The sequence below is a fragment of the Perognathus longimembris genome, chromosome 7 (genome assembly GCF_023159225.1).
Source record: "Perognathus longimembris pacificus isolate PPM17 chromosome 7, ASM2315922v1, whole genome shotgun sequence".
Taxonomy (NCBI): Eukaryota; Metazoa; Chordata; class Mammalia; order Rodentia; family Heteromyidae; genus Perognathus; species Perognathus longimembris.
Genome location: NC_063167.1, coordinates 58,375,912 through 58,448,000, shown reverse-complemented (window position 1 = coordinate 58,448,000; position 72,089 = coordinate 58,375,912). Strand labels below are relative to the sequence as shown.

At 37.5% G+C, this 72,089-nt stretch overlaps 1 pseudogene; it reads right to left on the bottom strand.

The window, feature by feature from the left end:
- Positions 1-53,769: 53,769 nt before the first annotated feature.
- On the bottom strand, positions 53,770-55,848 carry LOC125355713 (annotated as a pseudogene).
- Between the last annotated feature and the right edge of the window lie 16,241 nt (positions 55,849-72,089).

The window sequence follows — 72,089 nt, the reverse complement described above, 5'->3', positions numbered from 1 at the left end:
TACACACACACACACACACACACACAATGTGTGTATGCATATATGTATATTACAATATATACACATGTAAAATACATATACATATATTATGTATATATAATACATACATTTACATAACTATATACAATTTTAATAAATGCTCAAGCAAAAATGTTTCTTCTCAGGGCTGAGGTACAGCTCATTATTAGAGTCCTTGACAGGAATGCACAAGGCTCTGGGCTTGTTATGTAGCAGTGCAAAAATGAGGGAGGGCATAACAGTGTTCGACAAGAAATTCACTCATTACATTACTTATGTAAATGTAACCCCTCTGTACAATACCTTTATAATAATATTAAATTAAAAAAAGAAAAATAACTGAGAAATAATAAAACTCCTTGTTTTCCTTAATAATATTTTCTATACAGATTCAATTCCTTTTTGAGTCAAGTAAATTTACTTGATTCTGTCAGTTAATACTTATCAAAATTATCTGATGATAATTAGCTCTATTATTTCATACAATATCAAGTTTTTTCGCTGATAATGTCATCATTCTTTTAGTTCTTACTCTTTAAATGTAATGAGGTAATGTTCTTTTATCAAATCTTAGAGGTGTGTTATTAGTGCAACTATGATCCATTTTATTTCTTTGTATTAATTTTCTTTTGGATAGTGAACATTTCATCTGCAAAATAGAATAGTTTTATCTCTCTCCCTATGTGGATCCTCTTCATGGTTTTCTCTTGCCTTATTGGTCTTGCTACAAATTTGAGTGCTATATTGAAGAGGAACTGAAAGAGTGGCCATCCTTGTCTACTTCCTGAATTTAGAGAGCATATATATATATATATATATGTGTGTGTGTGTGTGTGTGTGTGTGTGTATATGATTTAAATATATTTATGTTCCACTATATATACACACATATATTTACCATTATATGTATTTAGAGGAATATGTACACATATATATTCATTTGTTTATTTATAATTACCAATGTAATTCTAGCTGTAGTTTTGTCATACACAGCCTTTATTATATTGAGGAATATCACATGAATTTCTAGCTTCTCTAGAGCTTTTATCCTAAAGGGGTGTTGGATCTTGTCAAAAGTTTTTCTGTATCTATTGGGATGATCATCTAGTTTCTGCTCTTCCCTTTGCAATGTGTTATATTGCAATTACTGATTTACACATGTTGGACTAGCTTTGCATCCCTGAGATGAATCCTATTTAATTGGTATATTGGTTTGTTTTTGTTTGTTTGTTTTTGGTTATTTGTTGAATTCAGTTGGCCAGAATTTTATTGGGAACTTTGCCTCTCCATTCATCAAAGAGAAAAGTCTATAGTTTTTTGTTGTTGTTGTTGTTTTATTTTGGGGGGGATCCCTATCTTGCTTTGGGATGAGTAATGCTGACTTTATAGAGTGAGTTTGATAATGGTCTTCTCTTTCTATTTCATTGAAAAGTTTGTAGGATATTGATAATAAGTCAAAGCACCAGGAAGTGAGTACTACAAAAGGGTGGGATGGATTCGAGGAAAGAAGTAGAAAAACAAAGAGGAGAAGAGATTGCGGTAAAAAATAAAATATTTATCCTACAATTAAAAAGAGTGATAGGGGGGTGCATGGGAGAAGGATGGATTAGAATGTTGAAAATGATGACATTTATCAATCTATATTGTATTCATAAATTGCTATGTTAAATGGCAACTGCTTTATACAATTACTTTAAATTTATAAAAACATATGTAGGTCTATATACATATATAAATATAAAATGTATATTTATAATAAATGGATTGGTTATAGGGCTTTTTAAAAGTAAAAAACATAGAGAACACATGAATGCCCTTCAATATGACTCTAGTGTGAAAAATTTCAACTAATTTTCATATTTTTCATCTCTCTGCTGAATTCTGTGTGAAAATCCTCAACGTAACTTCCATTGTACTCACTTTCTCTTTATTTATATCTAATAAAATATTCACTCTATTGAAGTTTTAATATGCAATTACTTGTAACTCTTACTTTGGGGATTTTAATTTGTTCTTTTCCGTTCTGTTTTGGCTCACATCTTGTTTGCTGCTTAATTACTGTTCAAACTAGCTTTTTGGTGCAATTGTTACTTTGAGAATGTACATCATGTGCAGTATTTTAGTTTTCTGAAATTATGAAATATGTACCATATATGATTAAATACAACATATCTCAATCTAACAATTTTAGAAATGTTTCCACTTATATGTAATTCGTACTCCCAGTCAGGAGATTATTTATATCACTCCTTCAAGTTAATATACCTATATAATTATTGTACAAATTTATTATATTCAAGTATTATTCAACTATTGAAATTTTTACAAAAAATTTATATTATATATTTGTTTTGCCTGATGTTTATTTCATATAAAATGCATATCTTAAGTTACTTTTCATTAATATGTTTTTGATTCTCATTGAAATTATAGATTTATTTTCTCCTTTATTTACTACATGAATATACCATACCATAATTATTCTTATCTGTGGATATTGTTCCTTTACTAATTTTGAATGTACTAAGGAATAACAACCTATAAAATAGTTTTGTGGACATTTATTGTTTTCTTGAAGATGTGTCTGAATAAAATTGATAAATCACAGGATAAATATTTTTTATTTTCTGAGAAACTGTGAAGATATTTACCATGGTAGTATCATTTTACAGTCCCACCAGAAGATAGAAGTATTACAATGCTCTATCTCTGTATTTATGTAGTATTATTAGTTTTACCAAACTTAACCATTTGAGTGGGTATAATAGAATTATCTTACTGTAGTAACAATATGCATTTTCTTCCTTTGATATACAAATATTATAAACCATTCAATTTAGTAAACATATTAAAAAGTCAGTAGACTGACTATTGGAAGTTTTTTTTCTTCACAGATACTACATTCATTCAAACTTGTGGTTGTGAAAATGCTCTTATTTTATCTTTATATTCAAGTACTGTTTAACAGGATGATCATTTCTATTTAATATTCTTATTGTTTTTATTGATTACTTTACTCTTATTCACAGCCACCAAGTTTCCATCAGTCTTAATGAAAATTTCATAGCTACATTTGTTATTTCTTTGAAAATATGGTCTGCTTTAACTTTAGATAACTTTAAAATATTTCTTAAATGCCAAGTACTTAGGAGTTTGAGCATAACATATTCTTTTTTCATTTTTTTATTAAACTTTTTTCTTTATTGTCAAAGTGTGGCACAGAGTGGTTATAGATTCATATGTAAGACAATGAGTACATTTGTTGTTCAACTGTTTACCTTATTTGGTACTTCTGATCCTCTGAACTTAAATGAGGGAGGAGGTAAGAACTTGGATTAGAAATGTACTTGTCTTACATATGAAACTGTAAACCCTGTATACTTCATTTTGACAATAAAAATGAAGAAAAAACTTTTAAAAAGATACTGTATCTATTTTACTTTTTAAAAAGCAGTTTTTAAAATTTTCACTGTTCAGTAATACGCTTTCCCCCCCTTTGTCTTTTTTTCCATTTCTTTATTGTCAAAGTGATGTACAGAGGCTTTACGTAAGGCAGTGAGTAATACATTTTTGATCATCTGCCCACTTTTTATCATATTCATGTTGTGGTTCTTCCCATGTTTGTAAATTTAATGTGCTTTTACTTCACATTACCACAACTTTTATACGCTGTTCATTTTTAGATTTTTTTCTATCTTTAGTATTAGTAATATTGGACTTGTCTGCAAATTCACATAAGGCCAGAGTGAAAGGGCCCTTCAACCTCATTTTACTTCTTTTCTATTTTTCTGTGCATCTTGATACATACATATCTATATATATATATATATATAATAAAGATTAACTTAAAGATACTCATTTTCCACCAGCCAAGCAAACAATAATGTATAACTATTTTTGATGAATGATTACCATATGTAATTTCTGTGTGCCATCCCCTCTAGTGATTTCCTGTAATCATGAAATTACATATCAATACTTTAGCATTATGTTGAGTATCCTTTGTAATCTGGTACCAGTTTGGTTTTAAAATTTCTAGAACATCTCCTACTGTTTATTTGTTGAACACATACTGCAGTGCCTACTAAATACCAAATGCTGAAGAGAAGAGAAAGAATTATACATTAACTTTAACATTTGTATCCTTTCTTTCAAAATTCATTTTCAAATCCTAATCCTCAAGGTGATTCTACTAAGGGAAGAAGCTATTAAGAAGATGCTATTATAAGGTGTTTATATTGTGAAGGAAGAGCATTTATGAAAGTTATGTGTCCTTATAAAAGAAGGCTCAGCTAGGCTGCCCTTTCCCTTCCATCATTTCAGGATTCCATGAGAAATGTCTCTCTATGAGCAACAGGACTCTGTGAGGCACAAAATATACCATCTCCTTGATTTTAGACTTCTTAGACTCCAGGACTGTGAAAAATAAGTACTGTGAGTTTAAGCTACAAACTCACTGCCTTATGTATGAAACTGTAACACCTCTGTTCTTCATTTTGACAATAAAGAAATAAAAACAACAAACAAACGACAAGCTACAGAGTATTGGATATTAGCCAGGATAGGTTATAGTAGCATAAAGAGTTCCATGAAGAGTCTTCACAAAACTGGAGTAGATTTTGTGGTTTGACCTTCAATATAATGGTCACATGAAAGGAATCATAAAATTACAAGCATAACTTTTCCAACAGAGTTTTATGGTACAATGAAATCATATCACAGTAGATCCTGACCAGATTAGTAGGGTTGAGAATTTTTCATCTCACAGATAGTGATTCATGACAAGAAATTAAAATGAGCATAAGGTGAACTAAATGAAAAGGAAGAAAGAATTTGGTGCAATGAAATAAAAAGAACATTAAAAAAAATCTCTGTGGGAAAATGTAGGATGAATCATGAATCAAACTCAAACAGAAGAGTGTCACTTAAATGCAAAAAAAGAAAAGTTCCAATTCCATAACCAAGTTAGATTAGGTCAACAGAAGCCACAAATGATGACAACTAGGATTTCAGATTTTGCATCAAGGTTAATGGAACTTTATTAATGAGTTTTAAGTAGAGGTGACATGATTAGAGCTTTTGTAAAAGATAATATCCTTGCTGTAGGAAGTCGATTTCATATAATTGATCAAGAATGTATAAGCTTAGAGAAGTGCAGTTAGAAGTTATTGTAGCTCAGGCTAGACTTGAGGAGTTTGCATGAGATGAGTTTTTACAGTTACTTAGTTGCTATGGGTATAAAAATAAAATTAGACTTTAGAAGCATACAGATTAAATAAAACAGTGATAGTAGAGTTGATATGGTATGTTTTACACAAATATATGGAGAGATTTTGGCTTTTCAAATTCAATCAGGAAGTTAAAGTCATCCACTGTGGAATGGATTTTAGCAAAATTCCATCCCTGGGTTTATTTGATACATAAAATAAATCCACTTGGAATCCAAATGGAGTTTACAAGAAGGTAGCTGGAGGCTTAGGTCCACAGTTCAGAATAGAGGTCTCAATTGCAACATATATTTTACTATCATCTAAACCTAAGTAGTAAATATAGATAATTGTATAATGAGATCATTGAAAAAGAGGACAGTGAATGAGGATAGAATTGAACACTAAAATAATTTCTTCAATATCACATCATTGTGTAGAGGAAAAATAGCCCCAAATTGTATAGTGAAAAGATATAATGATAGATAATTCAATGCAGACCAAGAAAAACTAAAAATTATTCTTATTTTATAACATAAGGTAATAATACCAATTCTAAACTGTGAAAATTTTGAGAAATTTAGAAGTCAAGCATTTTCCCATTATATTGGATGGTGTTAAAGTTACTATTAGCCTATTTGAATTATCTTAGTGGAATAATGTTGGTATATGTCATGTGGGAGGAAGTTACATGACTTAGAAGGTTTTAAAAAGACAGAACATTTCTACCTCTTCAATTCTGTTCCATTGGTCTTCAGGCCTGTTCCAGTGCCAATACCAAGCTGATTTTATAATTATAACTTCATAATACAGCATGAAGTTTGGTATTGTAATTCCTCCAGAACTGTTCTTTCTGCTTAGGATTGTTTTGGCTATTCTGGGTCTTTTATTGTTCCATATGAATTTCTGGATTGCTTCCTCTATTTCATTAAAAAATTGTGTTGGGATATTAATAGGCATTGCATTGAATTTGTAGACAGCCTTTGGCAATATTGCCATTTTGACTATATTAATCTTCCCAATCCAGGAGCATGGGAGGTTTCTCCATTTCCTTAGTTCTGACTTAATTTCATTTCCCATGTTTTTAAAGTTCTCATCATAGATGTCTTTCACTTCTTTGGTTAAGGTTATTCCTAGGTATTTTATGTTTTTGAGGCTATTGCAAAAGGTGTTGCTTTCCTGATTTCAGCCTCGGTCTTCGGGCTCATTAGCATATAGAAAGGTCATTGGTTTTTGAGGGTTTATTTTATATCCTGCAACTTTGACAAAGTTGTGGATCAGCTCTAGTTGCTAGGGAGTAGAGTCTATGGGGTTCTTTAGGTATAGGTTCATGTCATCTGTGAAGAGAGAAAGTTTAACTTCATCTTTTCCTATTTGGATCCCCTTTATATTTTCTTCTTGCCTAATTGCTCTGGCTAGGAATTCTAGTACTATGGTGAAGAGGAGAGGAGAGAGTGGACATCCCTGTCTTGCTCTTGATTTTAAAGGGAATGGCTTTAGCTTTTCACCATTTAGTATTATGCTTGCTGTTGGTTTGTCATAGACTGCCTTTATTATATTCAGGAGTGTTCCCTGAAATTCCAGTTTTTCCAGGGATTTTATCATAAATGGGTGCTGGATTTTATCGAATGCCTTTTCCACATCCAGAGATATAACCATGTGGTTCTTTACTTTGCTCTGGTTGATGTGGTGGATTACATTAATTGACTTGCGTATATTGAACCAACTTTGCATCCCTGGGATGAATCCAGTTTGATCATGGTGTATGTTTTTTTTTTGATGACCTGTTGAAGTTGATTGGCCAGAATTTTGTTGAGAATTTTTGCATCTATGTTCATCAGGGAACTTGGTCTAGAGTTCTCTTTCCTTGCTTAGTCTCTGCCTGGTTTTGGGATGAGGGTTATACTGGCTTCATAGAATGTGTTTGGTAGTGAACTTCCTCTTTCGATTTCATTGAAGAGTTTGAGAAATATTGGTGTGAGCTCTGTATTGAAGGTCTTGTAGAATTCTGCTGTGAATCTGTTTGGACCTGGGTTTTTCTTGGATGGGAGATCACTTACTGCCATTTCTATTTCAATGCTGAATGTGGGTCTGTTTAGAAGGTTTAAATCTTCATGGTTGAGTTTGGGGATATCATTTTTTTTTCTAGGAAATCATCCATTTCTAAAATTTGTTGGCATAAAGTTTTTCAAAATAGTCCCTTATTGTGGTCTGAATTTTGGTTGTTTCTGTGGTGATGTTACCTGTTTTATCTCTGATCTTGTTTATTTGGGTGTGCTGCCTTCGTTTTTGGTCAGGTTTGCTAGGGGTCTGTCTAATTACTTTCAACATTCCATGTGTTACCGTAGTTTCTATTGTTGATGATTCTCTTGTATCCCCTTCCTGTGTTTGTACCTCCACTATCACTGTATCTTATCTGAGGACTTTGTAAACTGTGTATACTGGTATTAGAACTAGGAAAGTGAAAGGGAATACCAAAATTGAGAGACACAGGATAAAAAGAAAAACAACTACAAAAGCAATATTTGCAAAACTGTTTGGTGTAAACCAACTGAACAACTCGGGGGGGGGGGGGGGAGAGGGAAAATGAAAGGGGAAGGGGAATGAGGGAGGAGATAACAGTACAAGAAATGTATCCAACGCCTAATGCATGAAACTATAACGTCTCTGAAATAAATAAATTAAATTAAATTAAAAAAATATAGAATACAGAAACTGTAGAAGACAATCACTTGTGGTGCATGCTTGTAATCCTAGTTATTCTGTAGGTTGAGAGCTGAGGATCATCATTCTAAGTCAACTTTAAGAAGAAAAGTTTAAGAAACTTCATCTCCAATGAATCAGTAAAATGCTGGAACTAAAGGTCTGGCACAATTGGCACAGCAACAGTCATGAGTGGTAAAGCTGCATTAGAGCTGAGGGAGAGGTCCTCAGTTCAAGACCCAGTCTTACTGGATACTTAAAAAGATGAATAGCACAAATATAAACAAAAATAATAAATAAAGGCAAAAATAGATGAAATATGTTATTCATTAAAACATTGTAAAATAAAGAAACATAAGATCAACACACAATCTGAGGAATGTGGCTCAACTTTGATCTTCATAAGTATATACTTTAAAAAATCAACTGGATTGCTAAGGTTACAAAGTGATTTGAATAAACAAGCAAAGATCACTAATTTTTTGTCTAACATTGTTTGAACTGAGGTAAAATTCGCAAATTATAAGTAAATGATTTGTGTTATGTGTTTATTGATGTGGTCACTACCCTAAATCAAGATATAGACCATTACAAAATAAATTTTTCTCATGCTTTTACAATCAGTACTGTTGAGAACAATCACTGTTGTTTCTGTCTCATTTTACTACTTCATGTAGTGGAATTACATAGCATTGCTACTCCTTTGACAAACTTTACCACCTGATAATACTGAGGATATTTGATCATTTTGTGCCATTGCTAAAGTGGTATTCTATTGTATAAATGTGTCAAATTAGTTTATCTAGTTTTGTGTTAATGGACATCTAGAATTTGGATAACATGAATGAACGATTATTATGGTTTCCATCTTGGGGGTAAACACCAAGAAGTGAAATTGATGATTACCAGACTAGACGTATTTCAGAGTACATACAAGAAAAACTGTCTACTCTTTGGATGCTTCCCTTTCACACCCTTACAGTGTGAGGGGGCATAAAACAGTACCAGATGAATTATGCTTTTACATTACTTGACTTTTTTTGGTCTTTATTTTTTTTTTTAAAATTTCTAACACCTCCAATTCATTTTCTTTTCTATTTTGAATTCAATATTCCCATTGTCAATTGTTGGATATACATTATTTAATTAAAAGTAACATGTGTCCACTTAAATTTGATACTTGGACTGATTCCACATTTCTTTGGTAGTGAATAATACTATTATAGACATAGATATAAAAATATTTATTGCTTGTTCATTTTTATAGATTTGAGGTTTATACCCAGAAGTAGATTTGCTAGATTATATATCATATACATGTGTAATCACTATTGTATTTTGTAGATAAAAAACCCAACCATGTTATATTTATACCAGCAATATATAAGGATTACAACTTCTTTATATTCCTGTCAACACTTGTTATTTTCTAGTTTACCTTGTTGGCTTGTTGTTTTGTGCATTTTGATGGCAATCAAGTAATTTTTGAAATGGTACCTAATTGTTGTTTAGATTTGTAATTCCTTGTAATTTGTAATATCCTTACTGGCCATTTGTACAACTACCTTTGAGAAACATCTGTTTGAGTTTCTCATCCACTTTTACTTAGTGTGTTTCACTTTGTTGAATTCTATGCAGTTTGTGTATAATAAAGGTATTATTATCACGTATATAGGTTGCAAATACATTACATGTGACTTTTAAGGATCAAACTCATGTTGCCTTAATTTTCTACAAATAAAAGCTCAATGGTGTAGAAAGAAAGTACCCATGCAGTATAAATAAAGTACACATGACTCTCTGAGGAAGATGTAAGCCAAGGACATTTAATTTGTCAAGATGTCTTCATGTATATATGTGTAGAGAAAAGTAGTACTAAACATATAAAAGCTCAAACAATATTAACTTAAAAACATCCTAATCAACTAATGTGGCAAAATGTGCCAACTAAGAAACAGAAAATGCTTAACTGAAGAATAGAGATTGAAACAAATGTTTTGGTGTTAAAGGTAAAAACAGCTAGAGTTAAAAAGAGGCTCTAACATGACGTCATTCATATTTCACACCACCAGCCTGAAACCTAAACGTCACTTGTAAGATTTGAGTGTATTCGAAATCAATGGAGAGACAATAGCCAAACATTACTAAGCCAGCAATTACTTTCTACTCATGAACCAGGTATCATTCCATCTACAAAATGGAAAAGAGCTGTGAAGAGCCTAATTTTTCTTTAATATTGAGTTTTGTAGCCAGAAAACACTGAGGAAAGCATAATAAGGAACAACAAGCAGGTTGTCTGTCTCAAAGTTACTTTCCTTACAGAAATGTAAGAAAAATTAGAGTAAGGAGAATTTTGAAAGTGAATATTTGTTTTCCTGTGTTCCTATTGATGTGGGTAGATTATCAACTGGCCTAAGGGTGTAATTGGTGTAATTTCCCACTGCAAGTGACATACAGAAAAAGAACAATCTTCAGTTGTAAAACCAAATTCAAGAGACAACTATATGCTAACTTTGTCCTTTTAACCTATGGGAAGAAACAGTGTTGATAAAAGTCTCCAAAACTAGAGACAATTCCAGGAAATCCAAGATGTTAGGGCATATGGTAGGTGAGGGTAGGTTTAATCAAGGTTCAGAAGGTGCTGGAAGGTTAGTTAGATATACTGGTGGCATTGAGCCCAGATGCTTCCATTTTTGAAAATCCAACCAAAGATTTAACATAAAAGGATTTAAGTTGCCTATGTGCAAAGAAATCGATGCTCTCTTCCTCTTTTTCTGTGCTAAAACAGAATACATTAGAAAGAAAATATACCAGAACACATTAAGAAGTAATTTTATGCTGAGATTTAAATTATTAAATGAGTAATAGGCTATACATGAAACTGTAAGGATAAAAACAGTTGAAGAATATAGAAATGAATGGAAAATCAGTGTTTAACTTCATATCTAACTTCAAAGTTATATTTTCATAACTTTATGATGCAACATTAAGCAGGACTATGTAAACATATAATTTCCAGTATAAAAAAGAAAATGACTACATAGGATGAAAAAGAACAGATATATTAGTGATTTATGGTATTTCTACTAAATAAGAAAAGTATATACAAACATTAATTTATACTTTTAGAACATACTTTAAAATTTTATTATTAAGGTGATGTACCAAGGGGGTATATTTACATACATAATTCAATGAGTACATTTCTTATCAAACTTGTTACTTTCTCCCTTATTTTTCTCCCATCTTTTCCTCCTTCCAATTCCCTTCCCACCATCTTCGAATTGTACAGTTGGTTTACACTATATTGTCCTGTAATTATTGCTATTGTATTGGTTCACCTTTTACTATTTGTCTCACCATTTTGATGTTTCCATTCCCTTTCTAGATTTGGACAAACATATATACAATGCCCAGGGTACCAAAATCAGATATAATGACAACAGGGGTAAAATCATAGGGAAGAAAAACACAAAGAAAAAGGCATAATTCCACATAGTACATTGAGAATAACAGCAATGATAAACTACTTGTTTCCATCATCTTATGTGATCCTATGTATATAGCTATTGAACTATTGTGATCATCTGCTAAGACTCTCCTAGACATATACTAATTATTACCAATGGAAATCATAACGTCCATGTTTCTTTGGGCCTGGCTCACTTCACTTAATATTCCTTTCCCAAGTCGTTACATTTCCTTCAGAATGGGACAATGTCATTTTTTTCTGATAGAATTCCATTGTGTATATATACCATAATTTTTTGATCCATTCATGTACTGAAGGGCATATGGGTTGGTTCCACATTTTAGCGATGGTAAATTGTACTGCAATGAACATTGTTGTGCTTGTAGATTTAGTATGGTGTTGTTTGTGATCCTTTGGGTAAAGGCCCAAATGTGGGGTTGCTGAGTAATAGAGGAGCTCTATGTTTAGCCTTTGGAGGAACCTCCACACTGTTTTCCAGCATGATTGAAAAAATTTACACTCTCACCAACATTGCTGTATGGTTCTTTTTTGGCCATATCTCGGCCAGCACCTGTTCTTATTAGTTTTCTTGATAATGGCCATTCTAACTGAGGTGAGATGGAATCTAAATGCTTTTTGATTTGCATTTCTTTTATGACCAGGGATGTTGACCACTTCTTCATGTGCTTTTTAGCCATTTTCATTTCCTCTTCAGAGGAGTCTCTCTTTAAGTCTTTAGCCCATGTATTAATGAGGTAGTTGTTTCTTTAAGGATTTATTTTTGAGGAAACTTAAATTTTTGAGTTCTAAGAATATTTTAGAGATGAAACCCTTCTCTGTTTTATGGCCAGTGAAGATCCTCTCCCAATCTGACTGTATTCTATTAAAATTGCAAGTTATGTCCACTGATATGCAGAAGCTCTGCAATTTCCTGAAATCCCATTTGTTTAACCTTTCTTTGATATGTTGTGTTTCTGGGCCTTTATTAAGAAAGTTTTGACCTGTGCCAAGGAGCCCAGGTGTTTTTCCCATTCCTTCCTGCGATGTTTTCAAGGTATCTGATTTTACCATGAGGTCTTTGATCCATTTGGAACTGACTCTGGTGCAAGGGGAAATATAAGGATCTAGCTTTAGTTTGTTACAGGTGTTTAGTAAATTTTGTCCACACCATTTGTTGAAGAGGCTGTGTTTCTTCCATCCTAGTTTTTTTTAGCTCCTTTATCAAAGATTAAGTGGCCATAGGTCTGAGGGTTCATTTCTGGATCTTCAGATCTATTCCATTGGTCTCCGGGCCTGTTCTGTGCCAATATAAAGCTGTTTTTATTAGTTTGAAGTTTGGTATGGATTTTCCTCCAGCACTGTTGGCTATACATCTTGAGATGAAGTAGAAAAAGAAGAGTTAAAAAGAGAGAGAGTAAAGATGAATAAAGAAGAAAGGGGGTGGAATGAGGGAAACAAAAAATAAAAAAATTAAAATGATGAAAATGTTAGAAAAAATTAAAAGTTATAATTAATAAAAATAATTCCTCATCATTTGGGTGATCCTGTGTCTCCCTGTGCCCACTGTCCAGTCTTTATGGAGCCTCTGATTTCCTTACAACGGTCAGTTTTCCTGTGGCTTAGTTGGTTTCTTAAGTGAGTTTGTGTGAGTAGGGAGATCTTCCCCTGGGTAGAGCTGACTTTCACTGCTGAGATTCCTTTGCCCTTTTGAAAGATGTCCTGTCCTCATTGCTATTTTCTGGACCAATTTATTTCCTATCTGCTCTGGCCAGGTTCTAGCCAGAGCCAAAGATGGTGTTTTTCTCCAGTGGTGGGGGAAGGGTTACCATCCAAATGCTGTTCTGTGAGTGCCAGTGAGAATGCCTTTTTTTTCTTTATTGTCAAAGTGATGTACAGAGTGGTTACAGTTTCATACATAAGGTAGTGTGTACATTTCTTATCGAATTGGTTTTCTCCTCCCTCACACACACACACCCACCGCCTCCCCCCTCCACATTTTTCTCCCCCCCCGCATAAGTTGTGCAGTTGGTTACACCATATAGTTTTGTAAATATTGCTGTTGCATTGATTTGTCTTTCATCCTTTGTCTCTCCATATTGATATTCCTTTCCCTTCCCTAGTTCCAATACACAAATATACAATATCCAGGGTATCAAAATCAGTTACAGTCTCAGGAATAAAACCACAGGAAAGAAAGACAAAAGAAAAAGGGCATAATTTCACCTGGAATGTTGAAAATAACAGCAACAATGATAAACCACTTGTTTCCATAACTTTGAGTTCATTTCATTTAGTATCATTTTATGTGTTCGTATGGACATAGCTATTGAGCTATTGTGAGCTGCTAGGATTTTCCTAGATTTCTACTAAATATTCGCAATGAAGGAGACCATAGATTATATGTTTCTTTGGGTCTGGCTCACTTCACTTAGTATGATTTTTTTCCAAGTCCTTCCATTTCCTTATGAATGGGGCAATATCATTCTTTCTGGTAGAGGTATAGAACCCCATTTTCTTGTCAGGTATTCATGCTTTCTCTGGTTTATTGGACTGTCCATGGATCTGCATCTGTCTGTGGCCCACAGGCTGAAGGTTTCTGATCCTGGTCACCAATGGCAGTGGAGGTGTGTGGAGAGCTGAAGGCTCTGTCTCAGCGGCTCTTATCCTGTTTTTGTTTGCCTGCTGCTGCCACCACCACCACTGCCTAGTGCGTGTACTCATATATGTCTTCTCAAGCAGGCTGTGAAAATATTTCCTCTCCGGCCAAAATCTCTACAGTATTATGGCTCACTTGTTGTGACTCTCTAGTTGTGGGTTTTTCACTGGAACTCTAAAACTGGGTCCTTTGAGAGAGCCCAGTTAGCACCCTGTTGTTCCTCTGCCATTTTTACTGGTCTCCTGGAATTTGCTCTTAAGACAGACAAACTTAAGCGGCTCATTTATAAAAATAGGATAAAAATGATTTTGAGGAAACAGAAATAATTTTCAAAAGGATAAAAACATGAGTAGCTGTTCTCCATATATACTAAGATCAATAATGTAAAATAGGCTTGCAGTGTAGGCAGTTATGAGTAGATAAGAGTTATGAGTACTAATTGCATTTGTGTTTTACTTTAAATTTTTTTATGTTTAGAAAGAAATGAATGATAGGAATGAAAAACAGTTTAGGGGAGGAGAAGGAGGGAGACAAGGAGACAGTTGAACAGAAGGGGTGAAGAAAGGTCATATGGTAAAGTATTTTATGAACCTGAACTTGTGTGAAAAATGTAACAATGTGAAATTAGTTTAGGGAAGTTAGTTTGGGAGAAAGGGGAAGTGAGAAAGGGTAAACAGAATCAAGGAACATTTTTCCTTTATATAGACATGTTCAAAAGATTATATAAAATGTGGAATATAGAATAAAGATATTACATCAAAGTGAGCCTCCTAAATGTGCTGTAAACAATACCTAAAATTATATCACTTGTTGGGAGCCGAGCTAGCGGCTAAGCTCATCCTGACCTCTGGCTGTGCTGATGTCGCCAAGATGTCGGGAGCCAAACTTGCAGCTAGGTTCATTATCACCTCTGGCTGTGCTATTATCACCAGGACATGCTAAATGCAAAGATATTTGTCCACAGCCACTATCCGGAATTGCTTTGTTACCTTGTGTTTACTGTAATCAAATGTTGTCTCTTTGTGTTCTGGAATTTTAACAACCCTATGCTATTCCCTGGTTTCAAAACTGCATATAAGCTGGGAGTTGAGAATAAATTTGACTGCAGTCTTGAGTTACAATCTCGAGGCGCAGACCTCCTGAACCCCATCTTTTGTCTCTTGTCTTCTTTTTTCTCTCATCTATCTTTCCTTTTCTTTAGTCCTTGCCCCCTCAATCAGGACTCCCTCTTTGTTGCTGGCTGGTTCCGGCAATCACTGAATTCTATGTAATGCTTAATCACAAACATATCTTATATCAAGAATGTAAACCAGCTTATCTATATCAATTTTACAGAGATCTTAAATAGCAAATGACCTTTAATTGCTTCAGAAAAGCTGGGTTAACTGCAGAAGAATTTCCTGCTGGAGAGGAATGTGAAGAATCAAAATGAGGTCCTTTGGGACCAGTAATACTGAAGAGAAAACAGATAGACAATGTTCACCTAGAATGGTCAGTCATTCAGGCATTCCACTGTAGTGATTGTGTGCTAGGTTTGCCTAGAAACCTGGTTTAAACCAAGTCATTATGGAGTCCAGGGAAAAATCAGCAAGTGAGCCACTGAGGCATAAAAGTCATAAGAGACATCTAAATAGAAATCACTTCATTTTTTTCAACCCCACACTAGAAGAACTTGATGTCATGGGTTAATGCCTACTCTCTATAAACCTTCATGCACCCAAGAAGACTTCCAAGATGTTTTTAGGGGGTCAGATTCATTGAATACAGACAGCAATGTTATGAAGTAACAGGTATTTTTCTAACTATTTCATATATGCACTTATTTAATAATTACAAGGAAGATAATGATGAGGATGATGTTTTTTCTTTTTTTTTCTGTGCAGGTTACTTTGAAAAGCATGTGAGCAAGTCAGCATCACTCCATGGATTATAGTCGGAATTATTATTTTTTGTACCAATTCAATTGTATTGGAAAAATGCAGATTGCAATAACTATGGCTTAATCGGCTAGACTGTGTTTATTTGTCTGAGTCAATGATATATTTATGAAATTATGAATATTTATAAAAATGTACTTTCTCATTAGTTAATGAAGTAGAGTGGGGGTTCGCTACAATGAAACAGGGTTCCCCCCAAGGGAGGGGATTCCTGGTTCCCCCAAGAGTCCACCACACAGTCTCCAGCTACAAGGTGACAAAAAGACAGTTTTATTGGGGAAGTAAAAAGTGAACAAAAAGTGAACCGACAGGCCTTGGTCGCAGCCCGGACTCGGGAGCCGAAACTGCCAACCACGTGTGGAGCCCAGACTCGGGAGCTGGGCTTGTACACACCTGGGCGGCCCAGACTCGGGAGCTGGGACCGCCCCCGTGTGGCCTTCCAGCCTGGTTATAAGGCAAACATCACAGACAAACTTGTCACACGCAGGTGACCAATGAAGATACAACACTTACAGAGCATGCTAGGCCGCACGCAGGTGGCCAATAGAGTTACAGTCTGTCTCATAATATTCATTTGAACTAACCTATCATTCTAGTTAGAATTGACGCATGGATTTGGCGGGGCTCACATGATGCAGGCGGATTTGCCTATTCATAGCTGGTTTCCTTGAAGCTCCCAAGCCTCAGGTGGTTAATCTACATAACTTATCATAATAAAGAGGAGGACACAGGTTCCCTTGAAGCTCCCAGGCCTCAGGTAGTCAATCTACATAGTAAAGGGAGCTTCCCTGAATAGGGTGGGGGAGGGCTTAGTGGAGATGGAGTTGGCTTCTGCTCTAATCTGAGCTGGAGTCAACCTGAAGTCCCTCCACAGCTATTGATGGCACTGGGCAGATCTGGCCTCCCCACTACATTCCCCCGTTTTTTTCTTGTACATGAAAATCAAATCATTGATTTCTCTAAGAGCTTTTTGCCTAGACTGTAACATGGTTTCATCCACAGGTTTCTGGGGAGAGCAAGCATGATACAAGAGCCAGTGTGATGTCACTGCTGCTCTTAGGCTTGTACCCAGAAAGAACCTGGTCATCTATGAGGTCCACCCCCAGGACAGCTACAGGTGTTCTCACCTGTTTTAAGTCTCCATCCAGTTACCTAGGTAACTGGCATACCTCCTCTGAGGTCGCACCCTAGTTCATCTGGACACCCTAATACACTTGGATACACCTCCCACTCCAAGCATTTCCTGGGAGTGACTCTGTAGCCTGCCACGCATGTTTTTCTCAACTCCAGTTAACTTAGAGGAGTGGGAAGGTTACCACAGGAAGAATGTCTCCCCAGTATCTTAGATTTACTACCCACTATCACAGATGACTGGCAAGTTCCTGCCCAGTAGAAAGACATGGGCATTTAGAAAGGCATGCTTATAAACCATTCTTTTAGGACCTCCCGGCTCCAGTTAACTTTTGATAGGCCAAACACAGGTGACTCTGAGATCTGACACTGTCTCTGCCATCCAAGCAGTGGCTTGCTGCCTCTGGATGCTCCATTTGTCCCAGGAGTGACTTTTCCACTCAGAGGTAAATGCACCTTTGGCATTTCTCTTGGTCCGTCACTGGACTTGGACTCAGGGCTTGAGTGCTGTCCCTCAGCTCTCCAGCTCAAGACTAGCACTCTACCACTTTGAGCCTCAAAGCAACTCACAGCTCTGTTCCCAGCACTCTGCTGGCTGAGTAGAGACGAAGACTCTCACAGGGACCTTTCTCTGCCCGGGCTGGCTTTGAACCGCAGATTTCAGATCAGTGAGTCATATAAGAGGCCACTTTACTCCAATTAAAGCAACAAGGTGGTCCACACAGAAATAGTTTTTAAGTATGCTCTTACCTGGAACTTGCTAAGGAATCACCTGTCCTGTGTGGGTCTGTTGAAAACTGTTACAAAATGCCTATAGACAGACTGGAAATGCATTTTTGATTTTAAAGTCTTTTCCTCAGTTCCTCTTTTGACAATGTAATAAACCTCCAAAAATTTGGTAATGCTCAAACTCCAAGTTCCATCTTAAACTCGTCCATTCTTACTCTTTATCAAAGTCACAAGAACATTACTAGTTCAAATGTTTTACAAATGTCCATTTTAGTGGGTCATCACCAGATTGCACCACCTTCCACTTGTCCTCCTTGGTCAGGTTAGCTGCTTTGACGTGGGAAGCGTGGATCCAGGTCTTTAGGCCATCTACCTTGACAGCAGTCGGAGTGGTCAGGACTACAGTGTAGGGGCCTTTCCAGCGAGGCTCCAAGGACTCAGTCTTATGTCGCCTTACCCACACCACCTGTCCTGGCACAAAAGGGTGTAAGGCTGGGGCATCTTTAGGCAGCTTCTCATGAGCGGCCTTGATCTGGGAATAAAGTTCATTTTGGATTCTCTGCAGGGCCTGTAAGGACTGTAACAAATGTTGGTTAGACAATTCAGCTATGGCTTCAGAACCAAGCTTAGGGCATAAGGGAGGAGGCCTCCCTAACATTATCTCATAAGGTGTGATGCCCTTAAAGTATGGTGTACAGCGTACCCGCAGAAGGGCAAATGGTAGGAGGGCCGTCCAGTTTTCGCCAGTCTCAAGGGTCAATTTGGTTAAGGTCTCCTTTAGAGTTCTATTCATCCTCTCTACCTGACCTGAACTTTGGGGATGATAGGCACAATGTAATTTCCAATTAATCCCCAATGACTTACCCAAAAGCTGGGTTACCTGAGAGATGAAAGCAGGGCCATTGTCCGAGCCTATGGCCACTGGGAGTCCAAACCTGGGAATTATCTCCTCTAGCAGCTTCTTCGTTACAGTCTGCGCTGTTTCCCACTTGGTTGGGAAAGCTTCTGTCCATCCTGAAAAGGTGTCTACAAAAACTAGCAGGTACTTACATCCATACTTGCCTGTTTTTACCTCAGTAAAGTCTACCTCCCAATAGGCTCCTGGCACCGTTCCTCTTTCCCTCCTTCCTTTGACAGCTACTCCACCAGCAGCATTTGTCCTCTGGCATGGCACACACCGGCTGGTAATATCCTCTAGCATTTTGTCCATTTCAGGTATATAGTAGAACCGGCGGATTAATTCCGCTAGCTTGCTCTTTCCTAGATGGGTTCCCTGGTGTATTTGCTTAATGAGAGTCTGTCCTAATGCTCGTGGAAGAATAATTCTTCCACTGTGAGTCTGTTTCCAGTTTCCCTTTTCACTTACATTGTGAAGAGACTGGAGAAACTTTTGATCTTCAGAAGAATACTGGGGCTTCTCTGGGAGGGCTGGCGTTGGGAGAAGGGCTAATGCCATCGGGCCCCTATCTCTTGTAGCCACTTCCCGTGCAGCCTCATCCGCTCTCCGGTTCCCCTTTGCTTCCTCTGAGTTTCCCTTCTGATGTCTTGGCAGTGCATTACAGCAACTGCCTTTGGCAACCATATGGCCCGAAGTAGGCCTAATATCTGTTCTTTGTTTTTGATGGTTTTGCCTTCTGCTGTCAGCAGCCCGCGCTCCTTATAAATGGCCCCGTGTACATGTACAGTGGCAAATGCATACCTGCTGTCCGTATAGATGTTGACCTTCTTGTCCTTTCCCAGCGTCAGAGCTTGGGTTAGGGCAATGAGCTCAGCTTTTTGCGCTGAGGTGCTCACTGGTAACGGCTCAGCCCAGATGACCTGGTCCCCTTCCACGACCGCTGCTCCCGCTAGCCTTACTCCGTCCATCACGTAGCTGCTCCCATCGGTGAACATGGTCTTTTCCGCGTCTGGTAGCGGGACATCTGTGAGGTCTGGTCGAATGCTGTGGACATGGGCCACAACCTCCGCACAGTCGTGCAGCACTGTCTGATCAGTGTCTGGCAGCAGGGTAGTAGGGTTGAGGGCTGTGGAAGCTCGGAAAGTCACTTTAGGCTGATTGAGCAACAGGGCCTGGTACTGTGTTAGCCCGGCATTGGACATCCACCGGTCCGGGGGGCTTTGCAACAAGTTACTTTTGTCCTTTGGTTGGTCATCGGCCCTAAGGCCTGCTTTAAAACTGACATATCTGCTCCAGTGTCCACTAAGAATCTGACTGGTTTTCCCTCCACTTTTAGAGTTACCCTAGGCTCTGGGAGGGGAGAGCCCCGACTCTGTCAATCATCCAAGGCCAGTGTTTTGGTTTCCCTTCTCTCTGAGCATTCTCCTCTCCAATGCCCTTTCCTCTTGCAGTAGCTGCACTGATCCTTCTCTAACATCCACGCTCTTTCCCTACTTTTACTTCTACTTCTCCATAGTCTTCTCTCACGGGGCTCAGAGCCTGTTTTCCTCTTCTGTTCCTCTTGGGAGATAGCAAAAATCTTAGCCAGTTTCCTAACCTGTCTCTCTTCTGCAGAATCCCTGTTGTCAAAAACTCTGATGGCAATCTCCACTAACTCTGACAAATTTTTTCCTTCAAACCCTTCAATCTTCTGAATCTTTCTTCTAATGTCTGGAGCTGCTTGTCCCACAAATGCTACATTAATCGCCTTTTTATTTTCCTCAGCCTCTGGGTCTATAGGAGTATAAGTACGGTAAGCATCAAGAAGCCTTTCTAAATAGGCTGCTGGGGACTCATCCATTCCCTGTCTTACTTCCCCTACTTTAGACAAGTTCATAGGGCGCTTTCCAGCAGCCCGGAGACCACCCAGAATAGTCTGGCGATAAACCTTTAGCCGCTCCCTACCTGCTGATGAATTCGGGTTCCAGTCCGGATTCCGGGAGGGCAGGGCTTCCTCTATCTCAAGGGGGTCTTCCGATGGCCTGCCGTTGTTTCCTGGGACCAGCTTCTTGGCTTCCCGGAGAATCCTGTCTTTCTCCTCAGTGGTGAAGAGGATGTCCAGGAGTTGCTGGATATCGGCCCAGGTGGGTCGATGAGTCATAAAGAGAGTTTCTAACAAAGAGGTTAGTGCCTGAGGCTTCTTTGAGAAGGGAGGGTTCTGTTGTTTCCAATTTAATAGATCATTAGAAGCAAAGGGGACATGAACCTCATAAGGGTGAGCCTGGCCCTCTTCAGGGGGTCCCACCTGTCTAAGTGGGAGTGCAGCAGGGGGAGGAAGGGGATCCCTACTTTGGTGGGCTGAGGGGCGAGTCTCTCTCCTGTCCCTTCCTCCAGCCTCCCCATATGAAGAGCCAGAGCGAGTATGGGATGGACTCAAGAGGACTTGATCTGACTCCCTGAGGGAGAGGTCAATAGGCACCCTATGGCGGACGCGCGGGGGGATTGAGTGGGGTGTGAGCAAGATATCCTCCTCCTCCTCCTCCTCCTCCGGTGGGAGAGGCAGCATGCCCTTCAGCTGTTTAGGAAGCAGCGGCGGCCGTGATTTCAAAGCCAAAACAGTGGAGGTATTCTCGGGAGGCAAAAGGGGTTTCAGCCACTCTGGAGGTTCCTCTATTAAATAGCGCCATGCTACGATGTAGGGAACCTGGTCCAGATATTCTCGGTCGCTGACAATCATTGCCTGGGATTCATAAACAAGTGAGAGATTAAAGGTGCCTTCTGGGGGCCACCCAGTACCGAGGGTGGGCCATACCAGCTGGCAGAAAGTAGTCAGTTTTCCAGGGAAGACACAATCACCAGATAACTTTGCTCTCTTCTCAAAATCTTTAAAATGTTCTAAGATCAGGTTTAGGGGGAGTTTCTCAGCAGAAGCCACTTGTCGTCCCATATTTTCCTGTAAAACACATCTGATAGCAACAATTACCAAAAGCAAAACCAAGAACAGACACAGGTAGAGGAGCAGTTCCTCAGTGGATTTTGTTCGTTCCATGCTTCCCTGTAGAGGAAAGTCAATCATAGCACTAGCAAACAGGAGTAGGAGTGTGAACAAACACAGATAGACAAGACCACGTGCCGAACAGGGAACAAGGTCAGAATTGCTGATTTTTTTACAAAATTTATACATGTCCTCCCCAATGAGGACTTCCAGAAGGGAGTCAAGGCGTCCCTTGACCACCCCGGCCTTAGAGAGCTCTGCTGCGTCCAGCTTCTCTCTGTCTTAGGCCTACAGACGGTGCACCTTCAGATTCAGACGGGCCCACTCGGCAGCCCCACAGACGGCCTTCACGGCCAGTGCACTCATGCAGACGGCCTTTACAGCCAGTGCACTTACAGACGGGCCCACTCGGCAGCCCCACAGACGGCCTTCACGGCCAGTGCACTCATGCAGACGGCCCTTACAGCCAGTGCACTTACAGACGGGCCCACTCGGCAGCCCCACAGACGGCCTCTACGGCCAGTGCACTCATGCAGACGGCCTTTACAGCCAGTGCACTTACAGACGGGCCCACTCGGCAGCCCCACAGACGGCCTTCACGGCCAGTGCACTCATGCAGACGGCCCTTACAGCCAGTGCACTTACAGACGGGCCCACTCGGCAGCCCCACAGACGGCCTCCACGGCCAGTGCACTCATGCAGACGGCCCTTACAGCCAGTGCACTTACAGACGGGCCCACTCGGCAGCCCCACAGACGGCCTCCACGGCCAGTGCACTCATGCAGACGGCCCTTACAGCCAGTGCACTCTACGAATGGGCCCACTTCGGCGGCCCTAAAAACGGGCCTGCTCAGGCAGCCCTACACATACCTCATTCCTCCGGAGGTTCCTTTTCTTCACCTGGGCGTCTTCCCCAACAAAATATTGTGGTTAAGGACTCTTCCCGGCCCATGCACCAATATGAAGTAGAGTGGGGGTTCGCTACAATGAAACAGGGTTCCCCCCAAGGGAGGGGATTCCTGGTTCCCCCAAGAGTCCACCACACAGTCTCCAGCTACAAGGTGACAAAAAGACAGTTTTATTGGGGAAGTAAAAAGTGAACAAAAAGTGAACCGACAGGCCTTGGTCGCAGCCCGGACTCGGGAGCCGAAACTGCCAACCACGTGTGGAGCCCAGACTCGGGAGCTGGGCTTGTACACACCTGGGCGGCCCAGACTCGGGAGCTGGGACCGCCCCCGTGTGGCCTTCCAGCCTGGTTATAAGGCAAACATCACAGACAAACTTGTCACACGCAGGTGACCAATGAAGATACAACACTTACAGAGCATGCTAGGCCGCACGCAGGTGGCCAATAGAGTTACAGTCTGTCTCATAATATTCATTTGAACTAACCTATCATTCTAGTTAGAATTGACGCATGGATTTGGCGGGGCTCACATGATGCAGGCGGATTTGCCTATTCATAGCTGGTTTCCTTGAAGCTCCCAAGCCTCAGGTGGTTAATCTACATAACTTATCATAATAAAGAGGAGGACACAGGTTCCCTTGAAGCTCCCAGGCCTCAGGTAGTCAATCTACATAGTAAAGGGAGCTTCCCTGAATAGGGTGGGGGAGGGCTTAGTGGAGATGGAGTTGGCTTCTGCTCTAATCTGAGCTGGAGTCAACCTGAAGTCCCTCCACAGCTATTGATGGCACTGGGCAGATCTGGCCTCCCCACTACAGTTAATACATGTAGTTACTGATAAAAATGTCTATTTTCTTTTTCATGTTATGTTAATTGCAGATTTTTAAAAGCCTTGTTAAAATGCACTTATTATTTGCTAGGGTTAAAGGATTAGTCCTTCCCTTTTATGCATAAGAAAATGGAATAATCCTCTTTTGTTTCAAGTTTTGAAGGAACTGTGCTCTGGAGGAAAAAAGAAATTTCAATCATGTAAGTTTTGTCTTTCAGTAACACATGTCCTTTTATTTGGCCTCCAGTAAAATATGATTATGTTAGATCACATTTCTTTGGATATATACAAATTATGCATATTGCACAATGTCTAGGAATTGCTTTTCTAATGCTTCACAATAGCTAGAATTAATTGAAATCCTTTAGGGTATATGAAGCCGGAAGTGTGTCATCTTCATGGTATAGTAGGACATAATTAGATCTGTAGTAAAGAGACCCTTCCAATTAAAATTTTATGGGGAAATGATTCTGAAATTAGCTTTAAGGAAATTGAATAGAAGTACATCACAGGCAAATTCTGACAGTCTTCCATGATATTAACACATGTATTTTATATCTGGGCAGGGAATCTGTTATCACCCCTAGCATCTGAATATCATTCATGTGATATGTTAGCGAAAGTTCAGATCAGATAGGACAGATCAAACACTAATTTGCGAGGTTCAGAAAATTTCTCAGATCTCTCTGTTAGTGTACCTTTTAATTAACACATTATTTGCTAAGCTACATGTAAAACACTATATAATATCATATAAATTGGTCAACATAATTTAAAAAAATGTAATTGCCTTGAATTTACATACAACAGTCAAATGTAAAAGTATCTGTGTGCCTTATTGATTGTTTCATTGCATTATCTTGGAAATGCTAACAAAATAGCACTTTGTTTTTCTTTTTTACTTATCAGCATTTAAATAATGAAGGCTCAAAGTATAAAATGTAACCTTAATGGAATTGAAGCATAGAAAACTTTGGAGAAATTTCTCAATTTTATAAATAAGAAAAATAAAACTTCATGGATATTAACTACTCAATAAAACTTGCAAAACCTGGTTGTAACAAGTTTGGTACTAAAATTAAAAGTGTCACTTCTAATCCTAAACCTTTGGCCTATCCATGGAATATGCTGCTTCCTGTGGCTAGCTGCTTGCTCTACTCCTCCAGACATGGACAGATGTTCAGCCCACAGTGAACAGAAACACTTTTAAATGATAAATTTGATGACATTTATGCTCATGCTGAGGTTCAGCTTTAATTTTTTTTTGGTGGATCATTATTGATTTTCAATTATCTTGTGGAAATATTGTGGCCTCTAGGTTTTTTGTTCTAATATTCCAATTATTATTTACATAGCACTTCTGTGATTGGCAAGGAAAATACTGCTTTGTTCACATGCATAATTTCAGCTCTTATGAGTATGCTGTTATATATGAAAGGAAGTATTTTAAACAAATTGATTTTTTTTCTCTATAGAGATTGAGTTCAAGGGACTCCTTTGTGCAAAATCTAGATCAATAGTTCTGTGCAAAACTAAATTGAATCATGCTACTGCTTCAATTTTATAATAGTTTTAATGTAAGATAAATAATAAACTTTCTCTTCAATCTTATTAGTCATCCTCATTTCAATAACAATCAGTGCATCTTTCATTACATTACTTGCAGTTAACCAGAAGCAGAACTTACACCAGAGGAAACCTTACTTATGCATGTCAAGCACAGATACAGTGTCTGCATGCCTTATTATTTTAACTAAAACACAGATAAATCTCAATTCTACTATGAATTGTACTCAGAATTTACTTATATCATGTAATGAATGAGAATGAAGAAAGTAAGTCCTGCTATGCTGGAAAAATTGGGGAAAAGATTTGGGTAGCATTAGCCTAGTACATTAAATTATGAGTAATGCTATTCTAAGTATAGGAGATATGATTGTTTCAATGTAAAATCCAGTAGATGATTGAGATCATTATTCTGACAGTGGAAGCTTAAAATGTACATTTGTTCCAGTAAAGGAGATTTTTGGGAAGCAATCATCTAGTGAACACAATTATGTACATGGAAATAAAAGATCTGTAGCATTTGATGTATATTCGTTGTGTGTCTATCATTTGATGAGTACCCACTATGTGTCAGGATGTAAAAACTGTTTTCCTGCACATTAACAAAACTATTAATATGAATGTGTATTAAAATCCTATACTGCTGGGAGCTAAGTGGATACATTTGTACAAAAGTGATGTACTTAATGTTATTATGATTAACACTAGTAATAGTAGTCTTATAGGTCTCTAAATCATCTAATTCATGATAAAGACATCTACATGGTCCTCTCCCTGAGGGCTCCACGTAGATGCCCCCACCTCATTAAGTCTCCACCCAGTTACCTGGGTAACCTGTAGACCTGGAGGCAGTTACCTCCCCTTTCCCTGAGGTCACTTCCTAATCCACCTGGCCACACCCCTTGGCAGGGCTGGGTGGGGGTCGCTCTCTCTCTCTCTCTCCCTTCTCTCTGGCCATGGATCATCTTGGCCACAGGCCAGCAGTTCGGTAATAAACTTTCTCTCCTGCCTGAATACCTCGTGGCGTTCTCCTTTACCGGCTACCTACTTTAAAAAACCTAACAGACAATAAGAGAAGTTGGTTCACACTTATAATCTTAGCTACTCCGGAGGCTGAGATCTGAGGATAGATGTTCAAAGTCAATGTTCAAAGCCATCCCAGGCAAACAAATCTTAAAAGATTAGTCCTTCCCTTAACCAGCAAAAACCTAGAAGTGGAGGCATAGCTCAGGTGGCTAAACACCTGAGTAGAGCAAGAAAAGTGGAGCAGATGCTGGAGACTCTGAGATCAAGCTTCATACTTGCACAAAATCCAAAACAATAACAACAACAACAACAACAAAACAAAACAAAGAGAAAGAAGAAACAAGGAGCTCCAAGAAGTGAAATATCCTTTTCAAAGACATATCATAAGAAGAGGTAAGGGCATAATACAAGCCTAGGACTGATTTTTTTCAAAGCCTGAAAAATTTCATGCTATACTGTCATGAGCAAGTTCAAATGAAGAGTGAGTGCAATGCTCCCAAGCAAATGCCTATATCTATTTAGTTGGCAAACTTCTACTTCCCTGTTTTTCTTCTTTTTAAAAAAATTATTTATTGTCAAAGTGATGTACAGAGGGGTTACAGATTCATATGTAAGGCATTGAGTCCATTTCTTATCCAACTTATCTCCTCCTCCATTTTTCTCCCTCCTTCCCCCTCCCCATCCCCCCCATGAGTTGTACAGTTGGTTTACAGCATATTGTTTTGTAAGTATTGCTGTTGCATTTGTTTGTCTTTTATCCTTGGTCTCTCCATTTCCCTTCCCTTCTCTAGTTCCAATAAACATATATACAACATCCAGGCAGGGTACCAAGATCAGTAGCAGTGACATCGGGGGTAAAATAAGTAGTTTATCGTTGTTATTTTCAACATACCTTGGTTTACTTTGAGTTAAAAAATAAGCAGTTCATTTTTCAAATATTGGCAGGTGCTTATATCTGGGCTTGAGTACATTTCATTACAATTGCTGTCACATATAACGGCTTTTAAAAAATTGTAATTTGCACATATTTTGAAAATTAATTTAATAAAATATTCACTGAAAACAAAGATTAATTACTCCAGGTTTGTCAGCCAACATAACCAAGTGATGACTGTGGCTTTCTTTTCTGAAACAGTTGTTATTCAGACACAAATTATGATGCACTTTTGGAAGCAGATAAAATTCCTAAACTCATATTAACTGCTTCATAAATCATAGGCTCACTGAAAAATTAATGAAAGAAATCTAATAGGTAAAAGTATGCAAAATTTGGCATATCTAAGGCTAAATGCTAACACTATGAAACCTTTTATTACTTCAGAACAATCATTCATCTTGTTTGAAAGTAATTTTAAGAAATCTCTGAAATACCAAGAACTTTCAGTCATTGGTAGTTGTATTATTTGCTTTTTGTTTAAAAATCTAATTGAAATATTCAGAGGTAGAGAAATATTTCAAACATTTATTATTTAATTCTAAACAACTCCATTTTGAATGCAATTTTAGATCATATTAAAAAATCAGGGGCTGGGGATATGGCCTAGTGGCAAGTGTGCTTGCCTCGTATACATGAGGCCCTGGGTTCAATTCCCCAGCACCACATATATGGAAAATGGCCAGAAGCGGCACTGTGGCTCACGTGACAGAGTGCTAGCCTTGAGCGGGAAGAAGCCAGGGACAGTGCTCAGGCCCTGAGTCCAAGCCAGGACTGGCCAAAAAAAAAAAAAAAAAAAAATTAAACATGTATGTTTATGTTCAACTTAAGTTTAGGAAATGAACACTTAAGGCATATTTGAGAATTTCTAGCTGTAAGTGGCCCTGATCATTTAGCCACAGAGACTAATTTTCTGAATGCAAGACATCTAATTTCTTCAGCTTCTTGTATGGCCCTTCAAGGATGTCAGGTGTTTGGTATGCTCAATGGACTGAAACTCTCCACCTTCATGGTGCTTACATTAATTTCTCCAAGGTTTCTGAAAATCTACTGTCTTGATCCCTCCTTAAATGGTAATTCTCTCAGAAATCGCTTCATACCACTTCTCTCTATATGATCATAATTATCATCAACTTTCTTTGTAAGTTGCTTTAAAATCCATCACTCTTTGGTCTTCCTCTTGCCTTCCAGTTTCATGGGTCAAATTTCTTATAAGATATCACAGTCCCTTCACGCAAAATGTTCTCTGGATTAAATCCCTATTAACCTTCATTTCTTTAAAAAAAAAACAACAAAAAAACAACTTCATCTGTACTACCCCTGATCAAGATATTCGGTGTTCAGTGTCTAAAAGTATCAAGACAGATTTGTAGACTCAAGATAGCTGGTGTTTCTATTCAACTTTTCCACAATAAGCTTGCTATATCAGACTCCAATTTAGACTCTGGTGCCATAACTTGCTTATCTGCAATGTGCGTGTTTTTTTTTTTTGTTGTTGTTGTTGTTGCTAGGAGAATTAACAGAAATGATGTGATTTGAGGGGTTAGTACATATAATCTAAATAAAATTAGCGTGGGGGTATTAGTTTTGTGTTTATTTTCATATTTTTATCACTATCACTACTCAATCATTGCACAGTATGCCAGGTAAAGTTCTTGTAGGCTTACATTGACTTTAAACAAGCAGAGCAGCTGGTTGTCCTTTAGAGTAACTATCTGGAACATTTCTGATTTCATAAATTCCTAAAAATTCCGAATGTAATGGAAATGCATTCTGCTGCTGACCACAAATTTATCAACAAACTGTGTATTTCTAGGGATGGTCTTTGTTTTTCTATTCAAATCGATTTCTTCATGTACTACACTTCAAGCACCAAACTTTTATTTGGAACTTAAACTTTCCCTTGGTTCAATCTTTGAATGTCTGCATTTGGCTCACAAACCCTATCCTACAGGAAGAATTCTCTTGAGACAATTCTGTGAAAAGTAAATGTGCTGGGGAATGAAGGAAGGGTGACATTGCTGGATTTTCCTGATATTGTTCTAATAAGATCTAGTTAGAGCTGCACTATTAATTAAAAGGAGAGTCCTTTTGTCTTTAATGTAATGCACACATTTGTAAGACTACCAGTCTCCCACTAAAATGTCCAGGAAAAAAAATTCCCATGTGAAGAACTAGCCAAGGATAATAATTAACTTCCTGACATATCAGTTTCTAATGAATGTGCTATTTATTTTAAAATACCAGTGGTGTTTCTATTAAATTAAAACCTCTGCTTCCTTTCAAACATGAAAAAGTGTGACATACAAAGCCCAAACCTATGTTACCCAAACCAATGTTACATGTTGTTACTTAGTATGAATTCAGACAACAGTTAACTTAATAACTTAATAGGTATTGAGCAACTGGTGTACATATGTACCCATATACACACATATACATATGTTACAATTTTTAGTCAACATCACAGATATATAAAATTGAACTTTTATTCTTTGCGTCTCTAGTTTCAATTCACTCAAGTTTTTTTCAAGTGAACTTGATAACTTTGCATTTGTTAATTATTTCTGGCATTTAGTCAAAGGTATCTCTCTTTCTTGTATTCCCAGATTTCGCCAGAACCGAATGTCTCAGTATGTCATACAATTTTGATGAATGTGGATGTTAAAGAGAGAGGAGCCTTCTTTTCTGTACTGTAAAAATAGAATCATACTGTTAGGTCTTTGATCATAGTATCATTTCCTGGAGCATCAATTCCTTCCATTGCCCATTGGCTATGGTTCTAGTATATGTGATTGAAGTCACAGACACTGATGGTGTGCCCTCATCCTGATAGATTTTTGTTTTTTCTAGTAATCCTGTCTGTCAGCCAAATCTGTTCCCTGTGTCTGTCTGTAATATTTTTTTTCATTTTAGATAAAAATCATAAAAATATGTACACATATCACTTAGAACTAAGGCAGTATTTCAGGACTTCTCAGATATACACGCATGCAGAGCTTTCTTCTTCTTGTCAATGGGTTTCTAGTTGTCCTATCTGATCATTCCCTAAGTACAAGAGATTTAGCTTATTGTTTCTGGGTCCCTAAACATGATGGTTGGATGAAACACAGTTTTTATTGTGTAATTGATTTTTTAACTAGTTCTCTACTGATGGCAGGTAGGTAGCTTCGCCACAGTATCACAAAACACTAGCATGAATCAGTTGAGTTGAGTTAAAAAGGGGAGTACTGGAAGCTCTCTTCAAGAACAGATTGAATGACCAAACCAAAGGGAGGAGTACATGCATTTCTACATTCTAAATATGTTAAGGGCTCACAAGATTAGCAAGTCATTTCCTTCTTTAGTTTTGTTTTTTTGCATATCAGCTTGATTCTCATTTATTGTAAACCAGCTATCTCCACACAGTTGAAGTGATGGCGGTTGGAAGGCTCTGAGTTTCATGCCGTGCATTTTGATGAATCCTAGTGGAGCTCCCTCTTGAGAGTCAGTGTTCACTCACTTTTGGATTGCTTCACTTTAGGAAAATCAAACATAGGTTTACGCATGGACATATTAGATAAGAAGGTGTCATGTGCTCTGGGGAGAGGGTCCAGTCCAGATAAAAAAGTAGGTGCATTATCAGTTACACTTAGATTTGCAGGAAAAAGCAGCAGTGTGAGGAGAAACATCACTGTATCCTTACTTTCTAGGGAAGTAGATAATAGGCTAGGACTCCTAGAAGAACAATACTACCATTCATTTTTTCATGGCCTATGTTCTTACACCACTCAGCCCAACTGTGGAATCTTCTTGCAGAAAGTATCCTAGAACCTCTAATAAAATGTACTTGTCTAAATAAAACCAAATACTACCTGAGGTGTGTGGCAAGGTTCTTATGCTTATCTTGACCTTGGTGCCCTATGATGTTTGCTAAAAAGAGATCTACAAAAGCAGTTTACATGCTGAGTTAACCTAGATGAATTAGCATGACCATTTTACCTGTCAAAAAGTATTTCAGAGGAGCACCTATTTGCCACACAAAAGAAAAATAAAACTAGATAAATTCTAGTGTAGAAATGACATGCCTAGTCATTAGATAGATTTGGGAGAGAAATCGACTAGCATCTTAAGGCCAATATCCACCCTCATTGACTCTACAGGGTTCAATTCTTGCCCATAGTTAATGGCACAGGTGTATAAAGGACTTGCAGGTTCTGCACATGTCTTTTTATTCCATTTCTTCCTGGCTCTCTTTTCATGTGGCTCAGAAGAACCTCCTGTGGCCAATTGTGGGTTGCAGATAATTAGCCTTTAATTATCACCAGTTAGATTTTCACCTGTTCCACTTGCAAATCCCCAGAACTTCTAGTTTTCCAATTAGCGTGTTCATCCTCTAACAGGCGAGAGCAGGAACCAGCCTTTCCCTTTGGGAGCTAACCCCTTCCCCACTAACTTTTCAAGTTAGATTTTTTAACTCATGTGAGAACACCCTCGAGAGACTGAACTTATTTTTATTTGTGATGTATTTCTACAGGATCTCAGATCAAATGTGTACTCTCACTGCAGGAAAGGAATCCAATAGACACTGGGAATTCTTTCTCTGGAGACATTAGAATAATGACTTCTACTCCGAAGAACAGATGAATTAAAATTCATTCAAACAAGAAAAGCCTTATTTGCAACCCCGAAGAAGGATTTTTATGTCTGTTTTCCTTTTTGTTGTTCTTGTTGCATTTGTGTAAAAGTCAAAAGCAAAAAAAAAAAAAAAAATAGTGGGAAAAGGATTGTGATGTAATCTTAATTTTTTTCCTATGAGGGGAATAAATCATCTATTTCTTCCAAAAGAAAATACCTTGATCACACTAAGAAGGCAATGATCAATGTTCTAAACATAAAAGTAAAATGTAAATAAATAAGGAAGCAAAATAAACCTCATATAATTAAGAACTCATTATCAACAAACTGGAAAATTTAAAATAGAGCAATCATTAACCTCCCAGAAGCATAGTGTAAAAGAAAAGGTAATTTACTTCACAGACCTTTTAAGGTTTTATGTCTTTGTATCACATGTAATCACATACACCTAGTAATAAGAGTATAGAAAAGTTTTGGGAAAGGCTGTTTTGGGAATATGTTCTCATTAGCATGCAAATGATTTGTCAAGATGCTAATAATTTAATGATTATGTGGCCAGGGTTCCTAGAGTAAATAATTTCCATTTTCATTACTGGATATCATACAAATAACAGTATTTTCCCTGAAAAATATAATATTTATATTGTATTCTTTTATCTTCCTACAAATTATCTCATGAATCCTTACTTTTTTTTTTTTTTGCCAGTCCTGGGGCTTGGACTCGGGGCCTGAGCACTGTCCCTTGTTTCTTTTTGCTCAAGGCTAGAACTCTGCCACTTGAGTCACAGCGCCCCTTCTGGCCTTTTCTATATGTGTGGTGCTGAGGAATTGAACCTAGGGCTTCATGAATAAGAGGCTACCACTCTTGCCACTAGGCGATATTCCAAAGCCCATGAATCCTCATTTTAAAGAAGAGAAGTGAAAGTGATCAATGCTTTAACCCACAAATGAAGGATTGGAAAACAAAGGATCAATCTTTTGAACAGGATGAGTTTAAAACATATGGATGTACAGAGTGTGTGAGTACTGATATTTTGTTGTTCATTAGTTCTTCTTAGTGTAAACATTAGTAAAATCTTCATCCACCATCCAAATTATAAACTACTGGTCTCACATAAAATAATACACTTTAAGAATTTAATATCATTTGTAAACAAATAGAAATCTCATACTATAGACTATGTAAGTCACAGAGACAAGTACTTTGAGAAACTTTGATGGTTTACAGAATCATCTTTGTGAAATGGCTGGCTTTTCAAGCTGCACAAAAACAAGCACAACAAGATAGTTTAATTCTCTGATTCTCATTGTTCTAATTTCTAAATTATGAGAAAGAATAAGATAAAGAAAGAATGCATGGAGAGAAGTAAGATATACAAATGAAGAATTGAATGACAGAGTTTCGCCTAGTTGAATTACTTGTTAGGCTAATTTAATCTATTCATTTTAGGTGACACATTAATTTGTCTTAGAAATGTAGGATGTGAAGATAAACTGTAGCATATAATTACTATTACTTTGAAAATGATGTACAAGGATTTCATTTTTAAAGCCCAAGTGTGACTGTTTTCTACAGTGCGTTTTACAAAGCCTATATATTCTTTTTTCTGGGTAAGCATAAATTATAGCAACTTCCATACCTTTATCCATACTGGCTGTATATTTTACATTCCCAACAATGTGAAAGAATTCCTTTTCCTCCACATGCCTACAAACATTTGTTATTATTTAATTTTTTAACAGTCATTCTAACTGGAGTAAAGTGGTAGCTCACTGTAGCATTGTTTTTTTCTGATAGCTAATGATATTAATACATTTCTGTTTATTTTTTCTGTATTTTTCTTCCTTATAGTAGTGTCTGTTGAGACCATTTCCTTACTTGAACATTAGACAAACTGTTTTTATTTTAAGTTTTATGGATTCCTCATATATTCTCAATATAAATCCTTTAATGAATTGTTGTTAGATATTTCCCTCCCTTTATGATGTATCTAACCTATTTCTGAGCATACATACAAAGGAAGTGAAATCAGTATAGCAAAAATGTGCACTATTAATAACTAAGGGATGAGGTTAAAAGTAGGTATTCATCAAAGATGAACACATAAAACAAATGTATATAAACACAACAAAATATTATTCAGCCTCAAAGAAGAATGAGCTTGTATCATTTGGAGCCAAATAAATGGAACCAGAGAATATTGTGCAAACTTAACAAGAAAGACTCAGATAATTATGATGTGTTCTCTTTTAGAGGTAGAAACTTAAAAAGTTTCAACTTAAACAGAGGACACTAAAAATGGAAAGGGTAAAGGCGTGTAGGTGGATAGAAGGATACTGGATTTGATTAATGCCAGCACAGATATGGAACTATTACACTAAATACTTTAGTATGCATAATGAATGTACATTAATAAAAATAAAGTATTAGGAAACCTTTGCTGCTTAAAATCACCATATATTATTGAACCCTACTTTGAGATTCAAAGCTTAATCAGTTCTTTCTCAGAAATGTGCTGATTTTTAACCATTGCTATACATTCGTAGCTATGACCTGGTCATTTTGCTTCCAATAAGCCACTGGTTTTATTGCCTAGCACGATGTTTTTTGGCCAGTCCTGGGCCTTGGACTCAGGGCCTGAGCACTGTCCCTGGCTTCTTCCCGCTCAAGGCTAGCACTCCACCACTTGAGCCACAGCGCCACTGCTGGCCGTTTTCTGTATATGTGGTGCTGGGGAATCGAACCTAGGGCCTCGTGTATCCGAGGCAGGCACTCTTGCCACTAGGCCATATCCCCAGCCCATCTAGCACGATGTTTTAAGCCAGTCCTTAAAACACTAACCACCCCGCCCCCCTTTTCTTTTTTTCTAATGGTCTAACATACATACTATTACATCAGGAAATGCTTTTAATCTATTCAAGCAAGCAGAGACCAAAACAAGCAGAGATTTGCTTTTCTCTACATTTCATGCCTCCCAAGAAATGTGGTCTTTGATGCACAGAAAGTACCCAGTGATCTGGAACCCTTGCAGGTGAAATCAATCACTGCTTCCTGGACTTAGTAGACTTGAGGCAACTGGGTCATCAAGTCCAACTGACAACAACAAAATGCTTAGCTTTGGAAATAAAGGTTTAGATGCGAGTTTTTTGTTGTTGTTGTTGTTGTTGATTGTTTGGTTTTGTTTTTTTTTTGCCAGTCCTGGGGCTGGGACTCAGGGCCTGAGCACTGTCCCTGGCTTCTTTTTGCTCAAGGCTAGCACTCTACCTTTTGAGCCACAGCACCTCTTCTGACCTTTCCATATATGTAGTTTGAGGAATCGATCCCAGGGCTTCATGTATACAAGGCAAGCGCTCTTGCCACTAGGCCATATTCCCAGCCCTATGCTTTTAGTTCTTAAAACACTCCAGCCTGTGTCTTATTCTGTGGTGTGACTCACGTGTCCAGCCCCTAGAAGCCAGGTTTTTTTAATCCAGTTTTTGATGTTGGAAAATACTTACCTTGTGAGCAGCAAGTTGGCTGTCACCCTCAGATGGGGGCCAAGCCAAGGGGAATACTATTCCCAATAAATGGGGAGTGAATAGGCTTTCTAATGTTCTACACTAGAAGAGGCCATACTCAAATTCAGTTGTAATAGATGTAAACTGAGTAAAAGAGAATTAAAACACCAAAATAATGAAGCTAGTTTCAGAGGGGAATTAATGAGAAGAAAAGACAAGAAGATAAATGAATAACTACAGAATATTAAACCCAACCATAATTAAGCAAATCCTTTATTATGGGTTTATGGGGGCAAGTAATCTTCTCTGTATTTGCACATTTCTGTATCTCAGTTCCTTGATATGCACTGATAGGAGATACTAGTGAATATGCCATTAGGATGAATTTTTAAGCAGCAAGTTATCTTGGGAGATTCAATTCCTTATAATAAATATTTTTGTGCTTTGTCCTGGTTTTAGCATCTTGCTTTCACTTTTACATTGATATGAATCTTTACATGTGTATGTGTGTGGAGGAATACATTACTCCTTTGTTATTAATTTGACTCCATGTGTTTTTTATAGTAGGAAAGACGGAACTTTTTTGTGTCTATGGAAAGACACTCTCTTAAGTGTGTCCAAAAAATGACAGAAACTGTAATCTTACTAGTAGTTGTAATTTATTGCTCACAAATACTTTCCCTTGACCTGTCAAGTAGGTTTCTATGTATATCTTCTGGTCCAAAATGGTAGACACACACACATTTCTTGCCACAAGTGCATCTGGAGCATCTGGGAATAGGGAATTATTCCCATTTTTAGCATCCTGCAATGAAGAAAGGGGATTGGAGAGGGTGAGTAATTGTTTAGAACTAACATCTCCATTGTCATCTTCACAATTATTGTGCCTTTTTATTTAGTACAGGTTAGTCTTCTAAATGGCTTAGTCTGGATGTAGCTGAAATTTGCTTCTTAAATGTGTATTATCTACTTTGGAGAGGAAGCACATTTACTTTCTTTTTAAAAGTCACCCTCCTATGTTGGTCTCTTTCTGTGAGCTTATAGGATTTTCTTGGGATACTGACAAGGTCTGTGACACCGAAGAAAAGGCTATCACTAGTTAGGAACTCTGAAAATTTAACAGGACATTGGTTTTCCACAACACAGATGGTGAGAAATGCTGGTTCCAGAAGACAGATGTGACAAATCCCATATAACTAAAAAGTTAACTAGAAAATGTCATAAACAAGTGGACCGCATTGCTTTGAAGCTATCTATTGGCACACAAAGAATCTGTATTCATTCCTCAAATGCTTTGTTATTCTGCTGGCAGAAATGTGAGATTAATAAAATGAGTTTTCTCAATCATGTGTTCCAAAATACATCTTGACTTATCTTCTAAGAATAAATACACTTGAAGGCTTGAAACATTTTCTTAATAGATACCTCTAACCTGACTGCTCAAAGATGTGGTGTGTAAATAGTAAATGATTCTTTTCACATTCTTCTTCAAAGAATTTGATGCCTAGTATTTGTAATTAAAGAGGTAGAAGAGAAACAGTTGGAATCAGTTAAAAGCAAAAACAATTTTGTTAGCAACTTTTGAGCAATGTTTCATTCCAATTATAGTGACCTTTGACTCACATGGAGCGTAGGATGTAGAACTGCACTTTTTCAGTATTTCATTTGGCCACAGCACAGAAGCGAAGATCATTTGCCAAGAAATGTTTCACTCTCTCCCCATAGTAAATGGAAAATTCATTATCAATAAAAAGTTGTGTAGAAGATCTATTCACTTTGTTACTGCTAATATTTTTATTACATATCCTTCTTTCTTCAGTCATTAAATTCAGTCACTGGATAAACTATAAAAATCGTATAAACAAAGATGTATGTCTTCAATATCTGTAACTTGAAGTGAACTTTGAGGGTTTTTTTCCAGTAGAAATACAGGACCTATGATTTAGAATTATTTCTACCTTAAAGCAACACATTCAATAGAAAGGTATTAATATATTAATAATATTATATGCTATATTATAATACTAATATAATAGTATGTATCATGTATAATAGAATATAATATAATGTGCATGTGTTTCTAGGGAGAAATACATTATTGCTAACCATTTGGCTTGATTCATAAATTAGTTTTATTAAAAAATTCCCGGGCTGGGGATATGGCCTAGTGGCAAGAGTGCTTGCCCCGTATACATGAGGCCCTGGGTTCAATTCCCCAGCACCACATATATCGAAAATGGCCAGAAGTGGCGCTGTGACTCAAGTGGCAGAGTGCTAGCCTTGAGAAAAAAGAAGTCAGGGACAGTGCTCAGGCCCTGAGTCCAAGTCCCAGGACTGGCAAAAAAAAAAAAAATCCCCATGATTTTAGGCTTACCATACATGATTGATCAATTGTACTTAAAGAAATCCTGAAAGGATATGCTTCATTTACCAAATATACATTAATTAAAAACGATGATATTTCAAATGGAAAAAAATGACTATAGGTAAGCAGATTGGATCTGGAAAATTCAGATTTATTACTTTTAAATTTCTACTTGCTGACTTTTTTCTTTTCATAGCATCGTATTATCTGACAGCTCCTTCCACTGTACCAGTCACTGCTTTGTATGCAGAGAAGGCTTGTACAAGCAACTCTATAAGAAGAGCCTGCATGAACAAAGGCATTTCTGTTGTAAATGGCCCAGACTGACATGTCTTATGACCAAAATTATCCATGTGAATCACACCACAGAATAATACACAGGCTGGAGTGTTTTAAGAACTAAAAGCATGGGGCTGGGAATGTGACCTAGTAGCAAGAATGCTTACCTCATATACATGAAGCCCTGGGATTGATTCCTCAGCACCACATATATAGAAAAGTGGTAGAGTGCGAGCCTGGAGCAAAAGGAAGCCAGGGACAGTGCTCAGGCTGTGAGTCTAAGCACCAGGACTGGCAAAAAAAAAAAAAAAGAACTAAAAGCAACAATTGAAATATATTTTACATACTAAATTAATTTAAAGCTCATTACCTTTTACAGAAAGCATATTAGGTGTGATTTATTCTTTACCTCTTCACAACTTTGTAATTCATTCATTCATTTAAGATTATTATGTGCTTTCTTAGTACCAGTTCCAGAATAAGTCTTATTGAAGAAGCCGGACATAAACACTATCAATTATGGACTAGCATATAATAAAAGGATTGGATTCTGAGACAGAGTATAGCAAGGAAAGCATGGAAAAAAGTTGAGGAACAAGAAAACAAGACAGTAAACTAGAAGGATTTGTGGGGATGGTAAAAAAAATCGGAAATGAGGAAAACAGAAGTTTGCTTCACAAATTATCCAAATGAAGTACGTATATAAGGTGGTGGAGGATGGGGAGGAAGTACAAAAAAATGCAAATGTATGAGTAATGAATGCTGCTGAGACTAAGAAGTCTAGAGATGTAAGTTTTAAAACAATTCAAGTTAGAGATATTAAGACCCTATGAGATGGTGTTAATTACAAAAAATATGCTGATGGATTAGATATAACATCAAAGCCTGAGCTCCTATGAAAACTTGGTTTGTGGCTCAAGAAACTGAACAGGTCTAATCGGTGAGACAAGGTGAAAGAGTAGCAGATTGGAGAAATGGAGAGTAAGATAGTATGCTCAATTTGGAGTTTGTAGAATTTTAGAAATCTAGATGATACAGCAGAAATATATAGTAGAAAGACACAGCAGAAAATCTGACGAAATGTTTGGGCTGGATAGATATATATATATGGATATATATCCACATGTATCCATAGAATATAATATATAACATATATTCTTATATATGATATATACCTATTATATACATAGAAACCAGCTGGTAGATAAGATTTCCATGCATACACACAGGAACTTTCAAAGTGACTGTGTAGGTAAGTAAAAGAAAAGACCGTAGGCATAATCTAGATGAACATGAACATTTGAAAATCTGGTAAGAAAGGAAATCCTAGTAAGGAGACCAAGTTTTCAGTAGCTAAAGAGGATATTTCTTAAAATAGTGTCTGAAAAGACACAAATAACTGACACCCTTTTGTACATCAGGCAAGATAACATATATATTTGGCTTTGCTGAACATATCATTTCTGTCTCAATTACACAGTTCTGTCATCATGGCCTACAAGAATAGTTATAGTGAGTACAAATATAACTGTATTTCAATAAAACTATTTACAAAGGCAAGTGATTTACTAGCTTGACTCTATGTGGTATATTTTGTCGAAAAAGTATCGTCTCAAGGAGACCAAGATGAGGTTCTTTGAATAATGTGAAAATAATTATATTATCAGTAATATCAACCTAATGTGCTCATTTATGCTAATATAATTTTGTGTATATAATGACATGCACTATAGTCTAACATTGATTTATCTTTCTATTTACCTATCTGTTACCTATTCATCTATTTGTCTACATATTTTTATAGGAAAAAAACCTCCACTTCTTTCTGTAATAGATTCATACATTTTGAATTTAGGCACATTCATCATGCAATAGAAGCTCTGCTTAATACTGAGGTGGGAGATAACCCAAATAAATGATACCAGCCAGAGTTCCAGCTTGTGGAGGTATTGGAGGTGATAGAACCTTTATGAGGTAGGGACCAGTAGAAGGGAGGGAGTTAGGCCACTGGAGCCATGCTCTTACAGGTGATATTGGGGCCCTGATCTATCCTCTTTCATTTTTTCGTGGTGGCTATGTGATGAGGAGGTTTTCTTCATCACTTATTTCCACCATTACTTCCATGCCTTGCCATAGGTCCTAAAGCATCAGGGGTCAAGCAACCACAAACTGAAACCCCCCAAAATATGGGCCAAAATAAACATTTCCTTCTTAAAAGTTAATTTTCTCAGATATTTTGTTACAGCCTTAGAAAACTCACTAACCCAATCTTCATTGTTTTCTTTTCTTTTTACATCTGCCATGTGGACTATATAAAATTGATTCTAAGAATGAGCACTCATAATTTTCTTTGAAAGACACTAGCCACACACTAAAAACATTATGTAGACTATTTCAGGTTTGTTGCATGGAAGTTACTAGTACTACATATTATAAATCATTACATATATGATAAAATTATTCTGATTGGAATTACAGTATTGTTATCATGCTATCAGGCATCATAAAAAGACAAATGTAAAGCCACAATGTAGTTTATAGAAAAAAAAAAAAAACAGGAAAAGTTTGAAAGCAATTATACCTAAGGTAGGTGTCAGTGGTTCACTCCTGTAATTCTAGCTTCTCAGGAAACTGAGATCTTGAGGACTGTGTTTCAAGGCTTGACTGGATAGAAAAGGCTTCAAAATAAGTAACAAAATGTAGAGGGGGAAATATGGCTTAAATAGTAGAAGAGTGCCAGCACACACACACACACACACACACACACACACACACACACACACACACACACGGTGAGAGAGAGAGAGACAGAGTCAGAGACAGAGATACTGAGACAGAGACAGAGAGAGACAGAGAAAGATACAGAGACACAGAGACAGAGACAGAGAGGGGGAGGGGGGAGGAGGGAGGGAGAAAAAGAGAGAAGCCAGGCAGACAGAGACACAGAGAAAGAGAGGAAGAAGGAAAGGAGAGAGGAAGGACTGAAGGAAGGAAGGAAATTCTACTTGCTAGAACACTGCAAGATTATTTATATTTTAAGAGGTGACATACCAAATATGTGGCTATAAAACAAGATGTATTGTATTTGAAGAATCTTAGGGACTTCATGCAATACTAGATGAAGCTTAAAGTAATCAACAACTGGCATTTCTTTTTTTAAATTTATTTATTAATTGAACACAAATTTTTTGACAAGGTGTTGTGCAAAAAGGGTACAGTTACATAGTAGGGCAGTGTGTACATTTCTTGTGATATCTTACACCCTGTTTTTCTTTCCCTTCCCTAGGTCAGGTATACATATATACAATACACAATGTATCAAGAAAATATACAGTATCCACGTGGCCTACGCCCAAGAAAATTCGCCTAGGGCTTTAAATGTAATGTCGATATTAGACAATATGGCGACAGTAGTCTTATATGAACGTACATACATAGCTTTTGAGCTATTGTATTCCATTGAGAGGTCAATTTTTGACCTTTATATGTTGACTAGATGTTTGGTTTTAGTTACATAATGTTGGGTCGCTGCCCCAATCCTGTGGGAAGTACCATTTGACAAGCAGTTTTTGGTTTCACAGACCTGGTCTCTACTGTCTCTCTGTCACCCTTTCTTCACAGTCATATATCAGGGAGATCATGCCCCTTTGTTCTAGGCTTGTCTCGCTCAACATTATTTGTTCAAGTTCTGACCATTTCCCTGCGAATAACAATATTTCACCATTCCTAATCGCTATGTAGTATTCCATTGTGTATAGGTACCATATTTTTTGGTCCATTCATCTGTGGAGGGGCATCTGGGTTGTTTCCATATTTTGGCTATTGTGAATTGTGCAGCGATAAACATGGAAATACAAATGTCTTTTTGATATATTGGGACATGCTGTTCAGGATAGATGCCTAGGAGTGGTATGGCTGGGTCATAGGGTAGGTCTATATTGAGCTTTTTGAGAAACCTCCATATTGTTCTCCAAAGTGGTTGTACTAATTTGCACTCCCACCAACAATGGAGAAGGGTTCCTCTTTCCCCACACCCCCTCCAGCATTTGTTGTTGCCTGAGTTCAGAGTATAGGCCATTCTAACTGGGGTGAGGTGGTATCTCAGGGTTGTTTTTATTTGCATTTCCTTTACTACCAGGGATGTTGAACATTTCCTCTTATGTTTCTTTGCCATTTTTATTTCTTCTCTTGTGAAGTCTCTCTTTAGCTCTTTTGCCCATTTCCTAATTGGTTTATTGGGCTTGGAGGGGCTTAGTTTTTTGAGTTCTCTGTACATGACAGATATTAGGCCTTTGTCTGTTGCTGTGCTGGTAAAGATCCTTTCCCATATAGTTGGCTGTCTTTCTGTTTTGGTGGCTATGTCCTTAGCTGTGCAGAAACTTTTTAATTTGTAGTAGTCTCATTTGTCGAGTCTCTCCCCTATTTGTTGTGCCCCTGGGACTATATTCAGGAAGTTCCTTCCTGTGCCTATAAGTTCTAGCGTATTTCATACTTTGTCCTTCAGTAGTTTCAAGGATTCAGGTCTGATATTGAGGTCCTTGATCCATTTTGACTTGATCTTGGTGCATGGTGATAGGCTTGGGTCTACTTTGAGTTTTCTGCATATGGCTGCCCAGTTCTCCCAGCACTAGTAGTTGAAGAGGCTATGTTTATTCCATTGTATGTCTTTAGCTCCTTTATCGAATATCAGCTGACTGTAAGACTGTGGTTTTATTTCTGGATCTTCAATTCTAATCCATTGTTTCTTCTGGTCTGTTTTTATACCAATACTAGGCTGTTTTTGTTATGATGGCCCTGTAGTAGAGCTTGAAGTCTGGTATTGTGATACCTCCTGCACTGCTTTTTTTGCCTAGAATTGCTTTGGCTATTCTAGGTATTTTGCTGTTCCATATGAATTTATGGGTTGTTTTCTCTATTTCAGTGAAGAATGTAACTGGGATTTTGATAGGGATTGCATTGAATTTGTATAACAATTTGGGCAGTATGGCCATTTTCACTATATTGATTCTGCCTACCCATGAGCATGGGAGATCTTTCCATCTCCTTGTGTCTTCTTTGATTTCCCTTATTAGATTTTTATAGTTCTTATTAAATAGGTACACCCGTCCTTGGTTAAGTTGATCCCTAGGTACTTTATTCTTTTTTTGGCTACTGCAAATGGAATTGTTTCCATAATTTCATTTTCTGTTTGTACATTGCTGGTGGACAGAAAAGCTGCTGACTTTTGTGGATTGATTTTGTATCCTGCTACTTTGCCAAAATGGTTTATTAGGTGTAGGAGTTTGGGAACTGAGTTTTTTGGGTCCTTCAGATATAAGATCATGTCGTCTGCGAATAGGGATAACTTGATTTCTTCCTTGCCGATGTGGATCCCTTTGATGTCCTCCTCTTGCCTTATTGCTATGGCTAGGGATTCCAGCATTATGTTGAAAAGAAGTGAGGAGAGTGGGCATCCTTGTCTTGTTCCTGAGTTTAGGGGGAATGATTTAAGTTTCTCTCCATTTAATATGATGTTAGCAGTTGGTATGTTGTATATGGCTTTTATTGTTTTGAGGAATGTTCCATTTATTCCTGTTCTCTCCAGAGATTTTAATAAGTATGGATGTTGTATTTTGTCAAAGGCTTTTTGCGCATCGACTGAGATAACAATGTGATTCTTGATTTTAGTTCTATTTATGTGGTGAATTACATTGATCGATTTACGGATGTTGAACCATCCTCGTGACTGTGGGATGAAGCCTACTTGGTCATGATGTATAATTTTCTTGATCAGTTTCTGGATCCTGTTAGCTAATATTTTATTGAGGAGCTTTGCGTCTGTGTTCATTAGTGATATTGGTCTGTAGTTCTCTTTTTTTGTTGGGTCTTTGCCTGGTTTGGGAATGAGTATGATATTAGCTTCATAGAATGAGTTTGGGATTTCTCCCTCTGTTTCTATTTCGCGGAAGACTTTGAGGAGTATTGGTATTAGCTCCTCACTAAAGGTTTTGTAGAATTCGTTGGTGAATCCATCTGGGCCTGGGCTTTTCTTTGTTGGGAGGTTCTTGATTACCTCCTGTATCTCACTGTAAGTTATTGGTTTACTTAGTTGATTTATTTCTTCTTGGTTCAGTTTGGGCAGTTTATACTTCTCTAAGAATTGATCCATTTCTGTAAAATTATTGTTTTTTACTGAATAGAGGTTCTGGAAATAGCTCCTTATGATTGTTTGAATATCGTGTATACTTGTAATTTTTCCGGTGGAGTCCCTGATTTTACGTATATGAGTCTCTTCTTTTTTTTGTAAGTCTTGCGAGGGGTCTGTCAATTTTATTTATTTTCTCAAAGAACCAGCTTTTAGTCTTATTTATTTGATGAATGGTCTTTCTATTTTCAATCAGATTTATCTCTTCTTTAATCTTGTGATCTCTCTCCTCCTAGTCATTTTAGATTTGATCATTTTTTGTTTCTCCAGTTGTTTTAGTTTCATCGTGAGGTTATTCACATGCTCTGCTTCCATTCTTTTAATGTGAGTGCTGAGGGCAATGATCTTGCCCCTCAGTACTGCCTTAGCTGTGTCCCATAGATTTCTTTGTGATGTATTTTCATTGTCATTGTGGCTTATGAATTCGTTGATTTCATCTTTAATTTGGTCTGTGGCCCAAGTGTTGGATAACAGTGGGGTTTAGCCTCCAAGAATGTGTATAGCCTCTGTGGTAACCATTGTTATTGACGGTTACCTTTAATTCACTGTGGTCAGATATAATACATGGGATGATGTCAATACTTTTGTATTTGCTGAGGTTTTTTGGGCTATGACATGGTCTATTTTGGAGTATGATCCATGGGCTGCTGAGAAGAAGGTGTATTGGGTCTCTGTAGGGTGGAAGATTCTGTATAGATCTGTCAGATCCTTTTGGGATATGGTGTTACTTAGGTCCTTAGCTCCCTTGCTGATCCTCTGAGTGTTGGATCTGTCTCTTGGAAAGAATGGGGTATTAAAGTCTCCCACTATGATTGTGTTTGCGTCTATCTTGTTCTGTAGTTCTGTGAGAATTACTTGACACATGTCGGGCCTCTTTTGTTCGGTGAGTATACATTTATCACCGTGATGTCTTGATTCTGGATTTTTCCTTGTATTAAAATGTAGTGTCCTTCTTTGTCTTTTTGAGTTGATTTTAATGAAAAGTCCAGCTTGTCTGAGATCAGAATGGCTACACCTGCCATTTTCGTAGGTGCGTTTGCTTGGAAGATCTTGCTCCATCCTTTCATTTGGAGCCTGTTTTTGTCCCTTGCTGTAAGGTGGGTATCTTGTAGACAACAGATGCCAACTTTTTGTTTGCGGATCCATTCTGCCAGTCTGCTCCTCTTTATCAGAGAGTTTATACCGTTTATATTCAAAGAGATCAAGGATAAGAGTGTTTTTTTCTCCTTCCATTTTCTTGTCGGGCTGTTGTTTTTTTTTCTTCAAATTTTTATTATCAAACTGATGTACACAGAGGTTACAGTTTCATACGTTAGGCATTGGATACATTTCTTGTACTGTTTGTTACCTTGTCCCTCATACCCCCCTCCCCCTCCCTCTGTCCCTTTCCCCCCCTGAGGTGTTCAGTTCACTTACACCAAACAGTTTTGCAAGTATTGCTTTTGTAGTTGTTTGTTCTTTTTACCCCGTGTCTCTCAATTTTGGTATTCCCTTTCAATTTCCTAGTTCCAATTCCAGTATACACGGTTTCCAATATATTCAGATAAGATTACAGAGATAGTGTAGGTACAACCACAGGAAGGTTATACAATAACATCATCAATAATAGAAGCTACAGATACACATGGGATGTTGAAAGTAGTTACAATTGTGATATAACAATTGTCTCCATAACATGGAGTTCATTTCACTTAGCATCATCGTATGTGTTCATAAGGGTATAGCTATTGGGCCTTGTGATGCTCTGCTATGACTTGCCTAAACCTGTACTAATTATTCCCAATAAGGGAGACCATAGAGTCCATGTTTCTTAGGGTCTGGCTCACTTCACTTAGTATAAGTCTTTCCATTTCCTTACAAAGGGGACAATGTCATTCTTTCTGATTGAAGCATAAAATTCCATTGTGTATATGTACCACATTTTCCTTATCCATTCGTCTACTGAGGGGCATCTGGGTTGGTTCCAGATTCTCGCTATGACAAATTGTGCTGCGATGAACATTGTTGTGCTGGTGGCATTGCTGTGATTTTGTTTGTGGTCTTTCTTTTTTTTTTTTCTTGTCTTTAGTGAGCTGCTCTTTCTGTTGGGCTCTGGCTATTGTAGTTTCTTTCTGATTCTGTTTGTGTGTCCTGTACAATTTCTGTTGGGTGGGATTCCCCTCTTAGAATTCACTGTAGGGCTGGTTTTTTATTCACATACTCCTTTATATCCCCTTTGCTATGGAAAGATCTGGTTTTCCCTTCGAATGTGAACTCCAACTTCGCTGGATATTTAATCCTAGGTTGCATATTGTTGGCCTGTAGAACTTAGATGGTGTTCTTCCACTCACTTCGCGCTTGGTAAGTTTGTGTGGAGAGGTCTGCTGTTATTCAGATCCTCTTCCCATTGTAGTAAATTTCTTTCTTCGCTTTGGCTGCATTCAGAATTTGCTCTGTATTCTTGAGATCTGAAGTCTTGAATATTATGTGCCCTGTGGTGGCTTTTCTGGGGTCTGGCCTATAGGTGTCCTATAGGCTTCGGTTACCTGGATGGGGTCCCTTGTGAGATTGGGGGAGTTTTCTGCAATAACTTTATTGAAAATATGAAGAAGCCCTCTGCTCTGGTATTCAGCTCCTTCTTCTATTCCAATTATGCGCAGATTATATCTCTTGTCTTTGTCCACTAGTTCCTGGATTAGTCTGCCCTGAAGCTTCACCGTTTCTTGGAGTGTGGTAATTTTCTGGTCCTTGTTGGCTGCTTCATCGTCCAAGAGAGAGTTTCTGGATTCCATATGGTCAATTCTTTGTGCTGTGGATTCAATTGCGGAGTTTATGGATGTCAGAGAGCTATTTATGGTTGTCAGATCAGCTCTGATCGTGGAATTTTCTTCCTTTAAAGAGTTGTATTTTAAATCTATTTTTTCATGCATGTCACTTCTTAGGATGTTAAGGTCTTCTTTAACGGAGATTTGCATTGTATCCATTTTTGCTTCCATTTCTTTCTTGGCTTCCTGGATGTCCTTCAAGACTTCCACTCTAAACTCCTGAAATTGTTTTCTGATTTCATTTCTGACGCTTTCCATCATTCCTGTTAACATGGCCTCATTTGCTTTTTTATTCTCCATCTCTTCAGTCATGCTGCTTTTTGGAGCTGGCGAGTTGGCTTGCCCTTTGATGAACTGTGTTATATTTCTTTGTGATTTGTGCATCTGGAGATCTGTGGGTGGCTTCCCTGGTTTGGCTTTGTGCTGGTTCCCGCTGGTCCACCAGTGGGAGCTTTGTGTCCTGGTGTCCTGGTTCTGGGTTTGGGTTTGGCTGTTGAACCTTGCTTCCCAATGGGTGAGTGTGACCTTCTCAGTTGTTGCTGAGGTTTTCACTCTCCCTGCACTTGGGGGCAGGTAGGTTCTGTGTCTTTCTCTGCAGGACAGTGTCCTGCCGCTGTGTTGTGCTGACACTAGCGTGCCCCTGTTGGGGGTTTGCTGGTCGCTGATTCAGTGTGGCGTGGAGGCTTATCTCTTGTTTGGTTCTTTTTTCCACTCTGTATCTTGGTCAGTGGAGCTCACCTCTCAGGCAATTCGCCTTCCTGTGTGGAACCGGCCCACCCACTTGTGCGAAATGTGCCAAACTGAGTGGGCACGGGCCGATGGAGAGCTCTGCCCTCCTGTGTAGGGGCGCCTACCAGAGCGGGTGCTGTCGCTGGGGGCTCCTCCCACCTGTGCGCTGTGTGCCCACTACAATGGAGGCTGCTGCTGTGGCCCTGTCCACCTGAGTGGGGTACACCTACCAGAGCGAGCCCCGGGTTGTTGGGTTGTGCTTGCACCCTCCCGCGAGTCCGCTGTGGGGGGCGGTATGTGTGGGGCCCAGTGTGATCAACTGTTCAGGTGCAGTTTAGAGCCCTCAGACTGCGCCTCTGCTGTGAGGTGGGGGGTGTGATCAGGCCCAGGTGTCCCTGCTGTGCTGGTATTGCCCACCAGTGACTGTGATTTTAGTTGTAAAAGTCTGTGAGGTCCAGGAGCCTCGGGTGGGGCTTGTACTGCCTGCTGTCCCAGGCCCCTGTTGGGAAGGGGGCAGGGCTCTGTGCGGCCAGTTCAGGCTCCTGGGCGGCCTTGGCACTGCTCCGCCCTTCCCCTGCTAAAGTCCTGTGACTTCCCAGATCCTGATGGGGCCTTCCCGCCTGATTTGGGGGTTCTTTGTTCCTTCGGGGTGGGGAGGGGGAGGGAGGGAGATCTAGCTTCTTTGTAGGGTTTGGGTCTCTGATAGCTGGTCTCCTGTTTGGGGAGGGGGTAATGGGGGACTCACTGTTCCTGGATTGTGTGTGTGTGTCCCGAGCCACCGTTGGTCCTTCAGGGGTGGGGTGCTGGGGTGTGGCGAAGGTCGTGGTGGCATCCCGGCTCTCCTGCACCACTCGGTTCCCCTGCTGCTCCCGTTCGTTCCCAGCTGTGTGGACCCAAACTTCCTGTTGCTGCCATGTGTCTTGGTCTGTGCTCTCCCTGGGGTCCGTGGAATCCTGCTGTCTGGACTCTGCACTCCCGGTGTGAGTTTTTGGCAGTTTGTCTGCTAATCGCCGGGTCCCCTTTCCCAGCCTGGCCCTGTTCAGGCCAGGGTTGGCTGGTGGGGGGGAGGGTGCCCCGGAGATTCTCCGGCTCCGTGTTGGTTTTCGGCTCATCTTTTTTGCTCCTTTTTGTTTTCCTGCATTTCTCCACTGCTTCTGGCTGCTGGTTTTGCTGGATTCTTGATGGGGTGTTGGGTGCTGGAGTTCCCAGCATGGTATTCAGTTGGAGCAAGTTGAGGTGCCTCCCTACTGTGGTGGCACCATCTTCCTCCTCTTGTGTTTCCTTCTGGACTTTGCACTGCTTCATCTTGTAGTTCTTTGATTCCCACACACTGAAAGCACATCAGCCGAGGGTGAAAAATGTCACTTCAAAGTGTCTGGAAGTCATTAGCACTTGTGGCAGTTCAGATTAGAAAAAAATATTTTACAGTAAATTAACTCTCTTCTCAAATCACAGCAGCAGGGAATTTGTGTGTGTGTGTGTGTGTGTGTGTGTGTTTGTATGTGTGTGTGTATGTGTGTATAGCTTATTTTCTCCACTAATATCTATATATTTTCCTCTGGACACAAAAGTATTATGTTATTATTGAATCCTCAGTTCACCTCAGCTCATTTGTTTTTCTTTTCTTCTTTCCACACTACTCTGTCAATGAAAAAAAAGAAACTGTGGGGCGATTTAATTGTAAGTCACAATGGAGTAAATTAATGGAAATTATTTGAGAACTGGTAACCAAATACTCTTAAAAATTGTTAATGTGAACCAAGAATATTCAAATATTAACCATGAAATTCTAAGAAAAATATCATTTCCACTAAATCTGGTACCTTTGAAATAGTGGGTGTCAGAAAAAGTTTTAGTAGTTTTGGTCATTCCAATGTGGATGATTAATATTGCGCCTTAGTTTAGGACATGAGAGAGACAATTTACTGGCTGACAAAATATCAAGTAATATATTTACATTTCCTCAATATGAAAAGCAGTCAAAACACATAGGGTTTTAGTTTCTAGTTTATTAGCCTGCTGCCCTTAACATGAAAATGTTTTCAATTATGAATTGTTTGTGATAACACACCATATTCTCATATGAACAAAGTTTTTAATACAACTTCATCACCTAGCTGTTATTTAACACACAGGCTTATGCGTTTCACATAGGATATGGTTTGGCCTTTTTTTAATTATTAAAGTGACACTTACAACTTTATGTTAACTGTTTACTTCTTTCCCACAACCACTAAAAGTGTACTTAATTTGAATGACTACATGAGAAAAACACATTAATGTTAAAAGTTATAATTAAGTTGCCTTTATACTATCTACAGACTCAGCCTCATTATAAATAAAGACAAACCAGTGCAATGTAAAGAACATTTATCTCCTTTTAATGGACTTTTAAGTTAGTTCCTCAAGTTGTTGATGAATGTAATAAAATAAAATTAAATTAAAAGAAATGTCAAGAAAAATAAAACAAATTTAAAAATTAACAAAGCCCACAATAAATTTGCAGTTACATGTCCATTAAAGGTTTTAAAGAGGGTTAATCTTGGTGAAAAGAAAAAAAAAGAAATCCTCACTATTGCAATGTTAGCAGGAACAATTATTATCATTGCAAATGACTTAAACTATTAAGCCAAGAATAATTCAGAAATATCATTAGCAGTCAAATTACTGAAAAAAAACTTGTTTTCTCTCTTTGTTTAATTTAAACTTAATGTCTGCTTATTCTCACACAAGAAGAAAATGCTGATAAATAATTCCAGAGCCTGCCTAAACATCTCCCTTCACAGCTAGCTTCTAATTTGATCTCTGGAGACCCTTCTCCGTAGCTGAATAAAATATTTTCATTTATTCTATGAGAGCCTCTACGACCATACGTTTCTAATCTCGAGCTGCCTGGTAATGCCTCTAGATGAGCTCCTCAGCAAATCATTAAACTTGTTCAATAACAACATTACAAAACACAGGAGACTTGCCTTTAGTGAAACAAAGAAGTTTTTCAAACGAAGGAAAAAACTTTAATAAGCCAACTTGAGTTTCTAGGGAAAGTTTGAGAGATTATTTAACATTTTAAACTTTCTTTCAGCTACAATACAAGGTGACAACCAATTGGAGAGTCAGAATGGTTTGGAATGACTGTCCTTTCAAGTCACTTTTTGAGAATATCCAACAAACATTGCCTTGCTGTCTGTCACTGAAACATACCTAAGGTCTCCCCGACTTCAGGTAGGACCCCAGTTCTGGAAGCACGAACTGTTAGACTACCAAACCTGTTTATTTATAATAAAAAATGAATGTTCTGATTATTAGATGATGAAATTTACTTTACCCAAGCTGTCTCAGCACATCAAGATGCAATTTGAAGAAACAAAATAATTTGTTAGAAGTTAATATTTTATTCTAGGAATTCATGAGAAGAACTGATAATTTATGCCAGATGAGACATATTATTATTTAGAAAGGACAAGTTAATGCAGTGACATGACTTTTTAATATGTTCAAATATCAGATTCTTCACTAGAAAGGAACCGGAATTTGACTGGTGAGAGTAGACACTGGGGACATGGACTGGACATGGGTCTCTCAATCCAGGAGGGGTGCCTGGTGTCCATTGGCAGCTCATGAGTTTTACGGGACTATTTCCAACTGTTTTGATACTGAAACAACTCTTACTTTGTAAGCAGTTCAAACCCATTGTTTAGTGTCAGAAGTTTTCATACAGAGCAGGAATGATGAAGAAATTAGAATATTTCCACAAAACTGTTTCGTAGTCATTTGTAACTTTTCCATCCAAAGTTCCAAGATTATGACTGTTCTTCTAAAATAGTTCTGGCTTTTGCAAAACCAAACAAAAACTTAATCTTATTGTTGTTTGTTTTTTCATGCTCACAGATGTGTGTGTGTGTGTGTGTGTGTGTGCGCGCGCACATGCATGCATGCTTTAGGCTACTAAATTGAGAGTCTGCCCTCAACTCTTTTGTCTTCTTAACCATCAACTTCTTTTCTCTGTCATTTTACTTAACAACTCATTTATTTTTCTTCTTCTTATGGGATAAAATTCAAGTGTCTAGCAATACATATAGAAAAAGTGAAAAATGTAGAGAGGAGAACATACATCCCACGGAGCAGACAGTTCCTTCACCATTGCAGAACTTAATATGGGAAGCCATCAGGAGCCAACTATTTTCATACATATGCTCAGGAATAACATGGCAAATTCAGCAATTCTGAACTATTGAGACTAAAGTTAAAAGTTGAATTAAGCCAATGTTGAGAAAAAAATGTATTAAAACAAGAAAACTGAGACATGCATGATTAGAAATGGAGAATTTGTATTTTATTTCTATTTAACAAATTTAATTAAAGTGTTTTGTCACTTTTTAAAATAATTTTACCAGCATTTGGTTTGATTACTGTGTGGCTATAGAAATAAGAAAGCTGCTACAGAATAACTTCATTTGAAAAACATACATAGCTAATTAATATAAAATGCTGGCTTGCCTCACACATCTAAAAATACAATAGGGCAATAATTCTATATTCATTAAATATTCAAAATTATAGTATTGTGCCAGTTAATACCTACATTACAAAATATTAACTCATTCATAACCATTTTCTAAAGTTCAATATTAAAACAAAATGTGTGCAGTTTTATTTACAGTATCTGTAATTTTTTTTCTTTTCTTTTCCTTCTTTTTTCCCATCTTTCCTGCCTTCTTTGGTACTTCTCTCTCCCTATTTCCCTCCTTTTCCTTCCTTGCTGTGATCTTTCTATGTAATTTGAATGAAAAGATCATGGAAAACCTTTCACAGGAAAAGGAAATTAAGAGAAAGTCTGAGTGTGCTGGAATGGCAGGAGTGAGAGATTACTTCCACAATTTTGGTGCATAGAGGAAAAGAGCTTGAATGACTTAAGGGTTAGATCATTGTTGAGGTATCAGAGATGTGCATCTTAGAGACAGTCATCCTGTATTTAAATGTAAATATACAATACATAAATAAATGTAAATCTTCATAATAACAATTGAGTGATAATAGGTAAGTTATTTAAACTCTCATTTTATTTATTTATTTTGGATATCATAAGAAGTTTATTTCACATATAACAAGAAGCATATTGAGAAAGTTAAATATTCATCATCCAGATTGTGGGAAAACAATATAAGGTTATTTAAAAATCATACCACTAGGAAAATATATATCACAGCACTGACACAGCAAACAGGCTATACTTTCAAGTAGTAAATTGGTTAAAAAAAAAAAGACATGGTCCCTACACAAAAGATAAGGTGCCATGCTATACTAGGGCAATATCACATGTAGTAAAGACTCCTGGCACACTGGTATTTGGTAATGAGTTCCGTGTCTATGTTCTTTGCTCCAAGGGAGTTACAGCTCTTCTCAGCTGATGTTGCTTAATTTTTGACCTTCTTTCCTGTGCCTAGGGGATGATCTTAATTAGGATCTATGAATTCAGGGGCTAGGTAAATAATCCTGGGTTTAAACTTTTATTCCATTCTCTTCTACAAAATCCAAGGATTTTGGTTTCTAGTAATTTACAATTCTCTTAACTAGACAATGGTTCCTATTTTAGTGTTTATTACTGAATACTGTATTTATGTATCCCTTTTCCCTGCAATGGGAAGTATCACTACCAAGACCATCCTATCATTCTGCTACAAAAAGCCTCAGGGCTTATTAGCTAGTGGAGGAAGCTCTTTGCTTTACAACCTCAAGTGTGACACTGACCTTTATGATTCAGCAATGATCTTCAGGCTGAAAAATGCAAGAAATGTCAGAAATTCAAATTTACATCTTGATGGCAAAAGGAACCATTCAAGTTCTCATCCAAACAACTGTTTCTTCCAAGTCTATATCCTAAGTCTAACTCATGCAAAACCAAGCAAAACTAAAGATCCAGAAGCATTTTCTTCCCATTCTAAGTTCATGATCTACCGGAATTTGCTTTATAACTCCTAGAAATTTGTGTCATGACACTTACAGTAAACAGGAATTGGCAATAGACACACCTCTCCTCAAACTTCACCAGATTAGAGGCGGGTTACAAGAATGTGCCAACCTGTTGCAACCTGAGTAGTAAGAATATGGTAGTTGGAGGATCTCTGGCTTGGTACATGGGAGATCTCTACTACCAAGAAAAGCACTTGCCACATTAAATTTAGGCTCTAGAACACACTCTCATGCTATTGTGATCCAAATTTAGCACCAGTGTTTTCCATTTCATTTTCTATAATTAAAACATAAAAGAATCATGTCCAGAGGCAAGTGAAATATGCCTTAAACTTGTTGCCATCCTTAGTTTCTTCACTTAAAAACTTTGCTTAAGAGACCAAAATTCCCATTTCTTATTAAATAGATTCCTTCCCTGAGACCCATGCTCACTAGCAAAGACTTTTATTTTCCAATGGATGAGAGAGACTCCTTCATCTTCTTTGTCATAGTTGGGATGAGGTGCATGTTGTCAACCACACACTTGGTCACACAACTGTCCAGCTGCCGTTTCACTTGAAGCTCCTTATTCCCTGCATCTGTTGAATCTTTGGCTTTGTCATTACAATGTATGGTGCATCGGGCCAGGTGGTCCTGGAACTTTTCCCAGTTCACTGGTCACCAAGGCCTGTGCTTGAGCCAGAGGTACATGGCAGCGCTCGATGCACTGGTACACCGGTTACATGGACGCCTGGCTATCTTCACAGCAGGTGGCGCTGCACCGGAAGATGAGGCCCTGCATCTTCCGGATGTTCTCTCTCTCCACACTTCACCATGGCGTCCACCGCCTCCTGAACCAGGAGCTGCTGCACCTCCGCCAGGGCGACCCCGCGCTGCGCCGCCCAGCGCCCACCTAAACTCTCATTTTCTTAATTTATTCCTCCTGAAATTGATGAGATGTATCTTGTCCAGATTGGTATATAAGTTGAAAACATATTCACAATTACACTTCCATAGTATCTCAAACACAAAAACAAATAACAATGTATTACTATTAAGTATCAGTGTAAACACAGCAGGGAGATTAAAGAAGAAATAGAAAGAGCTCATTTGTCTATGACCCAACAACCCCACTTTTGGGTATCTATCCAAAAAACCACAAACAAAATCACAGTAAAGCCACCAGCACAACAATGTTCATCGCAGCACAATTTGTCATAGCTAGAATCTGGAACCAACCCAAATGCCCCTCAGTAGACCAATGGATCAGGAAAATATGGTACAAATACACAATGGAATTTTATGCCTCATTTTATTGCCCCATTTGTAAGGAAATGGAAGGACTTGGAAAAAATTATACTAAGTGAAGTGAGCCAGACCCAAAGAAACATGGACTCTATGGTCTCCCTTATTGGGAATAATTAGCACAGGTTTAGGCAAATCACAGCAGAGGATCTCAAGAGTCCAATAGCTATACCCTTATGATAACATAAGATGATGCTAAGTGAAATGAACTCCATGTTATGGAAACGATTGTTATATCACAGTTGTAACTACTTTCAACGTCCCATTTGTATCTGTAGCTTCTACTATTGATGATGTTTTTGTATCATCTTCCTGTGGTTGTATCTACACTATCTCTGTAATCTTATCTAAGTATATTGGAAACCATCTATACTGGTATTAGAACTAGGAAATTGAAAGGGAATACCAAAATCGAGAGACACAAGGTAAAAAAAGACAAACAACTACAAAAGCTATACTTGCAAAACTGTTTGGTGTAAGTGAACTGAACACTTCATGGGGGGAAGGGGAAAGGGGGAGGGGGGATGGGGGAATGAAGGATGAGGTAACAAACAGTACAAGAAATGTATCCAATGCCTAATGTATGAAACTGTAACCTCTCTGTACATCAGTTTGATAATAAAAATTTGAAAAATAAAGTTAATATGCAGAAAAAAGAAAGAGCCCATTTGTGATTTTTAAAATTCTGTGTTAGATAGCAAATGTTACACTAATAATTTGTCATTTGTCTACCAAAATTTTCAAGTCACATAACATCTGAGCTGTTTCCATAGTTATTTTGTATTAGATTTTATCATATATATTTTTAAAGGTGAGGAATGATGAAAGCTTAGTTCTTCACATCATCTGCCTTGTGATGTGATGAATGTGAATTTGTTTCTATTCTTTCTAGAAAACATGGTACAGAGGGGCATTCAGGTGGATTCCATATCTTGGCCACAGTAAACAATGCTTCAGTGAAGATCATTGTGCTAACAGCTTTAGTGTGGACTTGTTTGAGGTCTCATGACTGACGTTGCTATGTCTAGGGAAACTCTATATTTAGTCTTTGGAAGAACCTCCACACTTCTTTCCAGAGTGGTTGATCAAGTTTATATTCTCATCAGAAGTGTAGTGGCATTCCCTTTTGACCATATCCTTACACATCTGCTATTGTTAATTTTCTCAATAATAGTATTCTAACTGGAGTGAGGTGGAATCTCATCTTAATATTGTTTAGATTTGCATTTTTATGGCCAGACATGTTGAACATTTCCTTATACACAATGGAATTCTATGCTTTCATCAGAAAGAATGATATTGTATCATTTGTAAGCAAATGGAAAGATGTAGAAAAAATATATAAAGTGAAGTAATGAAGACCCAACGAAACATAGGTTGCATGGTTTCCCTCATTTGTTGTAACCAGAAAGTTCCCAAAACACATTGGATGGTAAAAGACAAAAAATGTACACTTGGATATATAAATTATACAGGACAGTAGACATTCATATTGTGAGACCAAAGGAGAATATTCTTAGGTGAGGATCACAAAGGACTATAGGTGCGCGCGCACACACACACACACACACACACACACACACACATACACATACACAGAGGCATCATATAAAATTATGTTTCTGTAAATGAACTTCAATAAATAGTTTTTATGTTATTTTACTGCTTTTTTTCCCCTCCTTTTCTCTTGTATGTAAGTTTATCTGTTTGAGGAAGGGCAAAGGGGGCCAGAAATTTTGAGGAAAGGGTGAACAAATGCAGCAGTGATACTCATTATACACTATATTGAAAATGAACTACATAACTTGTGGAATAGCTGGGTTGGGAGGACAAACTGGGAGACAATGAGAGAAGAGGTGGCACTGTTCAAAAACAAATGCACTCATTACCTGACTTATCTAACTACAATCCCTATGTGCATTTCCTTTACAAAAGCAATAAAGTTAAAAAATGGATTAGTACTACTAATTGACCACCTGATGGAAGGTCTTTACAAAGGGGAAAGTACTTCCTCTTTCCTTATAATCATGATGCAAAACTAAACTTAATATATAGAACCTGTTAAATGTCCCAGTATAACAAGAAGGCTCTCAGCTAGTTTGTATTTGCATAAAGTTTAGAATAATTTTAATATAGTTTATTGAAAAAATCAGTTTCCTTCTTGTAAGAAGAAATCCTCCCTCATACACTTGTTAGGAAATTCATTATGCATAATATAGTGATGATTCCCTGGAAAAATTCTAAAACTATTTAAAATTTTCCTAGACATGATTTTTTAAAACTACTTTCCAAGATAAATCCTCTGATGTTCCTATTAAAACATTCATGTGCTGAGGTCTATTCATTTTAGAAAATGTCTCCTCTCTTGCCTGTGGCATATCCACCCTTTTAGACTTAGCTTTACTTACATCTCCTTCAGGTATACAGGAGTACTAGCTTAGCTCTTCTTCTTTTTTTTTTTTTTTTTTTTTTTTTTTTTTTTTGGCCAGTCCTGGGCCTTCGACTCAGGGCCTGAGCACTGTCCCTGGCTTCTTCCCGCTCAAGGCTAGCACTCTGCCACTTGAGCCACAGCGCCGCTTCTGGCCGTTTTCTGTGTATGTGATGCTGGGGAATCGAACCCAGGGCCTCATGTATCCGAGGCAGGCACTCTTGCCACTAGGCTATATCCCCAGCCCAGCTTAGCTCTTCTTGATCCACAACCTTACTTAATAGACTGGAGTTTATCAGACTACTACTTAGGAACAGAAGTTCAGTGGAAATAATATAAGCTACATCATCAATAAGACATTTAAGAAGTGGGAAAGATAACTAATCTCTTTAAAGCCAAGTTTCTTCAGAGAAAAGTATCTGTAGTGTGTATTATTAAAAGTGATCATCAATTGGGCCTTGTGAACCTCTGCTATGGCTTGCCTAAACCTGTACTAATTATTCCCAATAAGGGAGGCCATAGAGTCCATGTTTCTTTGGGTCTGGCTCACTTCACTTAGTATAACTTTTTCCAAGTCCTTCCATTTCCTTACAAATGGAACAATGTCATTCTTTCTGATAGAGGCATAAAATTCCATTGTGTATATGTACCACATTTTCCTGATCCATTCATCTATGGAGGGGCATCTGGGTTGGTTCCAGATTCTCGCTATGACAAATTGTGCTGCGATGAACATTGTTGTGCTGGTGGCATTACTGTGATTTTGTTTGTGGGCTTTTGGATAGATACCCAACAGTGGGGCTGCTGGGTCATAGGGGAGTTCTATATTGAGCCTTCTGAGGAATCTCCATACTGCTTGCCAGAGTGGCTGAACCAGTTTGCATTCCCACCAACAATGAAGTAGGGTTCCCTTTTGGCCACATCCCCTCCAACAATTGTTATTATTAGCTATACCCTTAGGAACACATAAGATGATGCTAAGTGAAATGAACTCCATGTTATGGAAACAATTGATATATCACAGTTGTAACTACTTTCAACGTCCTAGGTGTATGTGTAGTTTCTATTATTGATGATGCTCTTGTATCACCTTCCTATGGTTGTACCTACACTATCTCTGTAATCTTATCTGAGTATATTGGAAACCGTGTTTACTGGTATTGGAAGTAGGAAATTGAAAGGGAATACCAAATTTGAGAGACACAGGGTAAAAAAAGAGAAATAACGACAAAAGCAATACTTGCAAAACTGTCTGGTGTAAGTGAACTGAACACTGGGGGGGGGGGGGAAAGGGGGGAGGGAGGGGGGCATGAGGGACAAGGTAACAAACAGTACAAGAAATGTATCCAATGCCCAACGTATGATACTGTAACCTCTCTGTACATCAGTTTGACAATAAAAATTTGAGAAAAAAAAAAAAAAAAAAAAAAGTGATCATCAAGTAGGCATGTCTTGTCTTAAGGGTGGTTGTAGACTAGCTTGAAATAAGATGACTAAAACTGTAATGTCCAAAATAATTCTAAGTCAGTAGGTAGGACTAATTAAGTATAATATCCAGGTGTGAAAACATGACACTAGTTTTATTCTTTTTTTTTTTTTTTTTTTTTTTTTTTTGGCCAGTCCTGGGTCTTGGACTCAGGGCCTGAGCACTGTCCCTGGCTTCTTCCCGCTCAAGGCTAGCACTCTGCCACCTAAGCCACAGCGCCCCTTCTGGCCATTTTCCATATATGTGGTGCTGGGGAATCGAACTGAGAGCTTCATGTGTAGGAGGCAAGCACTCTTGCCACTAGGCCATATTCCCAGCCCAGTTTTATTCTTTTGAATTATGAATTACTTTTGTATATTTTAGAAGTACTGCTGCTTGAAGTCAGTATCATGTGCTTGCTCAACAGGTATTCTACTATTTTTCTCTTTAAGTGTTTTTCAGGGAGGGTCTTGGGTTTTTCTTCCTGTCTAGCCTAGACCTGGATTCTCCTGCCAATGTCACCCTCATATTTGGGATCACAGGCTCATGTCACCAAGCTCAGCTTTGTTGTTGTTGTTGTTGTTGTTGTTGTTGTTGAGATAGGGTGAGTCTTACTTCTAGCCAGTATTCAGATGATGGTTCTCAATGTCTCTGTCTTTCTTCTGACTAAAATTATATAATAACATACAAGGCCTAAAAATTGCTTTTAAGTCATACTTAACATTTTTATCCAGATGGAAAATTCACTTAGGAAGAACAAGAAGTACTCTAAGATTGCTCACTTGATTTTCATTCATTCCTACTTTTAACTCATCTTGCCACTGTAAAATAAGTGAAAGGATTATCCTAGACATGTACTAATTATTCCCCATGAGAAAACCACAGAGCCTATGTTTCTTTGGGTCTGGCTCACTTCTCTTGGTATGATCTTTTCCCAAGTCCTTCCATTTCCTTATGAATGGGGCAATGTCATTCTTTCTGATAGAAGCATAGATTTCCATTGTGTATAGGTACCACATTTTCTTGATCCACTCATTTACTGAGGAGCATCTGGGTTGGCTCCATATTTTAGCCACGACATGATAAATTGTGCTGCAAAGAGCATAGTTGTACTGGTGGCTTTAGTGTTGTTTTGCTTCTAATCTTTTGAATAGATGCCCCAAAGTGGGACTGTTGGGTCATAGGGGAGCTCTATATTTAGCCATTTGAGGAACTTCCATACTGCTTTCCAGAATGGTTGAACAAGTTTACACTTCCACCAACAGTGTAGTAGGGATCCCTTTTGGCCACATCCCCTCTAGTATCTGTTATTATTAGTTTTCTTAATAATGGAGTGAGGTGTCATCTCAATATTGTTTTGATTTTCATTTCTTTTATGGCCAGAGATTTTGAGCACTTCTTCATGTGTCTCTTAGACATTCTCATTCCCTCTTCAGAGAAATCTCTTTTTAGGTCTTTAGCCCATTTGTTGATGGGGAAGTTGGTTTTTTGAAGATTTGTCTTGGGGAATTTAATTTTTTGACTTCTCTATATATTTTAGATATAAAGCCTTTGTCTGTTGCATGGTTGGTGAAGATCCTCTCCTAATTTGTGAGCTTCCTATTTATCTTGAAAGACGTGTCCTTTGCCATGCAGAAGCTCTGCAGTTTGATGAAATCCCATTTGTCCAACCTTTCTTTGATTTGTTGTGTTTCTGGGCCTCAATAGCTATGTACATATGAACACACAAGGTGAAAATAAGCAAAATGAACTCCAAGTTATGGAAACAAGTGGTTTATCATTGTTATTTTCAACATATCATGTGAAATTAGGCCTTTTTCTTTTGTCTTTCTTCCCCATGCTTTTACTCCTAATTTCACTGTAATTGATTTTGGTACCGTAGATATTGAATATGTGTGTATTGGAACTCGGGAAAGGAAGGGGAATATCAAAATGGAGAGACAATGGATAAAAGACAAAGCAATGCAACAGTGATAGTTACAAAACTATATGCTGAAAACCAATTGGTTAACACATTGGGGAGTAGGGAAGGCAGGGGAAAAATGAAGGAGGAAGTAACAAGTTGGATAAGAAATGTACACATTGCCTTATGAATGAAACTGTAACCCCTCTGTACATCACTTTTACAATAAGGAAATAAATAAATTTTTAAATAATATAGGTAAAAGGCAGACAGAAATGGGAACAAATGCTAGGAATTAAATCTATCCTAGCATAATCAATATTTTTTTGTTTTAAGTTTCTATATTCTTGTTTCATATGTATCTCTACTTCTACCAAAAAATACCAGTAAGTTCATTGATTTGTTGCACTGTAGAAATTGTTCTGGACATCATAATAAGGGACTATTTGTTATTATCCTTCTATCTGATCTGAACACAGTAAAAAGTTTGACCTTGTAAAAAGTTTGACCAGCAAAAAGTTTACCTTGAGTAATTTTAGTGCATTTAGAATGTTATTAAATATTATTTTATTTTGTAAAACATATCAGTACATTATCATAATGCTTTTTGTTACTCTCCCTGCCCTTTGGAAACTGATTCCCCAATGTTTACCTATTTTCTTCTTCTTTTTTTTTTTTAACGCCAGAAGCATCACTTAAGATTTGTAGTTGTTCTGCTTCCTATTTCCCTGGAGATCTGGGGGAACATTCTGTAAATTATAATCACAGGTTCATGTAGAGCATATATATAATAAACTGAGGTCAAAATTATGTCATTGTATGATAGAGTAATGAAGGACAAAGCAATTTTATTGAGAAATTTTTCATTACGTATAGAGAATTTTGAACTGAGATGGAGGAGAGAGAGAGGAGAGTAAGAGATTCTCTTGCTTTGTAAAAACTTATTACATGAATTAGACACTTTCTCATTTACTTTCATTTGAAGAAAAAAGTATTTTGATTCTCTTGGAGATGTCAATGTTATTACTATTGGCATCTCTGTGTGAAAGGGATCTTGGCTCAGAGTATTTTATAATTTTCCTATGGAAACGATAGTCAGATACATGAACAGCATATTAGATAACAGGTTTACAAACACTGATAACCAATACACTTTTGGTATCAATATTAAGTTAGTATTTGCTGACAGGCATTTTAGTTTGTATTTTAATTGTTTTCTAGGTGTTTTTTTTTTCCCCACAAGCTAACTCTTAGTTGAGTGTTGTGTTTCTTACCTATAATCTGAGTATTGAAGAAGTTTCAGTGGGAGAATGGGTAATTCAAGGTCTACTTTGACTACATAGTGGGACCCTGTCTCAAAAACAAAAGAGTAAGGACAGTAAAAAAGGAAGGACAGAAGAAGAAAGGAAAGAAGGAAAAAAGAAATAAAAAAGAGAAAAGAAGGAAAGAAGTAAGGAAGGAAACCAGACAAAAGAAAGAGGGAAGAAAGAAAGAAAGAAAGAAAAAGAAAGAAAGAAAGAAAGAAAGAAAGAAAGAAAGAAAGAAAGAAAGAAAGAAAGAAAGAAAGAGAAAGAGGGCCTGAGAATATGGCCTAGTGGCAAGAGTGCTTGCCTTGTATACCTGAATCCCTGTGTTCAACACTTCAGCATCACATAATAGAAAAGGCCAGAAGTGGTGTTGTGGCTCAAGTGGTAGAATGCTAGCCTTGAGCAAAAAGAAGCCAGGGACTGTGCTCAGGCCTTGAGTCCAAGCCCCAGGACTGGCCAAAAGAAAGAGAGAGAGAGAGAGAGAGAGAGAGAGAGAGAGAGAGAGAGAGAGAGAGAGAGAGAGAGAGAGAGAGAGAGAGAGAGGAAGGAAGGAACAAGAGAGGGTGAAAGGAAGAAAGAAACATCAAGGGAAGAGGTTTTCTGAGCCCATAAACTACTATGGTTGTTATCTATACGATCTGTGGATATCCATATAATAGCTATAACAATGCATAAATAGTTTTCCACATGGCTTTCCATACTTCATAGAGTGTGAATAGTATCATGTACAGATTAAAAAAAGAAATCAAAATTAAAAACAATTTGGAAAAGGTAAACCATTCTGCCAGTCTCCAGTGAGCTTGGAATCAGATCTTTCCTGTGGAGCTTCCACCTGGGAAGGCAGCTGGTGGAAGTCTTGATTTCAGCTTTTAGTGCAGAGTATCATTCCAACTGTGCTAGACTTTTTACTCAGGAAACTTAAGAGATAACATTTATAAACAATTCTAGTTTGATTAATTTATGGTAAATTTCTAGAGTAATAGAAAATAAGTAGGAATATAAAACACCAATGGCTACACTCTATGCTAGTGAGCAGAGTCACTCAAATTTGTTCTCCAAATTGTTTATGTACTTTTTACTTTATTAAATGAGTCAGTGGAATTCAAGTATTGTTACGATTTGAAAATGTGATTCTCAGCTGGTGATGGTATTTGGAGTAGTGGTGGACACTTTAAGAGATGGAGCTCAGTTGGAGGAAGCAGGTGAGTCAACACTTATCCTTGGGGGTATAATGCCCATGCTCCTTCTTGTCTCTCTTCTGTTTCTCCTTGTTGCCATGAAATAGACAATTCTCCACTGTGGCCTCTCTGTCGTGGTGCTCTCCCTCATCATAAGCCCATAAAAAATGCAATCAACCGACACAAACTGAAAACTAAAAAGCAACAGTAACAATAAAGGTCTGAGCCCAAATAAACCTTTCCCTCCTACTTTTTTTATTTATGGCATTTAGTCATGCGGGCAAACAAACAAACAAAAAACACTAACACAAGAGTGTAAGAAAATGAGCAGTTGTTTCTTTTAAAAATATATAGCTACCAGGCACTGGTGGTTTATACCTATGGTTCTATCTACTCAGAAAACTGAAATCTGATGGTCAAGGTTCAATACCAACTGTAGCAAACATAACTGCATGATGAATCTCCAACTAGCAAGCAAAAAGCTGTAGCTGGGGGGAATAGCCCAAGTGGGAGCTGGCCAGTCACGAGTAAAATCAGCCAATGCTGGCACAAACAACAATATCCCCCCATACACACTATGCATACACCCACAGCCTGTTTTATTTTGGACAAACTGATTTTTAGGAAAAATAATTTTAAATAAAACTAAACAGTTTTAGGTATAAACTGGATTTGAAGTACTATATATGTTAAAATACTATACCTAATTCAGGATACATGAGTCAGCCATAAAAATGATAGTAAAAAAAAAATCTCCCAAATCTAGGCAAATCTATAGAAACTTTGTTTTTACATTGTCTCTCACATATATTCACATATCTGTATTAATATAGATAGACATACAGTATACATATAGATATGTAAGCATGTTTTCTCATTTCTGCCAACTGTCCTTGATTATAAAGGGATACAAAGGAGATCCAGTCTTTACCAATGCACTTTCTGTATTTATAGATACAGGTTCAGATGGTTATTTGTGTTTAATATAAAAATTCTAGATCTAAGTTATATTCAGCCCTCAAATGTGGGTAATCCATTTTAACATAGGTATCTTTGGTGAGTTTTGGAGCACTTATCACTAATATATGTTGGGTAGGTCTGTTTTTTTTTTTTTTTTTTGCCAGTCCTGGGCCTTGGATGCAGGACCTGAGCACTGTCCCTGGCTTCTTTTTGCTCAAGGCTAGCACTCTGCCACTTGAGCCACAGTGCCACTTCTGGCCATTTTCTATATATGTGGTTCTGGGGAATCAAACCCAGGGCTTCATATATACGAGTCAAGCACTCTTGCCACTAGGCCATGTTCCCAGCCCCAGTTAGGAAGGTTTTAAAAATGATCTAATTGAGTAGGTAAAACTGAAAAGAGCATCATTACCCTTCCTCTTGTTCTAATTCTTTTCTTCTTCACATTCAGTTATACTCTGCTTAGCAAGCAAAACAGTCACCCTTTCAATGTTACCAAAATACTTACCTTAATTTCACCAGTAGAAAGCTATCAAAATATAAAACGTTTTACCATCATGTTTTGAGTATATAAGATACATCATACACATGCCCAAGTATACACACACACACACACACACACACACACACACACACACACACACACAAATTAGCTAGCTAACTAAATACCTACCTTACATTTGGAAGAAGGAATCTATTTTGATGAAAAATTTACTCCACATGAAATGTCACACACAGATGGTCATTGTATTCATATATGTTAGTCTATCTTGAGTGGAAAATTCGTCAAATCCTATCCACAACCATAAGTAGGATGCACAAGGAAAAATATTTGATGACAATGAGTACTGATTCTTACAACTTTATTTATAAACTACATAAAATGAATGAAGAACTTCACAATAGAGGGATTTATCAGTGTTGTCTGTTGTCCAGTGTTACCCAGATTACCTGGGAATTCATTAGCAATGAAGAGTCCTTCACACCATTGTAGATATCCAATGTGCCTCCTGAAGCTTGGCAACAAGTGCATTAATCAATCCTCAAGCTTACTATGATATTCAGCATTATTGCTATGAACTCTAGATGACCACCTAGGATAGTTGTGTGTAGTTATTACTGTCAGTATTCAATTAGGGAGAGAGGAACGTCTGGTTTTTTGAAAAATAGTAAAGTTAATACAGAGATGAAGACATCAATAATGTAAGGGCAAAAAAATATCTTTATTTCTGGAGGTACATGAGATACCTTCTCTGGTTCTGGGGCCAACTTGCAGAGGATTATACATGATGTGTTTATTCTGTGGGTACCTGAAGAGTGAATAGCTGTCCAAGGAGAAGGTCAAGACACAGGATCTACTAGAGATTCCAGATCAAACAAAGTGAAAGGGAGGGAAATACAGGCTTGTTCCTCTCACTTGGTCCTCTGGTGTTTAGTAGTTGCTTCCACAGAACCCAAAAAGATGATGGTTATGAAAAATCTAGCATCCTGCAATAAAACGATCAGACTAAGGACAACATAGAAGAAGAATCCCAGAATAAACAGGTAAACTGGTTTGTTCTGTTATCCAAAGTTAGTACGTGGTAGGACTAGGTCTTGAGGCAAGGACCTTATTTGTCTGGTTCCAATACTCTCTATCTACAGTGAAAATAGTACATAGTATCATCTCAGCAAAACTTAAAATTTATAAACAATATAGACAAATAACATAGTACACAGTTCAAATATTGAGATCCACACCGGGCACCAGTGGCTCATGCCTGTAATCCTAGCTACTTAGGAGGCTGAGATCTGCTGATCACAGTTCAAAGCCAGCCCAGGCAGGAAAGGCCCTGAGATCCATCTTCAGTTAGCCACCAGAAAACCAGAAGTGGCCCAATGGCTCAAGTGGTAGACAGATAGGCTTGAGCTGAAGAGCGCAGGGACAGTGTTGCAGGCACAGAGTTCAAGCCCCACAACCGGAAAAACAACAACAACAACAAAAGAAACAACTGTTGAGATCCTGCTGGCAAATAAAATATGTAAATCACTAACTGAGGCTAGCTAAATTGTGAGCTTTAGATTTCCTTTATGTTCCAGCCACCCATCCTGACTTGTTTATAGAGAGATAGTTTAGGGTGTATTCCCAAAGTTATTGAAATATCAGCAGGAAATTATCAGATCCTTGCCAATGGAGGGCATGTGAAGATGATCAAGAGCATGGTCAGGAAGATCTATATTTCCTACACGTTGATTGATGTGATGTCTATAGACACATTTGTGGGTGTTAATTCTGATGAATGTGTGTTGTACTATTTAGCACACCTTTTAATTGTTAAGCTAATTGGCCTTGCTCTTCCTGAATTACTTTGTAAAGAGTAATTATCTGAGACCATGTTGTATGTCACAGCTTGATCCTGTAAGAGAAATGCTTTTCAAACTACTTAAAATAAATCTGGCTTCTTAAGCTATTGTTTTCACCCATCCCTCTTGCTCTCTTTCAATTTAGAGAGAATTCTCAGAAGTAAACCACAGGAAGACTCACACATGAAAATTCCCTGAGGTCAAAGCTAGTACCTTTGCCAAATTAAAGACTCTTAGGCATATGAGAGCTCTTTGAGAGTTGGTTTTGACTGTGCCTGCCAAATGGAAATTTGAGATAAGCAAGAGGAACATTGGGCTTTTCACAACTTTACTTGTGAAGGTGAAAAATGAAGATGCTTTTAATTAGCAAAAGTGGTATGTAACAACAGTTCGAATTCCAAATCCTGTGGTTGGTAAAGCATACATATGGAAGTATAGTTAAGTTCAGTTGCCAAAATTTACAATCCATTTCCTTTCTGCAATATTTGAATCCATATGGGTATTAAGGATATCCAATTATTGTCAAAGCAGCTTCCATATTTATAGGATGAGATAGTTAAGCTTGGGCAACGTCTTAAGAGGTTCTTAAGTTTAGTTTCAAAGTATATAATCCACTTAGTTAAAGCAGAATACTAATAGATGACTGCCTCAGGATGAATTTCTTTCATTCTTAATGTATGACAAAATACATTTTAGAGCATTTTAGAACAACTTAACAAAAATTTTAGGTAACCTCAAGGAAGGAAATTTTAACATTTTTCCTGTTTTATGATATATTCATCAAAAGAAAAGAAATAGTACTAGTAGAAATTTGCTTTTATGAGTCTGGTATAATAATAAAAACAATAGGTCTGTTTATATGAGAGTGTAACAAAAGTAGTTGGTAAGTGTCTGTTTATATGAATGTAACAAAAGTAGTTCTTTAAGTCTCACTGTCTACTTTCAGTGTATCGCAATGAATCTCAGCTATGGTGTCCTTAATTATATAAAATACAGGTTAGAAAGTGAGCTGGAGTAACCCTGTATACCTGTTACTAAATTTATATAATTAACTCTTCTAGGCCTTTGAGAATAGTATTATTTGGGCTAATTGAGAGTTGTTGTTTTGTAAATTCATTGTGATATTTGATGTGTATATTGAATGTTAAATCCCAAGTTGGTAATGGAGGGAAAACAAACAAGCGTGCATATGTCATAGTTGCCTCCCTGAGAAGCAGGTTCTGATTTTGCAGGTCTGTCAGGGTTCTTAGAATCATTGCTATGTAAAGGAAGTAAAAGAAGCAGAGCTGGGTATTGAGAGAAGCTCGTTCACAGTATATCAGCAGCCAAGGTCTCAGCTGACTTTGAGTGAACCATGGAGCTAAGATCATGACTTAATTGGGTCAAGGGCAAGGAACATTTAGGTGAAAGCCATGATCCATCACTGGATATGGCTTCCTGGGAAAGAAGGCATCACATTGAAGGAGGCAATGCTCTTTAGACAAGGTGGTTGAGGAGAGGATCCTGAGGTAGGGCTTTCTGCCTAAGGGCATGATTGGCAGCTAACAGACATCTCCTTAAGGCTTGAAAGGGAATTTGGTGATACATCACCGGGGCACTATAGCCTTCTGTGAACTTCCTGTGGATTCATCAATGAAATGTGGCAATGTTGGAAGTTAACCAATAATCGAGTCACTCATTTATTCACTTACCAAAATTTGTTGAATATATTTCCCACTTCTCAACTCAGTACCTGGCATATAATAAGAACTTAATTATTTATAGAATGAATACATGAATATATAATGAGCAAGCACTTGGGTTTTTCAAAAATATATTATGTGACGCTTTTCTTCTTTGTACATATTATATTTTTTATAAATTATCTCATTTTTGTTACTTCTACACCTATGTCCTTCTTTTTTCCATGGACATTAAAGAAACAATGACTGTCTTTTCTTATTTGTACCCACAGATTGTAACAGGGTTTTGTTTGTTTTTTGTTTTATCTGGAGCAACATGCTTTCAGCAAGTCAGGGTTTTTAGTTTAATTTTACTTTTGAGGAAAGGTCTTATATAGCTTAGTTTAGGCTGACCTTCAACTCTCTATGTACTCCAAATTTATCTTAAACTTGTTGTGGAGCTCAAGCTGATTCATCATGGCTCATCTTCTTATTCAGCCTCCAGAGTTTGGGGATTAGAGGTCATGATGCCTAGCAAAATAGGTTTATGAGCCTCCATAAATGTCAATGTGAATTTTATCATATACATATTATATGTAATATAATTTGTAAAGAAAATTCAGGCTTGAGGTTTAACTTAATAATCGACCATGTGCTTAGCGTGCTAGACTAAATATCTAGTATAATCAGTCAGTCATAAGCAGAGAAATGTCCAGTTTGAAGGCCTATCAGTAGAAGGGGAAAGGAGTGAGGTGATTTAAGATAATGAGTCTAGTTGGTAGTTTATTGCAAGAGTTCAGGCAAGAAAGGAACATCCTACTGAAAGCAAGGATATTGAGGATGATTTGAGTGACTTACTGGTAAAAAATTAGATCTATGTAGGAGAGAAAGTTATGGAAGCAGAATTTAGAGAAAGTTTTAGGATACAAGAGAATTACACATCTTTATAGAAAAGTGAACCTAATCTAGTATTGGATTAAAAAAAGTTGATCCCTATGTAAGGACTAAACTATCACTATTATGGTACAAATTGTAATTTTTGGACACAATTTTCTGACCTACCACTCTTTGTCCATCTAATAATTTGATAGGACTTTTCAATCACTGCTATTAGTCAAAAATTTAAGAGCACTGTCCAGGAAACTATCAAAACACTGACATATTCTCACTGAAAGAAATTCCCCAACACTTTGGAATTTTAGAAATCCCAAAGATAAAAATCTACTTCACCTTTCCCTTTCCTTATGAATGGGGCAATATCATTCTTTCTGATGGAAGCATAGAATTTTATTATATATATATATACATATATGTGTATATATATATATATATATATATATATCATGTTTTCTTATTCTATTTGTCCTCTGAGAGTATTCCTAGAAGAGCATCACAAATGCTCAATAGCTATGCTCACATGATTGTTAACATCAAATGATGTTTATCAAAATGAACTCCAAGAAATGGAAACAAGAGGTTTCTTTTGTCATCTTACTTTTTTTGTAGTGCTTTGTCACTTTTTTATTTCTGTACATTTTGTCTTGTATGTAAATTTATCTATTTGGGGGAGAGTAAAGGGGAACACTGAAATAGTGAAATAAAGGGTGACACTCACTTGACACTATGGTGAAAATAAGTATGTAACTTATAGGGGGATGGTTGGGAGGGGAAAAAAAGCAGGAGAAAATAAGGGAAGAAGTGACACTGTTCAAAAAGAAATATACTCATTACCTGACTTATGTAACAGTAACCCCTCTGTACATCACCTGTACAATAAAAAATAAGTAAAAGAAATCTACTTCAGTGCTTCTTCATAGGCACATTGTTTCATAGAGGATTGTGGTTGGCCTTCTACAAAAACAAAATTAGGTTATTTTTGTTTACTCTCTCTCCCTAAGCCCATTCTATTCTTTCTTCTTTATTTTTTCCTTCATCCAACCCATCTTTACTTCTCTATTTGTTCTTCACAATATTAGAAAATATTTTAGTCTACTTCTTTCTCTGTCCCTTTAATATATAAGTAGCATCTTGTCCTAGAAGGTGAACTAATGATGGTCCATCTTAAGTTGTGATTTAGTTTTCCATCAAGCATACTTAGTAGAATTTATTCAACAAGACATAAAAATATAATGCATGGTGATAAGCCAAGAAGGAGGAGGAATTACAAATTGAGGAAAAGAAGGAGAAGAGGAAGGGGAAGGAGAGATGGATGTGGAACAAGGAGAAAAAGGAAGGGAAAACTAAATTTAACTTTTGGTTTAGCTCCATTTTTAGTTGTGATAGCTTACTTGTTTTTCATATAGTTGGTATGTATGGCCATTTTGGTGTACACCTGATTTTTTTCAATATTTTTTATTTCCTATTCTTAGTTTTTTTTTTTTCTAGTATTCATAAAGGTAGTTATGAATTGCATTTTTAGAGTAAAGTCAATGTTTAAGTCTTTTGGCCCACTGATTCCACTATGAAAACATGGCTGCAATTAAAACATCCATTTTATATCAATCAATTCATATGTACCAAATGTGTAGGATTATGATGTTTTTCTCAGTAGTGAATTTTTTTTGCTGAAAATAATTTCATAAACCATTCATAAACTTTCAAGCAGAGACTGAGATTTTGGCTCATATGAAAAATACCATATGTGATGGTGTAGTCACAGTGAAGTGATAAAATAAAAACAATACACACAAAACAAAGTCCCACAGCACATATAAAACACAAAGCTATACACAGACTTTTCTGTTAGGCTGCCTCTCAACATTTAAATGACCTCACATGGTGTGAGAATGCTTGCACGCACGCATGGTTGTCTGCGTGTATATCTGCTTCTGTATGGGTAATGACAAGAGTCTGGCATAGTGCAAGTGTCTTAGTCTGAGCTTCTGATTAGTACTAGGATAGTCCAAAGAAGATATAAAGGGTGAACTGGTTGTGTATGTTATTTAACTTGAACTCTGCTCTAGTAACTTGCTATGAAGAGTTGAATTTGTCATGTATAATTTTGAAGTTCTGTTTATACTCAAACTTTTTAACTGCATTATGTTGTTGACCAAAACAACTTTCTAATTTCTTTGTCTACCCATGGTGATATGACTGTACTGGAGTAGCTTTTCACTAACAATAGATTACAAAATGAGGGTGTTTTCTTAGTCATCTACTTCTATACTTACAGCATCTAGACTGTGTGCCAGGTAGTATATAGAATTATACTGGGAAATGACTATTAATGATCTTTTAAGTTTTAAACATGGATCCTGGACTTCAGTTCTCTACGCACTATTTGAGGTGATGAATACATGACCTCATAATATTTTAAGCTTTTAATAAAGAAGAAAACTCTGCTGAGTTTTTGAGCCAGACATTTTGTGTCAGTATTTCTAGTCTTTTAAATCCAAGGAAGAGAGCTATTTTACTTCCAATAATGAAAATAAACACCTCTTGGAGGAGGTAATTTGAGACAAAAAGGCAGATACTTGGGAAATAAGAAATGAGAATTCATGGTTGAATTTACTCTTACTTTAGTTACATCTATTCTGTCATCTGACTCTTCTACTAGTTCTTGTACTCTGGACTAATAAATATCTCTCTTGACAACTGAGTTTGCTTTGAATTTTTAGTATAAATCAACATATGGTTTCAGATTAGTATTTCTATAATCAATATCTACCCATGTTGTTATGCTCAACTTTAGTTACATCTACTAATAATACAATATAATTCATGCAAATCATTTATAGTTAAACAGTTAAGAAAAATTATACTTATCAGTATAAATTTTTTATACAGGGGAAGGCATATTTTGACATTTCTGTGCATGCATACACTGTAGCCATATCTATGTATCCCTTTAATTATTCTTCCTCACTCTTCTCCTCACTTACTAAACAATGTTAACAGGTTCTATTCTTCTATTTTCATATATGTAATATGTGATTTCAAATACATTCATTCTGATTTATTCTGTATCTTTGGAATTTTTTTAACTGTTACGTCTTCTAGAAAGGATGCTGTCTTTGTCAAAATATAGGGAAACAAATGATCCTTTGGGGAAGAGTTATTATACTGGTGTGCTCCCTGTAAGGATCAGGTGCTTGTCATTATGGCTTATGACACATATTCGAACAAAGTTT